The sequence below is a fragment of the Cucumis sativus genome, chromosome 3 (genome assembly GCF_000004075.3).
Source record: "Cucumis sativus cultivar 9930 chromosome 3, Cucumber_9930_V3, whole genome shotgun sequence".
Lineage (NCBI taxonomy): Eukaryota > Viridiplantae > Streptophyta > Magnoliopsida > Cucurbitales > Cucurbitaceae > Cucumis > Cucumis sativus.
In genome coordinates, this window is record NC_026657.2 from 4533670 (window position 1) to 4605405 (window position 71736).

Genomic DNA, 71736 nt, shown 5'->3' on the forward strand with positions numbered 1-71736 from the left:
ATACTTATTGGGTCCCACTACTCGATTTTAAGTTGGAAGACTAGTAAGTCAACACTAGTAGTTTGGGTTTAGTTCGTGAGAAGATATGAGCAATCTGGAGCTACGAAGGTATAATTTCTATTAACCCCATTTATGTAATTTAATGTTATGCATGTTAATTAAGTTGCAATTGGAGTTTAATTTCATCTAAATAATTATGATGTGCATGTCTAAATTTCCATCAAATACACAAGTACAACCTTTGTGGTTATTGGTATTGATTCTAAATTATCTATTACTCATTAGGATCTGTTGAGAGGCTTGTAAATTTGGAAAATCACATGAACTTCCTTTTCCTGTCTCTACTTGTCGTGGTGCTTCATTATTATCAAAGCAGATTCACTTCGTGTTTTTAAATAGTTCAAGTCCTTGATTAAGTTGCAATTGAATGCCAAAATCCCAAAAGTGAATGTAATTTAGTATATATTTGTAAACATATACTATTCTGTCTCCATTTTTAATCCCATCAGAAATGAATTGTCTTATATAAAGGGGTATAATCGTATAAAAAGTAAAAAAAAGTCTACCTGCGACAATTTTATTATAAATTTTAATATTTGTAAGATTTGTTATATTTCAATTTGTTATTTAATAATTTGTCATTTCCGGTTATCTTTTATAATAAAGGCTTAATTTTTTTTAAAAAATTGCATACGATAACATTTTGAGAATATGATATAGCAATTATAGTACATTGTTTTAGAATTTTGTAAATATGACAAAATTTTCACTTATTCATCTTAAATTTGATATTATTCCTAAACTACCCTTCAATAACTTATTTATCTTTCTCTTTTTAATGTTCTACTCATTATTTATTTATGCTTTCACTTTTTAAGGCCCTAATTATTTGTTTATTCTTATACTAGAAAAATTATTTATTCTTTCTGTCTTAATCTTAATTTTAAAATATTAATAGTACAATAATTGTAATATGAATAATATAATATAATGATCGTTGAATTGGAGTAATTTAACTTCATTTGTGATTAATTTTTACTTTCTTCGATGTGTATTTTAAGTTAAATTTGATTTCAAATGATTTTGTTTTATTTTTTTACATTATTTTTTTAGTTTTACTTTGTCTTAGTTTCGTATGTCAGTGTTGTGATATACTTATATTATATGTATTAGTTGGTTAATATACTTACTACGTGATTTTCATTTTTTCAAATTTTATGCAGTTCATTAGAGTATTGTTAAGTGTATGAATGATGTACCTCAGTGTATCATTATCAAGTATATTAACAATATATTGTTAAATCATATCAGTAAAGTGAATCATTATCAAGTATATAAATCGAGTTTACAAGTGTATATCAATAGTATATCAAGTGTATAAGTAGGACTTCAAGCATATCAAGTGCATTTAATCAATCAATTGTATAAGTAAAGAGTATTAAATGTATATGCAGTGTATCTGGTGTATCAAACATATATTAGTATGTTTCAGTATTAAGTGTATCAAAGAGTATCAAGTGCATCAAATCTATCAATCAAATGTATCAGGTGTATGAACAAGTATCAGGTGTATCAAGTAGTGTATTAGGTGTATCAAACGTATATTAGTAACGAGGGCATTTGTGACATTTTACCTTTTGATGTGTGGGTTAATCTTTGTTTTTGCCATTTTCGCAAATAATAAAAATGTGTGTGGTATAGACTTAATTATTATAACTTATTTTTGTTGGAAGCTTACAACGAACACCTCAAATAGATAATTACCAAATAGAATATTTAAGAAGAAAAACAAACTTTATTGAAAGACTCTAACTCTTGGATAATTTAGATTACAACATTTCAATCCTATTTATAGGATTTTCATGAGCATAACTCATACCACAAATTAAACACAACATTTTAAAACTTACACTTAATTAATATGAAAACTCATATTAAATTAACTTTAAACATTTTAACTCCCAACCTTTAACTTTTTCTAACTCTCATGAATCAATTCACATCTAACTTATTCATTTAAAACATGTTTAATTTTCAACAATTTTGGGATTTTTGGAGGTGACCCAAGTATTTAACCCCGGCCAAAAGTTAGGAATCAATAACTTTAATTGCTATTTATAAAGTCAATAACCCCAACACCCATAGAAAAAGGAATAATTGTTAATATGTGAATTTGATTAACCGATGATGAACTGACCGATCCTTCTCTAACTATTTTTTTTTTTTAAATAAAATTTAAAAGCAAGTGTACACATGAGCTATTTATATGATTTTATATAAAAGATATGACAAATCAACTTTATAAAATATCAAAAAATATGAAAAAGAAGAAAGAAAAAAGCATTTTATAAGAACCAAAGTGTATGTTCAACAAGTGGGAGATCATATCTCCACTTGGTGTAATAAAGTATTGAGGTTTGAACAGGAATTTTGAATGGCCCTCCTCCTCTCAATATGACAATGGAATTTTATGAGAGCTCAAAACCCATTACACCAAACAAGCATATTCCATTGTTGCTCTAATAAAAAGGAAGAAAAAAAAAATGCCAAATCTGAAAGATGCCAATTTCATTTTCAAGAAAAATACACAGAAAAAGAAAAAGAAAAGTTTCATGATCTGATTTGAGGAAAATTATCAAAAATATCAAATTTGACTAAATATTTACGGCATGGAAAATATGGCCATTGATTTAATATTAAGAATAAAATGGCAGTTGGGTATTAATAAAATGAAGAATATGAAATGTTTGTACTTTTAAAAGTAAAGATAAGAGTCAAACAACAAACCCATAAGATATTCCTTTCCAATAATTTTGTATTAGTCCTTTCCAATTTTGGATTACAAATATTGTTTTATTAAATATCTAAAATAATTAATGTTTTTGCTGTGATTGGTAAGAAAATTATTAAAAACTCAGGGTTATTTGCTTTACTAATTTTGTTTTTAGAACCCCAATTTAAAATTGATTGATTACATGTAAGGAAATAATTATTGATGCCACAAAGTAAATTGAGAAATTACCAAAAATGAGATTATTTGGATGGGTATTGAGAGTTTTGAGATGGTTTTAAAAAAAAAAGGAGACTTTTACTACAAATATGTTGTAAAAAGTCTATATTACTATTTAATTAAAAAACCCTAAAAATTAACTTGGTGTAATTTTCTCATTTTCCTTCTCCCTCACGTTCTCTTCTTGTGTGGCTTTCTCCTTCTCAGCTCTTCTATTAGGGCAAAGTGCAGTTCGACTTCAACTCTTCTCCTTTCTCAGTTGTCGTCGCGTTTCCTTCACCATCGCCAACCGTTCAGGCCTCCATGGTGGTTAGTTCGTATGCGGCATGCAAGATTCTCCGTTGGAGATGCGTCGAGATTGGCGGCCTATTTTCCTCCCTTTGAGCCTCTCAAGTTCACCATTGCTCACTGTATCTTCGGCGCTAGCAACATCATCAAATTGCTTCTGGTACGTCCTTAATCCCTAATTTTCTTTTTCTCTCTTTCAAATTTTGAGTGTTATCTTCTTGTTTCTAGGTTTAGAAATTATGAATTTCATTCTGGAAATTGAAATTAACCTTAAAAACTTGAGGAAAAACCATCTAATTAGTTTGGAAATTCTGTTTGAGTACTTGAAGTCATCTCTGGCTAGAATGAAGTTAATACTGAAATTGATCAAACGATATCCTTATAATCTATGAAGAATTCACAATCCTATTCTGTTTGATTAATTTTGCTGGATGAAAATTTGGAGCTATTATATTCAAGCATCATGCAAATTAGTAGAATAAAATGAAAACACCCCAGCTGTTTTTGGAGTTGGAATAATGTAGCATTTTTTAAGAGGTTGGGAGTGAAATGATGACTTTAGATGGTTGAGATTTAAAAAGTGTCATTTAAGAAATTTTTGGATGCTTTTGGTAGCCATAGTGACATGAACTTCTTGTTCTAAAATGTGGTAAGGTAGCTAGCTCAAAAATTTTAAAGCATCATTGAGTTGGATCCAAGTTTATTTGTTTTACTCTACACATTTTTGTTTTGCAGTATGCTCAAATAATGTACTGAGTTTCTTACTTCTCAGTCTCCATCGAAGGTTCGTTAGCGAGCAGTAACTTAACATGATTCTTGGGGCGATTGGTGGCTACAAAAGAGTCGTGGTGGGTCATTACAATGGTCACAATACCAATATACCAATAGACAACCTGTTAGATTTGATATACACTATTAGGATGTTTTGTTTGTGGTCACGTTTTGTTTATATGAGGAAACTGTATTAATTTCATTTTGTGCATATGTTCATTTGTGTACCAAGTTTTAGTTTGCTGAATATTTATATGTTAGTTGTATAAAATAAGTTGGAAACTATTAATTATATCTAGTTGTGATAATGCAAATTTCAAGTTAAAGGTTTTTTTTTGGAGTTAATTGTAGGTTGCGTATCAGGGGTCCCAATGACCTGGATTTTGATGTTTTTATTTTAGCATACAATTTTTTTTGGCGTTTTTTAGGATTTTATGTATTACTTTTTTTTTCTTATCATCCAACATAAAAACATGTGCGAGATAAAACATGAGGGCTTAATAAACTTACTACACATGCATAGAATCACTATAAATAACTTAGAACGGGTAGCAATTTGATTGTGAAACTTATAGTGAAAGTTTGAAACATGCGAGATGCTGCGAGATAGTTTTGAGATGCGTGTAAGATAAAAACATAAATGCTTAATAAACATGCATAAAATCAGATGAAACAGCTTCATGAAGAATTAGTCAATAATAATGACGATGATGAAACTATGGTATAATGTAAAATCCGTACCAATAACAAGGTTTGTTCTACGCACCTATCTCGCACGTTTCAAACGTTCACTATGAGTTTCACAGTCAAATTGCTACCCCTCATAAGTCATTTAGAGTAATTTTGTGCATGTTTAGTAAGTTTATTGGGCTTAATGTTTTATTTTGCACACATCTCGCACCTACCTCTCACGTTTCAAACTTTCACTATGAGTTTCACAATCAAATTGCTACCTCTCCTAGGTCATTTAGAGTGATCTTGTGCATGTTTAGTAAGTTTATTAGGCCGAATGTTTTATTTCGCACAAATCTCGCACCTATCTCGCACATTTCAAACTTTAACTATTAGTTTCATAATCAACTTTACAAGGGGAGGAAGAAGAGATAGAGACATAATAAATAATGATGAAAAAGAAAAAATTGCCATTACGTTTGTGAGAAGAAATAGGTGTTGATGGATGGAGAAAATAAAGGTGCCATGGAAGGGAAGGAAAAAGATAAAAGAAGAAAATGAGAGAGAAAATGGAAGGGAAAGATAAAAGAAAAAATTAAAGAAGGGTAATTTAGACAATTCATCCTCAATTTGTCCTAAAAATCAATTTTTTCAAAATCAATCCCAAAAATCTTTTATCCCTCTATTTTTGGTAATTTTCAACTAAATTTAGTACTTCGGAGCAGTTTTCAATTAATTATATATTAAATCACTTAAAATGAAAATAAATGAATTTTTATACATCAAATATTAATTATGTTTTTAGTGTAACTACTACAAATATTTAAATAAATTCAAATTACATTAACCAATCTTATACCTTTTCATTTAGGGGTTTTTTAAAAATATAAAAAATTGGTAAAAGATTTATTTCAAAAACTGAAAAAGTCAAGAAGTCCAAAATGAAAAAAATACCAAAAATACTCTAATAAACACACCATTAATCGAACACATAAACGTGAGTAATCTTTTTCTAAACGATCGTGTACTATAGTCTAAATAAATGATCTACAATCTTTTAAGTCATGATACATGATCGTGTGTAGTTCTTTTTAAATATGGGGAAAAGACTTCAATTTTAAACAATCGTGTTAACCATACTAAATGACTGTGTTGACTATGGTAGATGATCGTTTAGAGCATATCTACACGATCGTGTAGTTCTTTTTTTAATTGATGAAAAAAAGGTTTCAAATCTAAACGATTGTGTGGACCATGCTAAACGGTCGTGTTGACTATGGTAAGCGATCATTTAGTTTATATCCACACGACTGTGTAATTCTTTTTAGACAATGGAAAAAGAGTAAAATCTAAATGATCATGTTCACCCAGCTAAACAATTGTGTTGACAATGCTAAGTAATTGTTTAGATAATATCAACACGATCATGTAGTTCTTTTTAAACGATGGAAAAAAAGCTTCAATTTTAATGATTTTGTTGACCATGTGGTAAAACATCGTGTTGACAATGGTAAATAATCACTTAGATCATGTCAAAATGATATTTAAACGATATTTATATTATTGAATATGAGAAATATGAAATAACTTCAAAGAATCTTGTCGAAAACGATAAAGATGAAATATGAGATTTAAACATAAGAATAAATTGTTTAAAAATAGCAGAAAGAAAATCTAGAAGAGATAAATAAATCGCAAAGAACAAAAAAAAAAAAAGTAACGAATCGTCCGCAATATCCAAAAGAAAAATCTGAAAATTATGAAAATATTCTACCAGTTTCATGAAATTTTATTTTTTGTTACACAATCGGTAAATATTTTTATGTTTAAAATTTGTTACGGTTATCAAAATTAACCTTTCATTTACTTGTATACTTTTTTTTTGTGATTTTTTTTTTTTTTTTTGCTCATGCGAGTTACAACACTGATTTAGTTTTTATATTTTTGGTGTATTTTATAGTTACTATTAAACTTTTAATAGTTGTTTTTATTTATGTCAATGAAAATGATGTGTGAATTAGAAAATTGTAGTTAGTTATGTCAATAGTTCATAAAAAAGTATCTAATCGATTTTATTACTACTATGTCAACAATATATCATAATGGTAGAAAAAACTTAATTTATTAGAAATCATGCAGCTAGCAAATGTATTAACTTTTTTAATACAAACATTATTGTATATGATATCAATAAGCAAACATATTAAATCTATAGTCCATCAACATATTATCAGATATTAATAAGCAAGAATATTAAATGTTCCAAGTGTATCACAATACATAAGATATATAAGAATCTTATAAGACATGTGTATCATTTATCCACCCTTAAGTACTTAGTGTATCAATATGAAAAGGTAAAATAGTTCATTTTATTACAGGAAAAAAAAGGTCTACAATAGCTAGCTAAATACGTTATCGCAGACATTTTATAGCATTTTACAAAAAGTCATGATAGTCCACGCTTTTAAAACTCTAAAATTTTAATAGCGCTTTATAAAAACTATAAAAAGCATACATTTTGAAAAGGTTATAAAAACATCTTTGTAATAGCGTATCTTCTATTTATATCATTTATGATGGCGTTTTTCCAAAGTTATGAAAAACCTTTTATAGTGTCTCATGAAAGCTATAAAAACTGTGCATTTTGATGGCGTTTTGGAAAGGTTATTAAAATAACATTGTAATAGCATTTCTTTTATTTATATTATTTATAATAGTGTATTGTTAAAGCTTTTTATATTATTCATGTCAAGAAAATCTATTTAAAAAGCTTATAATATAGAAAGAGTTCGTACCATCAAAATGTTATTTTCACAAACGATTTATATTGTCATGTACCAAATGCTTTTTTTTTTTTTCTCCTATAGTGTCTATAACCAACCATTAGTTACAAAAAGGTAATATGATATATAAATGTAAAACACTTGAAGCTAATTGTTGTGTCTTAGAAATGATATTTTTGGGGTTTGTACAATTGTTCTTTTATCAACCTACAAAAAAATTATGAACAAAAACTAAATGAGTAATTATGTTTATACACAGATTTTGGTAGAAAAAAGCTAGCTAGAAGTTAATAGTTAAAGAATATACATACTTAAAATAACTTTGTCAACAGGTCATGTTACTGTGCTTCCAACAACATCCTCAATGTATATCATCTCTGAGTTAGGTCTCCATAAAAATGCATATGACTTCTTTGGCAATTCCACCCGAACTCTAACAACATGTGGACCGAGAGGAACATGGTGAACAGTAACTTTAGGATCATTTGAGGATCATCGACCTTCAGCAACCACCACTTCTGTACCACCCCAATCTAGCATTGTGCACTTGCAAAGAGTATTATTGTTATTAATACTTTATACCAACGAGGCAATATAAAATGCAATATTAAACATAATGAGTAAGTTATAACAATTAGGAATAAACAATTACAGACCTTACCAGAGGTGAAGTTCCAATCAGTTTAGTAGCAATATTGTTAAAAATTTGATCATTTGTAGCGTTAGAAAGTTGGTCTCTTCCATTACTCTAAAGTTAGAAAATAGAAAAATAATGCATACAAGTTAAACAATTAGAAATAAAGAGTATAAACCTATGTTAAAGTATGCTACGAAACTTCATACTTGTGATTTAAGAAGGTGGGATATTAAAAGATTTTATTTGAGACATTTCAACCTCCATCTTCTCACACATTTCTTTGAGTTTGACATATTGGCCATACTTTTTAGATAATAAACAAAAATTCGATGAGGTGACTCCAAATCCAAATGCTCTAATATGATCCCGATTTGGATCAAGAACTTTACTTATTGTATCGTTTGCCACATTGTTTGAAGAAATGTTTATCCCTTCATTGTCAATCTCTTTGATGTGCTCGTAAATTGCATAAATGCGTAAATACTCATTTCTCTAAAGCCAACACCAACTAGTTTTTTCCACAACTCCCCTTCCCCGAAAAAAGATATCATAAAGCAACACATACTCAACAAATGGTTTTAGTCATTCAAAGAAGATCTAGTACAACTTCACAACTCAACAAGTCAAGTATTTGATATTCCCCCGACTCATACATTTCTAAAGCCAACAACAACTAATGAAAACATCTTTAAGCATCCTTTTCAACCCCCTCCCCTCTCCAAAAAAAAAATAAAAATCATAAAAGTAACACATACTCAACAAATGGTTTTAATCATTCAAAGAACATCTACTACAACTCCACAACTCCACAACTCAACAAGTCAAGTATTTGATTTTTCCTAACTCACACATTTCTAAAGCCAACAAAACCAATGAAAACATCTTTAAACATCCTTTTCTACACCCCCTCCCCCTCCAAAAAAAAAAAAAATCATAAAGTAACACATATACTTCAAGAAATGGTTTTAGTCATTAAAAAAAATATCAGTAGTAGAACTCCATAACTAAACAAATCAAGTATTTCTCCTAACTCATACATTTCTAAAGCCAACAACAACTAATCAACAAATGTTTATTGAATAAAAGAGATTTTGAAACTTTACCAATGTTTCTGCAACTTCCGAGTTAACGGGAGTTCCATCTTTCTTCCTATGTGCTCTAGTCCATAGTTCGACCCTTGTCCCCGATGATGGGTCTGAACAATTTTTTTCTTCAAAAAATGCAATGTAGTTAGATATAGTACTAAATTTAACAAAATCATTATATTTTTAATTTAGAATAATCAATACCATATATTCTCCCGAGCGAACTTAACCCTTACGACTACATGCATGTGGAAGTTGCCTCTTCATCAAACACGTACAAATGTATTAATCATCAAAAGCATTAAATGTACGTATGTATCTTTTAAAACAAATGGCATTGACTTACCTTGAATCTTGAACTCTTCTTTTCTTTCACACAGTTCATCCAATCTTGCATAGATTGTATATTGGATGACTTCATTTTACACAGTCATTCATTGTTAGAAGTTGATTGAATTTGTTTCACCACTCCTGCTCACCACAATCTATCCATCTTTTGGAAAAAATCTCCTTTTTGTCAATCTTCCTTAGCATTGTATCTTAACTACAATATTTCAAATAATTCAAAGATAATGTTCATAAATAGGCCAAGAGTAAAAAATAATAGAAGAAAATAAACAAGAAGACAATAGAAAGAACAAGTATGAAGAAAGCTAAGAAAGAAAAAAAGTAATAAGTGCATTAGAGTCAACATATCATAAATATGAATTTAAAGCAAAGCAAACGAGAACCCAAAAATCCAGCTCTCTTCTCAAAAAGTATATAAACAACATCATAAAAGCAAAGGTAACAAGAACCCACACTTCAAAACAAAGCCAGTATTGAAGCCACAAGGGCATTTGGAAAAAGAGTAAAAGAAAGGGGTATAATAGAAAAGCATGAGCATAGTGAAGAAGATAGCCCAAACAAAGAGAATATGAATGAAAATATTTATTGGGTTGCTGTGATATGCGCCCAAAATGCCTCTCGGGATCGAACAATCCATACCTACCCATTGAAATCAATAAATAATCAAGTTGAATGGAAGATGAAATTTGGAAGGAAATGGATACGATAAAGAAAGGGAAGAACAAGTGGGTTTAAATTTTAGAGATATGTTTGTCAAAAGAAATAATAATTAATTATATAGTTATTATTAAATTTGTAATCTAAAGAAACTTCAAATAATCAACAACAGATATTCATGTCTATTAATCTTGTATGAGGGCTAAACACTAACTCACTAAAACGAATTAATTGACAAAATCAAATTGAACGAAATTAAAATTTTAGATTTCTACTAAAGCATTGATATAAAAAACCAAAAATGAATCAAACCAAACATTTGTATTTCAATTCATATACCTCCAACTCCATAATTTTCAATTTCATTCAATTTTGCTGTCTAATGAGACCACCAAAAATTCCAGGCTTGTATGAATATGAATGAAATATTAAAAAGAATATACATACATACATGAAACAACAAAACATTTCTCTTATTTAAGAAGAAAAAACTTATTTTATTAATTAAAATAATTTATAAAATTAACATCTTGGCATGGATCCATTGGTCAAAAGAAATAATAATATATAATAATAGTTTGAGAAACATGAATTATCAATATGATTCTTAAATAAGATTGATAAAACTTTAAAGGTTAGAATTTGAGAGGCACCCAATAGACAATTCTAACCAATTTCAGGTTGCTAAGTCATTAGTTTTTCACAATCAAAGTTTGTAAAGGCTTACTTATTTACAATTCACACAACCAACAATCCAAGTTTTGTTTTGTTTTATCTCTAGGTAAGAAACTGCACTTTCATTGAGAGAAAAGTATATTGGAAGATACAAAAAACAGAGTCCTCCCACAAACTAATTGCAAAAAATTCAAATCAAGCTCATAATTATAAAAATGTTAGGTTACAGACACTCATGAACGCATTAAAACTAGCAACCTACTCGAACATCGAACCCTTTTCTCACGACAACCTCCTTAAATAATCTACCATATTTCTCAAGACATTATACACACTAAACAAAAAAACAAACCTACTACAAAATCCTGCCCTCATATCAAACTGGAGGAGTACCTCAGTCATAATACCACAAGTCATGCCTCGAGCTAAACGTAAACCAAACGACCAAGGAACCTTATGAATTTAATTAGTTGGTTCTCCCATGTGACCTCCATACGTGAAAATATTCAACTTAGAATAAAAATAAGTTTAAGCACAAGTTGTTAACAAACCTATGACTAACAAGAAGGATAAAACCCCTTGAACAGAAAAACTAGAATGTAAAAAGGAACTTTCGTAACAGCCAGACATTTAGGAATCTAGACACATAGTCAAAACTCAGACATCCTGGGATCTATTAACAAAATCAAAGCAAAGAGTTACATTTATTTTAAAACCAACTTGAATTCAACATTTATAAAAACTCATATACTAACCAATTCAAACTCAATTTTTTGGGATCCCAGATAGAATATTGGAAAACCTCCAAATTCATTAAGACAACCAAATAAACACAACGAAAAACAAGAAAAGAAACTTGAACTAAACATGGAAATGGTTCAAATAGATTATCTCCCATGCCACTTTGATCCGACTCTACTGCCAGCCTAGGTTCTTTTCGTTCTTAACTCAAAAGAAAGTTTTGGAAGAAGAAAAAAGGCAAATATTTTTTAAAACACAGAGTAAGAGTCCGAGAAACGGATCATGCAAAAGCAACATGCAGGTTTTATATAGAGGGAACTGATCATGTAGCCTAATTAATAAAAGGAGAGAAATTTCCGAGAAACTAGCTAAGTCTTTATTATGAATGAGAAAATATGTAATACAAGGGGATTCTATTTTTATAGAGAATTACAAAAAATCCTAGAAGGATAACTATAGGGGGGTTAACAACTAATTTGGTAATTAAAACATAATTAATCAATGATTAACCAAGAAAAGAATTTCAGAACCCAAGTCAGAAATGGATGGATCAGTGTTGAAAACCTAATTGAGGCAACAAGGTATAGGAATCACCAACTCTACCAACATGGATTTTATTTAAGCCGAGTGGCTTGGTTTGAAAGGGTGATGGAAAACAGAAGGTGGGTTATGGCGTCTTGTTCACTTCACACACGCAACCAAATGGAATAATGAAAACTCTTTGAAGCGATAAACATTTCAGAGGGTTGAAGTTTCGAATAGAATTGAATCAAAAAAGATGAGAAAAATAAAATATAACACTACTATCGAGATACAAAGAGGAGAAGACATCAATAGCTTATACTATAAGAGGATGATAACAAACAACAAACATAAACAATGGTCTTGGAATAATAGAAGAAAGACATATCTATGATATATTTAAAAATTTATTGAGGTATTTTAAAAAGCAAAAGTGAAAGGACTCACACTTTTAAGTGCGAGGTGTGATTTTGGACAAAAATGAAAAGACCTTGCAAAATCTCAACCGACTTGAAAAAATAGTATACAACCTATTCTCTCAGTCTATACTTCTCAAAAGAGTAAGGTAAAGGAACACAAATCGAGAAGTCAAAAGTCTAACAACATTCAACAAAAACAACACCAAACCAAAAGTTCACTCTTTATCACCAACAAATGTGGTTGCTAGAAATGCAAAATGTTTAAGTTATTGTGATACTTTTCATGTGTGTTTTTTAAAAGAAAGATTTAGATGAAAGACCTAAATTTATTAAGAAATTTCACGAATGTCATAAATTATGATTTATTTTTTTATTAGGTTTTCGTAAATTTTTATGACATTTATAACCTTATAATAATTATTAATTATATATAATTTTTTAAATTAAATTCAAATGATTTTCTTATTTATATTATAATAAATTAATTTTATGTAAATGACAACTTCCTTCCTTATTTGACCGAGTAATTAAGGTATAAATTTATTATGGAAATTAATTAGAAGTATTTTATTAATTCAATATAAAATAATTTTTTTTAATATGGAATCATTTAATGATTAAAAATAGCATTATATCATTATTTGCATCACCCTTCAACATTCTGAGATAAAAATTCTGGCGTCGACGAAGATATCGTCTTCTTCATAATTTAATTTCGATTGTTTCTTCCATCAATTTCGCTGTTATCAGTATTATTCTTCAATTTGGTTCTTTAGTTTATTTCGAAATTTCGTTTTATATACAACTTTCGGTTAGTTGTCTTTCTCAATTACTTTCTTTTTCTTCAAATTTCAATCAATTACTTTTGTTTTCCTTTTCTTCAAATTTCGTACTTTACCGAGATTTTACTTACACATATATACCACTTCATATATACAATATGACATATGTATTCTTTCTTCTTTCATTTCGTACATATATTTTTTTTCTTAAAAAAATTGTGCTTTCTTTTTCAGTTTTATAGCAAATATTCTGGTCATGTTTCTTTTATTTTGTTTAATTTTTTATAGTTCGACATATAATTTTTATTAAATATCCCGTCGTTCGCATATACTATGATATACCACTGAATAATAAATTTATGTTATATGATTTGTAACATATATACTACCGCATATATTCAATAATATATACATTTTTTTTTAATGTTCTGTGCTTTTTTCTTACTCCGTTTAACATAGATTATTTATCCGACCAATATTTTTTTTCATTCTTACATATATACTACTGCATAATACATATATCTTATGTGATTTATCACATTACTATTCAATACATTCAATAATACATGAATGATGTTATCATCGATATACTCAATATACCATAGTGTATTTCAAATACAAAATTAAAATTCTTACTAACCTTAAATGAACAATATATACTATAATATACTCATAACCACTATTGTTTCAAACATAACTTATTATTTATTACATCTAAAATAAAAACACATGAGCCAGCTTAACAAATTGATAGCATAATCTTTCATTCATAAAATATACAATGTATTGTTTCATATATACTATTCATAAACCAATTTAACATTCAACCATTTTTTTTTTCATACAATTCCTTGGATCTTCAATTCTTTCATCAAAGCCTCTCTCTAGCCCATGCAAGCCTCTCTTTCTCGGGTGAAGAATGAGACTTTTTATAGGCAGCTTTTGGAGGAAAATTATTGTTATTCTAGCCAATTCAACCGTGATATTAGCCTTGTCACGTTACATCAACTTCAACTACATCCTTGTCGTCTAGTGAATCTTCCTCACGTGATGATGTGATTCCTTGTCTAGAGGTGTTAGTCGCTAAATGTGTTTCCATCGCGTAGTCTTTACGTGAGATGTCCCTTACAATTTACTAGTTTCTTCCTTTATAATCATCTTGCGTTAAGATATGGAAATTGCGCAAAACAGGCATAATACTTATGTAAGATGTATTTCGACATACTTATGAATTTACAAGATAAGTTATGCGTTTTGATCCTCTTCTTATACGTTTTGACCTCATTATTTTGATAAAAGAGGCTATAATAACGGGTATTTATACACGTTATCAATAATCTTGCGATAAAACACTAAAAAAGGGTAAAAAAGGCGTGGAGACTTATGCAAGTTGAATTCTCTTATATTTATGAATTTCTGATAGAAGCAACGATTTTGACACATTATCATGCGTTTTGGCTCAACTGATCTACCTATAAGGCCATAATTACTTGTATTTCTCTACAAGTTATCACTTGCCTTGTTGCATCTTATTGTAACATCACAAATTTTTAGAGATTTTTTATCTTAAATTATTTGGTTAACCTTGAGGATTGGGATTAAAACTGAATTCTTTGGTTAAGATAATTTATGTTGAAATTTACGAAATTTTAAAATAACTAATTTATTGGAGAACATTTGGTCAACTAAAAGAATTGGGAATTTGAGTTGATTTGGAATCTTGAAAGAAAAAAATTGGTTTTGGTGGAATTGGAATTAATTAAGTATATATATATATATATGGACATGTATATAAGGAAAATTGCACCAAATACCACAAATTATAAAATAAATGTAATTTATAGTACAAGGGAACAATATTTGCAAAAATAAATTTTTTTACCAGTTATAGGGTAATTTTTTTTTAGATGTCAATTTTGCTCTTCAATTTCCTTCCTCTCATGTTACCGATGATGATTTCTATCAATGACATCAAGCATGTCAATATATTTTTCATGAATTTATCACTGATAACTTAAATTTGAATTTCTAAATGATATAAATCTTGATAGCATAACTTGTAATCAATAATTTATTTCAACAAAACTTGCAACTATATCAATTTTATTTATGTTATCAATAATAGAAGTTATCATATTGATAGTATGTTATTAGTGATTCAAAGCTATTATCGACAACATGTTAATCAGATCTCTTTTCTTTGTCCATTTGTGCTAAAAACAAGCAACCACAATATCACTTCATAGTAGCATTACCTTGATGCCATTGGTATATAGTAGCCTATTAGGGATATTACTTATAGATGCTATCAATGATCATATCCTTTTATTTCTATCGTTGATAGATATTATAAGTGATAGCAATAGAAGAATATCATTGATAAAAAATATCAATTGATAGCCTAATTTAATTCGCTCAATTTAAAATTGATATGTTTACCAAGGAGATATCACTTATAAAAAATGTCCTTGTAATGATATCACTTATATTTGCTATCAATGATATCCTGCAATCATTGATAAATAATATTAGTGATATCATTTTATATTGATAGAAATATAGAAAAATTACTTATAATAGCTATCATGAATATCAATTGATAGCAACATCACTAATAGAAGACATCAGTTATAGCAACTAATATCACATTTCTCAAAATTGAAAGCTATCGTCGGTAGTAGTTATCAACAATAGCAGCTAATTATAGCAACTGATACCATATTTCTCAAATTGAAAGTTACTCTACCTTGAGTGGCTATCATTGATAATAAAAGCTATCCCTAATAGTCGTTGTCAATAATATCAACTAATAAAATATTTCTTCAATTAAAAGTTATCATTCATAGTATCTATCAATGATAGCAACATATAATAGTTGACGATTGCTATTAATTATAGCTTTCAATTTAAGAAAACTGGAAATAAAATATTTGTAATGGTGACATGTTAACACTAATAGTAGCAATTAGTGATAACAACTATTATCAATATTCACTAATTGTAGCTATTAGGGATAGCTTTCAAAGTGACATCTATAATATTCACTAATTGTAGCTATTAGGGATGGCTTTCAAAGTGACATCTAATAATGACACGACGTGGGGTTTAATAAGTGACATATGTGTATGTGTTGCCTAATAAGTGTCTCCTTGTCCTTCATAGATCTGCCCCTATTTCAAATCAGATTGTACATTAATACATATTACTAAGCCTTCAAACTACAATAACTAACTAACAAATAGTTATAACTTATCTATTATAATAATCGTCCTCCCAAACACTTCAAATTGTCACGAGAGGAAGCCTTAAAAATCTAAAACCCACATGGAGTTGGTAGGTAAAAGAGGAATATAAACCAATAAGGTAATTCAAGAGGATTGGTAAGAGATATTTAAGAAACATGAGATTATGTTGAGAGAATAGTTAAAAGAAATTTATTTGTTTGGTTAAGTCAAATGTTGAATGGATTATTCAAGCAGTACGCTCTTCGTCCTCCAATCCCTTCTGGGAAGAATTAAGGAGATAAGTAGTAAAGCAACAACGTAGAGATTGACACAAAGTTTTATGAATTTAGAATCTTATATATACTATGTTTAGGTTAAGAGAAATATATTAGCTCAAAAATGGACGATTTAAAACACATGCCATAGCGGTACTTTTTGTTACAATTTGTTTGGTTCTTTGTTTTCTAATCTAACTTTTTCGAAAGAAAAACCTACCGGTAAAATCTTACCCAAAAGTTTGAGAATTTTTTATTTCATAATTTGATTAAAAATTCAAATGAGTGTCTATATATATATAAAGGTGAAACACATGGAGTAGCGAGAGTAGTTATATGACAAATCAATTTCTAAAACAAAATCATGACAATGGAGACTATACATAAGTGGCTGAATTTAATACATAAATCAAAAGAGTAAACGGTGTGAATTTGTGTTTGAAAGACAATCGACCCGTTACTCTAATTCAATCAAATCAAGTACTTAAAAACCAATAAATCAATCAAAATATATTATTGATTTAGAATCATATATATAATAAAAGTAATCGACACGAATTAAACAAAAATTGAGGAAACCACGAAAGGATTGATGTTGACTTTACATTTGAAAGAAAATGACACCATATTCTAACTTTAGCTAGGGTTGGAGGTTGTAGGGCTTTTTATTTGCTTTTATCTTCCCCAAAAAGGTAAATTTTTCTACCACATCAAGATAATGGCATCTAAGGCAAAGTTGAGAACCCAAATATGCCCTGCCACATTATCACCTCGCCACTAACCCAAGAAAAAAAAAAAAGACAACCAAAAGCAAGATTCCAATTGCCTTTACAGCCCTCTAAATATTCCCAAAGCATTTTCTCTTGTGCAATGCCATTCTTTTCTATCACCCTTTGTCTTTACATATGTTATAATATTAATAGAGCTCCAAAACACTTCCAAGTTTCTTCTTGCACCCTAGCCACATAGAACTTCCCTCTTCCTTTAGCTATGGCCACTTCAAAACAACTAGAAGTCCATAAAGAAGATCACCCTACTCCGTCAAAATGGAGTGTCTCTTTGGGAGAAGAGGTTTTTAGAAGATTTCTAGGGCAAGCTAATTCAGCTATTCAAAAGGTGTTCGGCGATGGCTCGCTGTTTAGTCCGTTGTTGTTCGGAAAGTTCTTTGATCCCGCTGATGCTTTTCCACTATGGGAGTTTGAGTCTGATCTATTGTTGTCCAACCTTCGTATCTCTGGAAAATCTTCAATAGATTGGTCTCAAACTGATCAAGAGTATGTTCTACAAGCAGAATTACTAGGTATTTGATATTTTCCACTTATTCTTTCATCTTTCCTTTCCACCGCTTTCAACACCTTCTGCATAATTTGAACTATAGACCTCTTGGTTGTTATATAATTTAACTTGTGTAATCTTTCATAGTTTACTTGGCATGTAGTTTCAAAGCTTTAAGAATCTGACATTAAAATTACATTAATTTTATAAAAAAAAGGTGTAAGGGAAAATTTTCCACAAAGTTATACATGTGACTAAACTTTGGTAAATGAAAGTGCATTTAAATTTAGGGGTTAAGCAAGAGAATATACAACGAAAGGATATTGGAATAAATGAATTTAAGGTGCTTAAGAAATGGTTAAAATCACTCCTCCATTTTAAAATCAATCTAATTTTTTTTAACGATTTTAAATCAATTTTAATAATATAAAGGTGTGCAAATTGAAACTTGAAATTGATTTTGATTTTGAGTGATTAAAGCTTCGAATCTATATATATATATATACTATGAACAAAATACTTATAGCAAAAGGCAACAAAAATTGCTTTTGATCCCATGTTGTTTATGAGGATGTTTGAATTGTTAACAATTTCATATAGAACAAATTTAGTTATATATGTATTTTTAAATTTGTAAAATTTAATCTTTATTGAAAAAGATTTTATCAATATTAATATATCGGTTTTTATTGTTTTAGAATTTAGAGTTTGTAGCTTCTAAACATGTTTTCCCTAATTAGTTTATTTACTAATATTTATTTTGAAAAAGAATTGAAATAAAATAACTTTTTCTTAAAACACTTTTTCTCGACCGAATCTAAATAAATCCTTAGAAATGTCATATTAAGTGTCAAGGACAAGTTAAACCATTAAACCATTAGAGAGAATAAATTGTTACAAAAATTTAATCTATTAATATCATTTTACATTCAAAATTTAAGTTACATTAGAAAACAAATTTTACAAATGTATATGAATTTTGTAACATTAACTAAAAAAAACCAGAACGTTAAAATTTTAAATTTACATTATTATTATTTGACTGATGGAGTAAAGACCCACATCGGAAATATCTTGAACTTTTCAAGGCTTTAATTAATTTATTATAAACTTCGGAAAGAAGGGGTGTGGGCAAGTAACCCTACGCGCATTTCTAAACCCTAAACCTTTGAATCAGTGAAAGGGGACGTTCGCCGGAGTTTACCCCTATGGACCTTTAAAAATAAACGCCGATGCACGGCGCGTGGAGCCTTTGAGGTTAGCAGGCGGTGGCCGAGCACCTACGCCAATGGTGGCCTGCGGTTCACTCATATACCTCGCCTCTTAATCACCCCCACCTTTTATTTTGCCCATTTTTTATTTATTCCTTTTTATTTTTTAGACTTCAAAGTCAACTTTTATTTTCTAAATAAAGTTACTTTTATCTCAATTCTACAAGCTTCTTTGAAGACAAAATTTTAAAATTTAAAAGATAAAACTAAAAATTCAAACACCCATTAAATTCTTTTGAAAATTTAAGAACATGTTGAACTCAATTTTAATGTTTCAGGGAGGGTAGTTATACTTCAATTTATAAATAAAACATTAAGTGTATTAATTAATAGGCCATTATTTTTACAATATTAGTTCTTGTGAATGCCTTCTAAAATATGTTGGAAGTTGCCAACAAAATTTGTGCATGTACTAAGGAATCAAGAGGTTATTGATTCAGATTCTCCACCCCTAGTTGCAACGCCTTTTTTTTCTCTTTTTTCTCTTTTTTCTCTTTTTGGTGCATCAAACCCTTTTTAAGCTTTAATTAAGCTAGTATGATTTGTATTTTGAAAAAAAAAAAGATGACAAATATATTATAGTAAACACAGAAATTTGTAGTAGGAAAAAGTGCTTTTGAACTTTGATCATTGTTAAGAGAGCATTTCTCAAACATTTATTTTGCAGAGATTTGAAGTTGAAAGGATGATAAAGAGAATAGAATTTAATGCTGAATTATGTGTATCCCAACAACACTACATTTTAAAAGAACTCCCCAAAGGGCCTTCCTTCAATTCTCTCTTGTTGCTACGTACTCATACAAAAAAAAAAAAAAAAGTTGGGTGATAATGTTTGATTTGACACAAAGCAAAAATTTGACAAAACACAGAAGCTTGGAGAAATGCATTACAAATCTCCATAGAAGAAGATGGGAAGGTGTTAGAGATAAGTGGTCAATTGAAGGAGCAACAAAGAGAAGGCAAGACGACGGTCGATTGGCGACGTGTCCATTGGTGGGAGCATGGATATGTTCGACGTCTCGAGTTGCCTGAAGATGCTGATTCGTCAAGAATGGAGGCTCGTATCAAGAATGACTTGGTTCTTGAGATCAAAATTCCCAAGTTAGAAACGAATCAAGGTAGTGAATCAAAGAGCAAAGATAATTCTGATGAAGATGCTTGAGTTGTTTGTGAGCAAATTTCTAATGATAAATGTGTTTAACTTAAACTTAATTTACATATTGGATGTGATTGTGACAAAACAACAAGAATGGATCTCAAATTGTGTATGTTGTTGTTATTGCTGACCAACTTATGTGGACGAGAATACAAACACTTTCAAAATGTCTTGTATAGAATTTTCATTTCATGATTTTTATATCACCAATACATACATTTATGATCAATAATGAGCGAGGGATTTGAAGGATTGTAATTTAATTAACCTTTAAAGTGATAAATATAACTATAAAATTAAGTATTGAAGAGCAGTGGAAAGTTAAATTATAAAGAGATAAATAAATAAATAATCACTAAATAGATTAGTGACCTTGTTATATCGAGTAAAATACTTACTACTTCAGTTGAAACTGAATTATATATATTGGTGGTAGAACCACTTAAGTTGAGCTAAAAACTAGGTGTAGTTGAAAATAGAATTGATGAATGTGCAACAAAATACTCATTAAAATGCAATCACTCAACATTATTGTTGTGTCTCACCTTCATAAGAAATATATGCATGAACAATCAACCATGCCAGCATGGTATAGAGGCATGTCACGTCTAATTTGTTGGAACCAATTAAGAGAATGATTAGATGTAGCCTAAACTGCACCTATTTCATAATTCTTATTTCTTTTAAAAATAAAACAACATAGTTAAGAAGATGAAAAGATTCAAATAAAAAACTATTGAAGTTAAAATGGACTTAGAAAATGAGACTGACTTGAGCTAGACTCAAGCAAGCATGCTTGACTACCAATGTTGAGGGTAAGCCTCACAAAATACCTAATGGGATAATGTCTCATTCACGTCTCAATCTATCCCTAAAACATTTTAAGGTTTTATATTTTAAAAGTAGCGCACTTTTAAAAAACTTACGTTTTTGTTCTTCCCATGCAATTTTGACCTAGATTATCCCTGAGATTTCATGTTTTGCTTTTAAAATTCAAAATAAAAATATGTTCAAGTTACAAAAATGTCCTTGTTTACTCGAACATTTGATATTCAATTTTGTTCAATATAGGCTTATCATTTTTGGTCGAGATTGAAAGTTTTGATGCTCTTAAGATTGACTAGTTTTTGCACTAAAAACCTTAAAAAGTGTATCCCCCAAGTGTATCCCAAGCTTAAATCTGTAGGGGTAATTAACTTTGAACTATTTGATAGTTTAGGGCTTTGTTTTAAATTTAGGGTTTAAGATTATTTGTGAAATATGAAGTTATTAGAGATGTTTTTATATCTGATTTTAAGTTAATGCCAGTGGTTTCATTCGACTAATTTCAACAATTTTATCAATCTGGTCTCTCGTAGATGATGAGTCTCGACCAAAATTGATGAAATTGCTCTGAGTTTGTTAAATGAGTCATGAGATTTGTTACGTTTCATTTGCATTATGTGAGGTTCTCAATGTAAATTTCGAACAAGATTAACCCAAGATACATCACAAAATGCATGTAAAATCCTAATATTGTGGTATCCCAGTACAATAATGTGGCTAGAGTTCCATTGTTAATTCATGTTATTCTCTGTTGAGATTATTCCAAGTTTTAGGACATATTGATTTTGTCTTGTTATGTGTGTTTTGTGTTTAACAGATGCCTTTTGCCACTAAAATCAACAATGCAGGCTTCTTCCTTGCAAACTTGACATGTTGTTTACATTTAGCAAAGACTGTCTCGAACATTAAAAACAAGTTAACAGCTAGGTAAATCTATATGTTTAGGAAAACCTTGTTTAGACATTTCTTGGACGTTAAGTTGGATTTTAATGAAGTCTTGTGTCATTACATCTTGCTGAAAGAGTTTAAGGATCAATAGAAGAGCATTATTAGCTTTAAATTACTAGGTGAAAAGGTCTCCTTCAAGTAGGAAGATTTTGACATTATCACGGGATTGAGGTATAGGCTAAGACGTGTGGTTGAATTTGAAAAAGATAAAGCCCTTAGACTGCGACGATTATATTTGAGCAATAAGACGAATATGAACGGTGCTGAGTTGAATAAAGATTATCTATATATTCCGTTCAAGAGCAACGGGGTTGTGGTAAAGATATCCCAATTTCATTAAGAAACCTACTTATAACCAGTCCCTAGAATTGTATAGCCTATACATGTTTTCCTTCACATTTTGATAACTTGTAGAAATACAAGTTATTATGGCCTTTTAGGAAGAATAATGAAGTCTCAACACGAGCAAACGAAAAAAGAAGCATAGCTAAATAGATTAAATAAGACAATTACGTGTTAGAAGTAGCAAAATATTTGTATGCCTATTTATCACAGTTTTATGCCTTAATCCATGTTTTTAGGCAAAAAAGAGAAGAGTAGCCAAGCAACAAATGTCAAGCGAGGAGACATGCAATCACCAGGCGATAAGAGGAATGAAGCAAAGAAAATTACATCGTTAGAAGAAAAAACAATTGGTGCGCATGTCAGAAAAGGATGAAAGGGACGTCTGTAGCGCGAAACAACTTTATGAGAGATTTGATAAAGTCCAAACGACGTTAAGTCCCATAAATCTTCACCTATAAATAGAAGGTTGTATCTTCAAAACAAGCATGCAAAATTTTGGAGAACAGGCTTAGTTCATCCTTCATTGTCCTTCTTTGTTTTAGTTGAGAGCATGGAATAGAGTTGAGAGAAATCCCCATTCATGCTTCCCCTCAGTGTAATAGACAGAAAATAGAGTTGAGATAAATCCTCATCCATGCTTACCCTCAGTATAATAGGTAGAAAACAGGGTCGATGAGTGTGAGAAATTATACTCAGAGACTCGATGCACATCTCTTTACTTCCACTTGTAATTTTCCTTTGTGTTGTATTTGTAATTTGAACATCATGGCCGAAAGGCTTAAAGTTTTAATTTTAAATACAATTTTCTTCTATTTTCATTCTCTCATTTTTTTATCTTTCCATGTTATTACTTCTATGTGAAAAGTAAATGATATAGGGTGTAATTGATGCTAGAGAATTTGAATGTCTACATTAGTCGTCTTGTTCAGTTAAATGTTGTAGTCAATACCTTATTCTATTCGAGAGAAAAATGAAGTAATGAATATCGTCACCTAATAAGTGATGACATAAATTTAGCTAAATAGGCGGTAAAACAAAGGTAGTAATACATTCTTGCAGTTGAATTCCTCCTTAACATACATATTAAAAAATGTGAGTGTGTGTGGCGATAAGGCATCGAGAGGTTGCTCGCTTTAATATAGGATGAGTTGCATATAATTTAGTTAGGTGGATTAGATATAAATCATCTAGTAACTTAAAGTACTTGGATCCCAAAAGACGAGCAAGTGTAGCGAATGCACTGAGAGGTTGCTTGTCTTAAATTTGAAGTTAATAAATGCATGCATTTGTATCGCCTTGACATATTTATTACCCTTGTATTGCACGTAATTACTTAGATTTTCATGCATCCACGTCGTCTAAATATAACTGAGTTCACATTCCATAAACCACGAACCATGTCCACCTTATTTCTCCAATGCATGTAGTAAGATACATTTAGGTTAGATAATAATGTCCATAAAATTATACTGTACAAATACCATACGTGGCACTATATCACATAATTGAGAGCTTATGTTCATTAATTCTACGTGTTTGATCTTAGCTTACCTAAGAAAGCTCTATTTTCTCTTACACTTGGACAAGAGGGAGGAAAACTTGTACGCACACGATGTATCTTTAAAGTTAGCAATGCATAGGAATGAGTCAACACCTTTTATCACATGAACCCATCTTAGACCCCTAACCCAGTCGCACACTTAGAGCCACATTATAACATAAGTACGAAATGAACCAAAGCACCTTTTAGGTTAGTAACTCAATGCTTATTATGTGTTTTTTCTAATAGTTATATGTTTGCATTAGCGTTATTATTGCATCTATAGGTTTGAGCCCACGAGATAGTGTCGTCCATTAGTGGGCAGGTTGCCAATAGGGCTTCACATGATGCAATACCACATACCATGTGATGGACTTGCACATACTCACCCATGTTGAAGGTGATTTAGTTACAAGTTTTTGGGTCGCAAATGGTACAATGTGATTCATTTTCATCCTCTACCTGTTGATGATCAGGCTCGCATAGTGGAGATTGACCCGACGACTGACGAGCGTGCGTACTTGGATCAAATTCTTAAAATTTCGACGACATAAAGTTATGTGAAAGATCCACCTACCCCTATCCCTATAGTTCGGGGTTTACACATTTCATCATCAGCATCCCTAAGGAAGTACATGCTCAATTCCAATTGGTCAGGTGGTCAGCTTAAATGCTAACCTCTTAACACACTACCATCTTCTCGCTATGCGGACCACTGAACATATGAACAAGATATATGGAGGAAGGGAAAAATTATATATATATATATATATATATATATATATATATATATATATATATATATATATTAATTTAATGGGGCTAAAAAATCTATACAACATATATATTTAAAATAACAAAGGAAGTGAACTTAACAAACATAAGAAACGGTGAAGAAAGTGAAATGGTGTAGACTGTGATTGTGTTGCATTTTCATTACCTTTGGTTAGTTTCTCCAATCTAAAAAAGAACAAGTATAGTAAAAATCTTAATCTCAACATCTATAAAATCAAAATTAGTAAAAAAAATACAAAAACTTGGTGATTGTCTCATTATTATTAAAAGAGATATAGCCCTTTGTAGATTTGCCTGTAATCTCATATAATTGTTAAGCCCACACAATTAAATATTATGACACTCCTAAAAGTATCACCTACCAAAATTGATAGAATTATGTTTAGATAAGCAATAATGGAAGAAAAATGTAAGAGAACACCAAAATCCATAAATGTGTAATACATTAACATTACATATACATAAACTTAAATTTTAACAAATAGTAAGGGGATGTAGCTCAGATGGTAGAGCGCTCGCTTAGCATGCGAGAGGTACGGGGATCGATACCCTGCATCTCCATGTTTTTATATTTAACAAAAATTAACCTAAAAGTGAGTTGAGATCCAAATTTATCCTACTATTGAGTCCATTTGGATCAAAGAAATTGATATTTATTCATATTTATATTTATATAAACTTATATTGTATCTTAATTTATGTAAAGAGGTGGTTAGAGGTATATTTTATATTAATTTTCCAATTTCACTTAAACCATCTTCCCCTTTCATGCATAACCTCTCCTCATCTTTTACACAAACCCACGAGAAATTTTGAAAAGTACATTTTTTTGCTTTACATTTCAAAAGTGGCACACTTTGAAAAAACTCATAAGTTTGTTTTTCTCAGTCAATATTGGTTGAGTTCGTCAACGAGATTGTGTGTTTTTTATTAAAATTTTTGAAAATAAATTGATATATCAAATTACCAAAATACCCTTGGTATTTCGAATGTTACATAGTCTCCGAAAGCACTAAATGACAAACATTGTGCTCATTTCGATCGAGAAGTGAACGATTTCACTCCTACAATTTGAACGACTTTCAATAACTTTTCCTTCGTGAAACATTTTGAACTCATTTGTCCTCTTAAATCTCTCAAGGTGAAGCACCTTTAACGATTTCATAGTTTACGATTTAGTTTTTAGTATGAAATTTTAGGCCGATGTGAAACTTTGTAGTTGGTGGTCTGGTGTAGTTAGATGTACAACATTAGTTTAAGTTAATGCATGTGGTCTCCTTCAATGAATCTCAACCATTTCATCAATTTGGGGTCGTGGAGATAAAGAATCTTGATCAAGATTTATGAAAATATCTCGAGATTCGTTGAAAGAGTTTCGAGATCTGATACGTTTCACATGCATTTTGTAGGGCAACCTTGAGGTCGATTTCACCCGAGATGGATACCAAGATTACCTTACATAATGCATGTGAATCTCATATCTAGTGGAATCCCAACAATGTTTCTCGAGATTAATTGGTGTTTCATGTTGTTCCCGACTAAGATTAGCCCAAGTTTTAACACATTATACATTTTGTGTTCCTTGCAAACTTGACTTGTTGTTCACATCTATCGAAGAATGTGTCAATTATAACAAATAAGTTAACACTCAGGTAACTTCACATGTTTAGAAAAACTGACTTTGAACACTTCTTTGGCATGAAGTTGGTGTTCAATTGACCTCTCTACCATTACATTTTGTTGAGAGAGATCGAGGAGGACAATATAACACAATTAGTTTTAATTTACTGTGTAAGAAGGTCTCCTTTGGGTTGGAGGACTTTGACATAATAACGGGGTTGAGGTATAGGCTCAAATGTTAGGTCCAATTTGAATAGGACAATTAAACCCTATCGATTAAGAAAGTTATATTTGAGAGATAGAAAGGGTATGAGTTTGAGAAGGATTACCCAATCCTTCAGTTTGAAAATGACGAGGTTGTGGTGAAGATTTGATATTTTACTTCATCGAGCTTGCGATGATAGGTTGAAAAAGGAGACAACACATGGATTGGACGATGCTGGACTTGATTGACTATTGAAAGGACTTTATTAGCTACGACTGGTGTGAGTTGGTATAATCCAAGACCTTTGCTACTTTGAAAGGGGCACTTAATGGAACAGTTGCCTTGCACAAGAAGAAACTTGCGAATAACAAGTCCCCGCATTTATATAGCCTCTACGAATTTCCCTTCGCCTTTCAGGTTTGTGATTACATGCTCATTATGTTTATTTTTTCATTAATTATATGCTTGTATTAACGATATCATTGTGTTTGTAGGTCTGGGCCTATGTGTGAGACTCGAGTTTGGAATATAAGGGTTTTCATTTTTTGAAGAAGGTATTCTTAAGATTTAGGCGTTTTGAAGTTTGCGTCGAAGCTAGACGATGTGATAAGAAAGGTACGTATCCAAGCTCTGTCAACACAAGGAAGTTGATGTTTGGTGTTGAAACACGAGATGAAGTTAGGCAAGGAGAGTTAAGTATTTTGAGAAAATGTTTAATCTTGACTTGATAGCTAATTACGTGTTGGGTTTAGACTAAACATGGTCTAAAATGCTAAGTAAACTGACACGTGTAAAGTTCTAAGTAGGAGTTGGCAAGCTAAGAGAAGCTTAAGGGTGACTTATCTAGTTAAGGATGCGTATAAATAGGATTGAAAAATTTAAAGAAAGTGTTGCCCAACTAAGAGAGCATTAGGTAAGAAGAAGTGAGTTGGAGTAAGGCATTCAAAGGAAGGGAAGAAACTAAGTATGTTTGTGAGTGATTTTCTATAAGGAAAAAAAAAGTGTTTTGAAAACATTCTTTCTAAGTATTTATGTTATTTTGAAACATATAATGTGTATTGTAATATTGTTAATGGTTATACTTGATTATCGAACAAGGAGTTTCTAAACTAAAGTTTCGATGTGATGATTGTATGTATGTATGTGAGTACTCATTGGCTATTATTCCTATCGATGAGCTAACTATTATGTGCATCTAAATGAGTAAAGGCAACCATGGGGTGCAAGGACCATATGGCGGTAGGAAGTGGACCAATGAGTTGAAAGGAGTGTATTGAGTTATCAGCTTGAGCAATGAGAAATGAACCGAGAAATTCTCCAAGGGATGCTAGTGAAATGAATCCCAATAGTTTATGTGTGGGAATGGTTCATGTTTTTTGCGAAAAGAATAATTGGAGGCTAATGTGTGATTTATGTTTTCAAATTGGAAGTTGAGAGTCTCGTTATGAAAATGAATTTATATGATTGTATTGTATTCTCCAAAAAGGTTTTCCAAAATATCACTGACTAAGTATTTGACTTATGGCTTTAAATTTTCATTCTCCAAGTATTAAGGCGTTGAGTCCAAGTAAAGAAGGGTAAGGCGAGCAAGCTAGGCGCTGAGGCATTAAGCTAGGTGTTCTAAATGTGAAGTTGTGCTAGGTATTAGACAACCTTTTACAATAGTTCTTTGTGGTTAAGAAATCTTGCAACACATGTTGTTAAGTATTAAAAAGAACTTGTATGTTTTATCTTATGTTATAAAAGTTAAGCTTAAAATTTAAACTATAAAATTGATGTGTTAAATAAGCTTACTAGACGTTCTGCATGCAATCTCGCAAAGAGATACGTGTTGAGTGTCTAATCGGTCATGCCTCCACATGGTCGCGTGAAGTGATCTTAGGACAGGGTCTTGACACTACGAGACAATATCATCCATCAATGGGCGAGTTGTGCATAGGGAGTCATGATCTATGATACCACGTATCATGTGATGGAATTGAACACACTCACCTAGGTTGAAGGTGATTGAGTCTCAGTTCGTCGGGTAGCAAATGGTTCATTACAATTCATTTTCTTCCTTCACATTCACTATAGTAGTCTTGGGTTTTGTCTCTTAATTAGCCCAAGTTGATGTTTTAATTTTAGGTCCGGATACATGAGATTCAACTTACAGATGATGAGCGTGATTACCTTAATCAGAGAATTTCGACAACAAAGGTTACAAGGAAGGCCCTCATAACCCTCCTCCTCAGCACGTCGAGCATGCCCTACCACGCACTCACGTCTAACATCCCCCTCCTCCTCCTATCCAACATTCTCACTCTCCTCATGGGGATGATGGTTGTCTCACCACATCTACAGAGCAGTCTACTCAGATTGATAAACCTCAAAAAACATGTGATTGAATTCAACATGTATTATTGACCATAAAGGACCTTCTGATGGCATTGGTTAAGTATTATTATTATTTAGAGGGTCGCTCGCCTGGTTGACGTTGAGTACACTTGGGTTGAAGACGATACCATATGGAAATACGTCATGGACGAGTTATCAGATTATCACAAGGCATGGATGAACATTGACTTCATGTACATGCCTTACAACATCAAGGTATGCCACTAGGTTTTGATCATATGTTTGACATGGTCGAAGGACAAATCAACATTTGAGATTTGTTTATTGATTTGACATCAAAAGTAGACCTTGATAAAGAACTCGATAATATAAGGTGTGTTGTGCTGGCTCTGCTGTTCTGCGATGACGTGTTCATGGTGAAGCCCAATCTACCTCTGACATCGTGGCCTTTTGACCATGTAGTTTAACTAAGATAACATCATCTCGTTTGTCTTCTACCTCTCTCAAGAGAATGTAGTGGCAGAACGGTCCATTGAAAACCAACTTCACGCTCAAGAAATGACCAAATGTTATTTTCCTAAACATGTGTACTTGCTTGGGTGTAAGATTGCTTGTTTTTTTATGTTCGACACTATCTTTGCTAAGTGCAAACAACATGTGAAGTTGGCCAAGAAAAAGTCCTTAGAATTCATCTTTGTGACAAGAGGCATCTAAAAAAAACACGTAAATCTATATTCTATGATGAATCTCAGGTCAATCTAGGGACAGTCTCGACCGAGAAAATATGAATAAGTAATTGAATTTGAACAACATTGCACTGAGATGTCACAAGATTAGGGCTTTGCATGCATTTTATAGGGTAATCTCGGTCTAATCTCGGGCAAAATCATCTCTGAGGTTATCTTACAAAATGCCTATGAAATGTATCTAATGTCGAAACTCTTTCAACAAATCTTGAGGAAATTTCATAGACTTCAGTCGAGATTCATCATCTGCACGGACCCAGATTCATGACATTGTCGAGATTCATCGAAGGAGATTAGGAAAAATAATATCATCAAAACTAGCTCAGATTAACTCAACAATAACTATATCAAAACATCAAAACTACATAATTTTCCATTTTCCTTAAACTTCAAACTGAAAACTAAACTATCGAATTGTTCAAAGTAGTTCACCTTGACCAATTGGAGTAATAGGATGGCTTTTTCAAAATTGGGGAAGCACGAATCAGGAAAATTTAAAATATTTTGGGAGTGTTCTCGCTTAGATCTTGGAGAAATTAAGAAAAGTATTTAGAGTTTAGGGTTTTGTGAGAATATCAAACATTTTGGTTCCAAGGTAATTTTTGTCATTTAATGTATACCTTTATTTCCTCAAATTTTTAATAAAAAACGCACAATCTCAGTGGTGAACTTGAGGAAGAGGGATTGAGAAATTTCCTTGAAAGAGTTTTTAAAAATTTACAAAGTATCACAGAGTCGATCTTAGTTGAGAATGACCGAGAAAAATAAATTTATGAAATTTCTAAAACTATGCTACTTTTGTTTGAAACATATTGATTGAGCATCCACATTGTAAATTACCTAGCCGTTAAGAAGAAGAATTAAAGTTTAGTCGAGTATGAGCTACATGGTTAATAGTTATGGCATGTTGAAAATTAATTTATGGTTAGCTTGTCATCTTAGGTAAGAGCAACAATTTTCGTTGGCTGCTACAACTGTTGTTTCATGATCTGATCAAAATCTTTTCCAAGCAAACTAATGAACTCTGTTAATTGGTAGTTGTTGCATTCTGCTTGCTTGTTACTTTGGTTAGCTAGCTATTCTTGAAGCTTCGTGCTCCTTTTTGTGAAGTTTGTTCGGTATCCTAAAACACCCCCTCCACGATTACACCATTGTTTTTGTCTTCATGGTGAATGCTCTTTCTGGTTTCTCTTAAATTTTACTGTTTCTTTTGCTTCAATTGTATGGTTGATCGACAATCGAGTTTGGTGGTGTTGTCTTTTTTTATGTATCTCCTGTAGGATTTTTTTATTGAGGTTCAATCTTGGGAAATTGCTTAACAACAAAGATAGTGGAAGCGTGTGAATCTAGACTGTGGTTGTGTTGCGTCTTCATTTCCTTTGGTTAGTTCGTCCAATCAGGGAAAGAAGAAATATAGTAAACAATCTTAATCTCTACATCTATAAAAATCAAAATTCGTAAAAGAAAGTATAAGTTGTGATTGTCTCACTATTATTAGAAGAGATACAGCCCTTCGTAGATTTGTCAAAATCGGGTGTTCGTTGAAAATAATTTGTTTTGTCATCATTTTATAAAGATGTAATTTTTTCTTGAAAGGTCTTTTAAATCAAAGAAATAATATCATACGTGGTTAGGATCTTACATTAGTGTAAGGCAATGAAAGAATTTAAAGTTAAAAGTCGTTAAGATTTTGCCATGATATGTGAGTATAAAGTTAGTTATTAACAATGGAGAGGTGTGAGTGTAAGGGTAAACTAGACATTAATAAAAAAAAAAGTAGGAGCGAAGAGGGAAGTGAAAAAATCTCCACTCTCTTAACCCTTTTTTAATATACTAAAGATTTTAACGACTTATGTTTTAAATATATTTGTGTCTTTTTTGCCTTCCATTCAAGGGGATGTAGCTCAGATGGTAGAGCGCTCGCTTAGCATGCGAGAGGTACGGGGATCGATACCCCGCATCTCCACATTTTTTTGTTTATATATTTTTTAAAATATTATTTTAATAAACATTAACCTAAACGCAAATTAAGGTCCAATAGTGACTCCGTATTTTTATTAAAACGTCGAGAATAACAAAAAGTAGAAAAATGCATAATTTTTTTTAAAAAAAATTCAATACTTGGCCGGTTAAAAGTGTCAAATCTAGTTTTATTTACTTGACTTTTAAAACATGTCAAATACATTGCAAGCCTAATTCTCTTGAAAAGTTCAAAGAATATAAGGTTAAAGTTGATAATGAATTAAGTACCACAATAAAGATACTTCGACCCAAAAAAAAAGATGCAGAGAAATCTATTAGGAATCAAAGATGAAGAATGTAAAAGTGAGAGATTAAAGAGAGAATAACCATAAACATCATTTCCAAAACATAACAAAGTGGCGTGAGGATGCCAAAGAAAAAGGTTTTTCCATTTTATATTATTATTTTGTAATTAAGTATGCTTTTGATGTAAAGATGTAGGATGTGGTTACTACTATAACATATTATGAATCTTGTAATTGAGAGATCAGAGGAATTTTTTTTTCTCTATTTGTATTATTTAAATAATATATTTTCATTTAAATTTACTTATTCATTTCAAAACGATAACTAGCTATAATTTTTGGAAAATTTGTTAAATAATTATACTTCTTGAATATTGTAGAAATACATAAGATATATAGAATTAGCACAAATGTCCAAATAATAATAAAGTTGATGTCGATGTCGATGTCCAAAATTTCATTCCATTTAAACATTAAATATGTAATTGATACATATAAAAATACTCATCGATCTAAAGTTTGATTGAATTGATTGTTTCATAATCATACTATCAAATTCTTTACATCTTTTAGCTCATTTGATTTATACACCGCATATAACAAGTCTTACAGAGTAAGAGGTCTCTTAAGAATAAAGCTGAAAAATGTATTTCCAAAAATTGTGAGTAAATAAATATAACTTCATACTATTTGTGTGATTAATTGCTCTCTTTTTATTTAGTCAAATAAAATGAAAAATTAACGTGCATAAAACACATGTTATCAACTAGTTAACCTAAAAGCAAATTAAGGTCCATTAGTGTTTTGTTTATTTGTAAATAAATTAAAAGGTGATCAAATGCTACTACTGACTCCAATTGGAATATTTCCTTCAAAGATTGAACAAAACAATAGAAGACAATGCATGAAATACAAAATTATGATCCATACTAAGACACCCTATTTTCACTATAATTTTAACTAAAATTAAATTGTCAATTTAAGATAACAACACTACAAGAAATATATAGGTTTATCGATACTTCAGATCAAAGAAACTGAGGTTGGAGGGTGAAAAACGGTCATAAATGAGAAAAATGTGAAATTTTGGCCGAAAAAAATGAAAATTTCAAATTGAATATTTCTTGACACATTTTTGCGTCATTAAACAATGACATTTTTATGTGTCATTGTAAACCTAATAAAATTAAGGTTTCATTAAAGACAATAAAAAAGTTTTTCTTTTCCTCCCTCTTCACGAAAATAAAAATAAAATATGATATTTATATAATTTTATATTTTATATTTTATATTAGTTTCCCAATTTCACTTAAACCCTCTTACCCTTTCACTCACAAATTCTCTTCCTCTTTCACACAAACCCTTCCTCCCCTTTCGCCGCTCGTTGGATTTGCTGGCCACTCATTTGATATTTCATCTGTTACCTTAACTACAAGAAATCGAGGCATTCTCGATGTCGAAAAGGGTGTTGGCAAAATGTACATCTGGAATGGCCCACCATTCATGACAAAGCTATGCATGTGTCAATGGAGAAATCAATTATGGCATCTACATTTAAACGTCGTGAATGGTCCACCAATCCCCAACGTCAACGTTCACAACATCAGGGAAAGAAATATTATTATTTTATTTTTTTAATTTTCCCAACATCATTTAGACAGATATTATTGGGAATGTGTAAACCTATTCTTGATGTTTCACTTTATGGTCGAGAGTAGAGGGATCTCTTGACGTCTTCGAAGTGCGTTGGGAGATCCCCTACATATTTGAGTTTTGCGTAAACATAATTTAGAATTCAAATCAAAAGAAAAAAAAAGGAAGATTAGGTTGAGAGAGAGAGAGATCGTCGTGCCGATGTTGTCCGTTGTTTGTCGTCCTATTTGACAACCGCTCATTGTCTTTTGTCGCCTACTCTGTCGTACTACCCATGTCCGACGTTGACGCTTGCCCTATCCCTTTGTTCTTTGAACTTCAAAAGTTATTTTTTTTATAAAAAAATTTCCCTTAAACTCTTTGATAATTTAAAGTTAGTTTGTGGTTTAATTAGATTTTTATTTGATTTTGTTGGAGTGGATTAATGGATTGTAATTAATTAGTGTGTACAATTTGTGGAATGTTGTGATTGTTGTTGAGAGTTGTTGTATTTGTGGAATAAATTGTTAAATAAACAAAATAGAGATTGGGTGAATAATTACATATGTTGAAAGTAAGGTTCTTTGAATAGTAAAACAATAAAACGTAATATGGAGAGAAAGAATAGAGAGCTCTCGTTGTTATTGTTGTTCTTGTTGGAATCCATGGAAACTTTAACTAAAATAAAAGTAAGGTTTTACCATGTTGTTCTTGTTGTTATTGTTGAAATCCATGGATTGAAGAGCTCTCAATACTTCGAATATTGTTAGAGTGTTTACTGTAAAGAGTGCAAGTTGAAGAACATTTCGTGTATGAAGAGAATTTAAGATTTCATTGTTGTTTTGTTTTAGTTAATTAGTTTAACTAAAGTATTATTATTGTTTTGTTTTAGTTAAATACTTTTAGTATTTAGATTTCAAATTAGTTTTAGGTGTTAGATTTCAAATTAGTTTTAGTATTTAGATTTTGATTTAGTGGTCGGTTTTAGTGTTGTTAGGATTTAAGATTTAAGATTAAAGTTAGAATTCAAAATTCAAAATTGAAGAATACATATGTTGGGGAGGTTGTTCTTTGTCTGTTTTTTGTTATTTAAAATTACATAAAACTATGTTGAAACTTTGCATTTATATTAATGTATAGATTGTATATTGTATGTATTTTTTATATTAAATTTGTTGTATTTCAGAATTACAATTTGCTATTAAAGGAACAGAGAAAGAAAAGGAAGAATATGAGAAGACTGTAGAAGAGCTTAGGTGCAAGAATTTCCTTCGACTGCGTTTGAGGATTTCAAATCCAATAATTTAAAAATGATAGAATGTGCAAAGAGAAAAGTTGAACATTTCTATGAGCTGCGTTGAAAGAAATATGAGGTTACTTCAAATAGAAACGACCCTTACTCTGGTGGTTCTAGAAAATTTGTTGGAAAAATAGGAGCAAAAAATGACAAGACCAAAAATGGAACAGGTAAGCCATAGAAAGTTTCATTTACAAAATATGCAAGTGGGAAACTTTCTATGGCTTACCTGTTCAATTTTCGGTCTTGTCATTTTCGGTCTTGTCATTCTTTTGCTCTTCTTTTTCTAATCAATTTTCTAGAACCATCAGAGCAATGGTCGTTTATGTTTGTCGAAATTCCATATTTCTTTCGACGCAGCTCGTAATAATGTTCAACTTCCCTCTTTGCAAATTTTGTCTATGTCCCTATGATTATACTAGACAGTTATGTTGAGGCAATCTTTTTAGGTTTTATTATTCATGCAATTTCTAAACCTATAAACATGTACTTTTTTTAATATTTGAATTAATTTTCATATAATTTCAATTTGGTATTTTAATAATTTTTATTAATTTTACGTTAATTACTTTTAGAATTTGATTGAATTTGATCCCAATAGCAAAAAAAAAAAAAAAAAAGTATTACAAAAAAGTTTTTCCAAACGCACAAAACACATTGGGCATGGACACCTATTGTTGATGAATGTTGTAGGATTTTCTTTTCTTTTATAACTATTATAAAACAAATTACACATCTAAAATCTAAAATCTATAATAAAGGTATCTTGCATGTTCATCTAGGTTAAATATATCAACCAAATTTTTCATAGATTTAGATCGATATCTTGTCAAACTGGTTACAAAGAGGCTCACTTGATTTGATCTTGTCAACAAGTCAGATAAGATAAATAAGGTTAGAGGTTCTTAAGCTGACGGTTTACAAAACATCTGTTTACTTAGAGATCGTAATCAATTTTTTAACCTAGTTAACCTAGTTTTATGAACATGTGGAAGAGATGTGAGGTAATGAAACTGGTTTATCAGCTAGACATCGTAGGTTTAAATTGTTGGGATTTATGTCCTAAAACTCGTAAATAGTAAATATATAATTCATTGATCGTTATTAATTAATTAATTAAATGTTATTATTATTATTTCAATCAACGTTATTAATTATATTATTAGTTTTCTCTTAATAACCTAAATTGAATAATCTAACATCATGAGTTGTTTCATGAGTCTTCAATAGTATGTAGAGACATACAATGATCAATGTTCAAGATCAGCTTAAAAGGTCTATAGTATAAGGATAATGTTAGGTACATTATCTTGGTAACACTATGGATACGACTCACTTTGTATTTGATATAAATACAATGATCAAACGCATTCATGTAGGTGACATGCAAGTGAGGATATCATAAGCAATGAGTTTGCACAAGATCGGACCACAAAATAATAACCACTAGATGTAATTTCGTTAACTAGTTAGGTTTCTATTTCATTACTCTACAACAAAAGTGACATACTATGACAGTTGTATACATCCCAAATTGAATTGAGGGAAGAAAAAATTGTCATAAATGCCAAAATCCGCATTTTTGTCGGGAAAAGAAAAAAAAATGGATTTTGAGAATTTATGACAGTTTTTTTTGTCACAAATTATGACAACTTTTAATTGTCATGAAATATAAATAATAAAAAAATAATTATTTCAAATTAAAAGAAAAAGAACGAAGAAAAAAAAGGGGGGAACTTGCCTTTACGTGAAAACAACTTTTCTTTTCTCAATTTTCTAAAACAAAAGAGTCTTTCCTTTTTTTTCCCCCCATTTTTCATTTCCCCCAGTTTCACGAAAAAAAACTCTTCTTCTTTCTTTTTCTTCCCCTTCCAATCGCACGATTTCCCTTCTCCACCACATGTCGTCAATTCGCCACAGTGGTTTCGCACATGTCGTCGATTCCCCTTCTCCACCATGCTCTCCGCTCAGTGATAGCTCAAGGTGCTTATTGCGTTAATGCTCCTCTGTGCAATTTTTCCACAGTGAAGGCTTCTCCATCTGATGCCTCTTTGCAATGTTCTTTTCTTCACAACTGTTTCACTCATATCAAAACCCTCCTCCGTCCGCCGTCCCTATGCCCTATCTCACTCATTGCCCTCTCACTCTTCAGACTACCAACCATCTCCTACCTTCATCGTCTGTGGCGGTCTCTCAGGTACTTATGAATCTAATATTTACTCTTCGTACTTTTCTTTGAGTAAGTCATCCTAGAAAAGATAGTTTTATGATATTTGAGTAAAGCTTTAGGATATTTGCAAAAATTGCAAAGTGGTTTCTAGACACAAAATCACATGGTCGAAATTTAAGAGGAATCGAGTTCTTGCTCCTGCCGATTTTTTCAATTAAACTTGAAACTCAATTCTCAACATTGCATCTAAGATATGTTCTTCACAAGTTTCTATATTTATTCCTTAATTTTTCTAGTTTTCTAGCTGCCACTAAGTAAATGAATATTATTTTGTGTTGCCCACCAATTGTTTGATGAAATGTCCATAAAATGACTCATGAAGTTTCTTATTTTAACATGTATCTATGTATGAAATTTTTTTGTTCAAAGTTTTAATAAAGTTGTTTATTATTTTAATAAAGTAGCAATACTTGTTGGGATTATATTTTTTTGCATTCATGCAAAAACTTTCATTAAGCTTAAAGGTTGAGTTATATATTCAACTTAGTTACAATATCATTCTGATAAAATTTTTATACAGATTTAAATTAACGTGTATTTTCATTTGTTAATTGAGATTAATTGGACAGAGCATATATCAGTGAAATGATGTTGAGAGGTATTGTTTTCTTATTCAAAATATGTCATTCTCATCATTTTTTGGTTGAGTAAAACGTTTGCTTCTAGAAGGGTATGAAGTCTTTTTCTATGTTCAAAATACACTTGCTCTTTATATGTATCTTCTTTATTCTCATGACATTATATGTTAATCATTTTTTTAAAATTATTGATACGTGATGAGGACTAATTTTGTATGGGTTGGAAATTTTGTTACTCATATGTTTGATTGCTTGTTAATCTGTTTCTGTTTGTTTTTTTCTTTCAAAATTTATGGTACATTTGGAGAAGCAAAAACCTAATATTACTATTGAATTCTATGTAAAAATTCATAAAAGTTTGCAAGTTAGGTAATTGTAGCTTTAGCTAAGTCTGCATTCTATTTTGCATTTGGAACTAAAATTTGGTGATATTAATCAATTGGAGTTCTGGGGGCTTTATGACATTATATAACTATTTTTTGTTCTTTTTAAAATATAATTTATGCATGTTCCAACTAAATATAGCAATTGCACTATTCTTTTAATGCTTTTGGATATCTTTTCTTTTCCTTTAGTTACTGAATTTGAGTGTTTGGTTGATGTGTGCTTAAATTTATCGGAACATAATCGTATATTATAAACAAAATTGGGCAATCGGTTTATAGTTAGGGAGAGAATCCCTACTCTCTCAAACCAAAGATGAAGAAAGAAATTCTGTAAACATGAGTCATGGAACCCCAAAGTTGAAGCTCAAGGTTCGTTTATTGTTTTGATTATATTCTATTTAAAGAGAAGTAAGAATTTGGCTTCTTGTCTTAATTCCACTTTGAGGCTCCATCTTCAAGATTGCTTATTCTACCTCTTGTTTTCTTAAGATGTTGGATTGTTATATGCGGGTGGTGTCCTCAATTTGAAGTTTTAGTAGATTTAGAGGCATCAAACTACATAGATTTTTCTTTCTCTAATCTATAATTATAAAGCATGCTTAACTTAGTTTGGATTATAAGAAAATTTATTTCTGTAATTGTTTCTCAATGTACGATATTTTAAGTTCCTAATTAAATTTGAAAAGGCCTCTGTAAAATCTTCTGTTTCAAAGGGCTTTAATCCCTTCATATATCTAGTATAAAAGTTATGCTCGGATGTATTACCTAGACTTAGGATTTTTTTAAGTTAACCTAAATAAAATCCTGAAGTAAAAGAATACCCTTAAAATTGTTATAGAACACTTCAGCTAAAGAGGTAGTATTCTTTTAACTTTAACATCCCTAAGAGTTCACGCGTGAGGTCTATGTAGAGCTTTGGACTGTGCATAGGAGCAGACCTCCTTTAGAGAGTGCTTGCATCGACCAATATTAAGGTGAATATAGAAAGTAGTTTATAGTAAGCGGGTGAGGGATATGTGACAACAAACCCCACGGTCTTTTCCATTAGGTCACACCGTGAGATTCCTATAATGGCCCGCTTGTCTATCCTGGAGTGACATTCCCTTCGGAGGGTTGTGTTATAGAATTTAGAACACTACAAACTCCAAATAAGGTAGGTTTTCTTAGATCAGTTTTTCATATTTATCACACCCCATTCTAGGTTTTTCCCTCTAACCTAGATCATGGTGTGAATTTACTCTTTAAAAACATTCCTTTTCAAACGTAAGATTGATAAATACTTTTCAAGAAATTCTATAAAAATATTTGCACCACCTCCCCTAAAATACGGGTTAGCCAAACCTAAAAAGAGGGAGAATTTTTCACTTCTATATATATAAGAGATCTTCAGACACAAAATGTCCTCAAGTGTGTCTCACCACACACTCATCCAGACTAGTTCAGAATCTCAATTAGAGTTTATATCCAACTAGAAATTTAGTTACAAAAGATTACAGTCTATTAATAAAATTCTCAAACACATATCTATAGCACGGCCTTCTTCACTACCTCTAACAATCTCATAATGCAATATAAGATTAAATACATACATACAAAAGAAATGGGAATCTACAAATGGTGATGGAGAGCTCAATGAACCATGTAAGAAGCAGTTTCAACATAACACAAAACGCATCGAATACTATGCAATCGTTTCAGTTTGGTTCAATTTTCAAATGTTTTATGAACACCCTTACCAGCATGTCTGATGTTTTGACAAAAAAAAAAAAAAATGAATCCTTAGCCACGGCTAAAGAGATCATAGATTCATTAAGAAAAATGTTTGGAGATATAGAGATTTTAAATATTATATTTTAAAAAGAGGGAAGTGAAAAAAATTTCCACTCTTAACCCTTTTGAATATAGTAGAGATTTTAATAAATTATATTTTAAATACTATTGTGTCTTTTTAACTTTTCATTCAAGGGGATGTAGCTCAGATGGTAGAGCGCTCGCTTAGCATGCGAGAGGTACGGGGATCGATACCCTGCATCTCCAGGTTTTTATATTTTCTAAAAAAAATTGTTACATTTGATTTTTCAAGTGTAAATAATATGTAAAACATTCTCTTTTTTACAATTTTTCTTTATTTTAACTTTATCTATTTGATATGTGAAGAATAATTATTCAAATAATATCTATCCCAAGTCATTATTTCTAGTTCATTCAAATTTTAAAATATGTTCAATATACAAAATAGGTCTTCTAATACATCCAACAAATAACTATTACAAAATATTCAAGCTACATTTTGTCAACAAAAAAGATATATATCATCCACACGAAAACACATTGTTTAACACAATGCAATCTTAAAGTTGATCTTTTTTATCTTTTAACTGTACATGATCGCATACATAATTTGTATTCATATTTTTTGTCCTTTTAACTTTCACATGCATAATTTGTGTTCATATGTACGTTCTAGGAGGCATTGTGTTCAATCTGCATAAAAGCGTAGAACAAAAGTTGAAGTTAATGTAAAATTTAAAAATAAAAAATAAAAGCCAACAAAGTAGAAAAAAACTACTTGAGTCATGCTTCTTTGAGTCGTGATGGAGTTTGAACAAATCTCATGAAAGAGTTTTCCTTCCTTTTAATCTAAAAACATTGAGGTGATAAAATTATTAGTTAATGTCACATTTGGAGTATACAAATATCACATACATGTACACATACCAAGGATATCTTCAATCTTTTAGCCCATGGTTGAGTTGCACTCTTGTTTTGTCTTACTTTACCATTACATCTCCGTGCATTATGACATTTTTTACCACATTTGCTACAAGTTATGTCTATCATTTTTTTTATGTACTCAACTATATTACTTACTTATCTTGTCCCTCTTCCTTTGTCTTTTAGGTGTCCATATAGTAAGAGAAGTACAGGGTTCATGGCCACATTTCCATTCTATTAATTTGTTTAACATAGTGAGAATAGGTTAAAATGAAGGTTTCTTTATAGAAATACTTATTAACAGACTTCTAGACTCTTCGTAAGAGACCAAATACATTGGATATAGCATGTGAACCCACTTATAGCATGTACATATGTGTTTTTTCAAATAAACAATATATTATTCTCTACCCCGCATTTTCAACCTTAAACATCTCCTCGCCAGAAAATCTAGGTGCCCAATTCCTAGCAAGCTATTTACTCCTTTCTAACTTTGTTTGAATACTTGGACACAACAATCCTAAGAATTTTTGTGTTTGCTCTCTATTTTTATGAATTCTCCTCACAGGTTCTTTCTAATAATTTCCATCATGGTTAAGATAGGCTTACTCTTAGATGGAAGAATATAAAAGGTGAAACACCCGTTCAAGTTGTTTAGCAACATGTGGACTTTGCATTAGACCTAAATGCATGTTTGGACCAATGACTTGGTTGTATAGCTTCCAACCAATTGTAAGTTGTCAAATCCACTTAACTAAGCCTCTTTAATTCCTTCTCAAAAGCAGATGTTGTAGTAGCTTTTGTAGAGTTCCAAAGTGCATCTTTATACAAGTTTCCTTCGAACATAGATATAAAAAAAATTAGAAAAGTTAGTTTCTTCCTAGATATAAAAAAAACTCACTAGAATGTTACCTTTAAACTTGGCTTTAAAGTTAACATACAAGTGTCTAACACAACAAATGCTTACAACAGGTGCCACAAATTCAACGATTGGTATAAAAAACTCTACAAATAGAAGAATGATTAAAACTAAAGGTATAAAAATAAGAAAAGCTAATTTCAATGTCTATTATTATCAAGATTAAATTTTCATATAACTTACTTTTTTTGTTCTTCTGGATTGAAAGTCCACCTTACATCTTCGATATCATCCAATAGTAGTTGAAGGAACCAAATCCACGACTCTTTTGACTTAATTTCTACTATTGCATATGCCAGTGGAAATATCTCATCGTTGCCATCAACTCCAACTGCAGTCAACAATTGCCCCTTACATTGTCCTTTCAGGTGGAAACCATCTATGCGAATAATCGACTTACAACCACTTAAGAGTCCCTTCTTACGAGCATTTAGACACATGTACAATCGTTTGAATATCGGTTGTACTCCATTAACTTGTCTATCAACACTCTACATAACTTATTTCCTCCCAGTATTACAACAACTTATCATTTTGTTATTTTGATGCTTCCTTTATCATTTTAATGGCAATCAGTTTTTCTCAATAAGCTTGATTTCTCGAAATGTATATATTGAACTCCTTCCTCATGGTCTCTTGAATTGCAGCCCACTCCCAATTAGGTTGAGTTTTGAATCTTCCATTTAGATAAGCAATAATGGAAGAAAAATGTAAAAGAATACTAAAATCCATAAATGTGGAATACATCAATAGTTCATATATGTACACTTAAATTCTAACAAACAATTAGGGGATGTGGCTCAGATGGTAGAGCGCTCGCTTAGCATGCGAGAGGTATGGGGATCGATACCCCGCATCTCCAACTTTTGCTTATGTGGGGAGAGAAAAAATGATATCATGTACATGTTACATGTAAGTGTGCGTGCAAGGTAAATGGGTGTTTTTTTTATACGTCGTGCTGAACTTGAATTTTAAGTTTCATATTATTTATTTAATATTACTTTGTTTCATATAATATGTTGTGTTTTGAATTATTTGAGAGCCATACAAAGCTGTCATAAATAATTTTCCACAGTTCTTTACAAATGGTAATGACATATGACGAACAATTAGTCCTTTTATATGTTTTTACATTGGTGAGTAAATTAGACAGTTCGGTCTTTAACAAGGTGTTCCACGTGACTGTAATACTGAACCACTTTTGCACAACATTGATTTTGAGGACTGCTGATTGGTCAGATAGAGTTGTCCATTTAGTGATGGAATGGTTAAATCGCAGAAGGTTTATTCTTCTGGGACCTCCAATTGGACAATTTGATATGAATGTAACTCAAGAATACATCCATTGGTACAAAAACATTATCATACTCTATATCACTCGATCGAGAGCTGTTATGGGTCATCTGGTACACATTAAAATATTATTTAATTATTTTAGTACAAATTTATTTTCAATTACTTTCTAATTCATATTAATATTTCATATAGATGGAACAATAGTAGACTTCGAGGTGTGCACATGATCCACAACAGGTCCTAAATATATGAAATGATAACAAACAGTACATGGAGACCATTTACTTTATGTACGGTGTGCCTAATTGTATCTGCTCCAATTCAAAGGAGACATGCTCGAGTGTAAAGTCTGATCAATTGGAAGAAGTTGACCAAAACGTGGAAGAAGTGGCTCCCGTGACACAGACACAAAGCGAGCATGGTTATGTTAGTCTAGTAATGATGATGCCAACATTTGGAACGACATATTATGATTATGGAGTCGGTCAATCGTCAGACTTTAGAACATGGTATTACAATTCAGAAGCAGGTTCATCATCATCAAACTTTGGGCAACAATAATGTGATTTAGAGAGCGATCCATCATCTTCATACATGTGTGGTCATGTCGATATCCGTGCAATCAGATGAGCAACAACAACAAGAGAATCATGAAAAAAAACAGCAACAGAAGTACAGAGTCGCTGACGACAACCAACTAAAAATCGATGACGTTTAGGTTGTGGAACATAACTTATTCTTTCATGCTCGACCTAAGTAAGAAAACGGTGAAGAGATGTAAAAAAAACTTTCAAAAATCTTTTATAACAACTTTTCTATCATTTTTTTCCTTTTCTATCATTTAGAAAAACTTATTTAAAAATATTTTTCTTTTATAACATTTTCTTAATTAATTACTTTTTTAATTAAAAAAGTAATTTTTAATTTTTAATTATTATATACATTTTTTTAAATATTTTTTTTAAAATCTTGATTTCAACTCTTTTAGAATCATTATTAATATTAATATCGTTAGAGAGAAAATAAAGCAAAAAGTAGAGATAATATCATTTAATCATAGCCTACTGGATATTAGAAAATACATATCCTAATTTTATGGTCTTCAATTAATGCAAAAACAAATAGATTAAAACGGTAAATATCCATAAATTTTAAAAATTAATGAAAACATACAATTTTAAATTAAAGAAAAACATTCATCAATTTAAAAATAAAAATGACACACATTTTTAATAAGTTTCAATAACAAAAAATTGATTTTCATTAAAAAAATAGATTTTTTTATGGAGAAAAAAAATAAATTAGTATTAAATTAAAAATTAAGAATTTAACTTTTAGAAAACGAAAAGTAAAATTCAAATTGAATAAAAAATAAATATATGAGAAATAGGAAAGGACTAGAATTTAGTTTTTAAGAAAAAAAATAAAATTCAAATTGAATAAAGTTAAAAACTTATATAAAAAATAGAAAAGGTATAATTTAGTTTTTGAGAAAGTTTTTGGTGGTTCAAATCTCCCATTCTTGTCTTGTTAATAAATATTAAATGTATTATAAAAGTTGAAATCATTTAATGTATTTAGATAATAAAACTTTTTTCATTATCCAAATGTCATCATTTCAAAAGTTTAAAAATAAAAATAATTATATTAATTTTTATAAATATAATAAAACACCAAAATATATACGTTCACTGTAACAAAATCAAAAAAATGTATGATGTTGATCATGTTTTAAAAATATTTTAGGTTTGCGCTTTCTTACATTTTTTTTCTTTTCATCGTCTTTCTTCTTTCTGCACCTCTTTTTTCTGAAATCATGATATTTGTTTTCAATCAATCATAAATTTTGTATTTTTTTTCAAAGTGTTATTTGGTTCAACATCGTGCGACAAATATAATAGATGTTGAAAAAAATCATTGAGATATTGGTATTACATTTGAACAATCGTGTACTAAAGAATCTTTAAAAAATTGTTTTAATTTAATTTAATTTATCATCGTGGAGTATATTTGGTGGGTTTGTTATATTTTTTAAAAACACACTTATAAATATATAATATGAAACCCATTTAAAAAATATTAAAATTAGAATCAAATTTATGAATAGAGTAACAAAACAAACATATATGTGAAGAAATAGAATATAAGTCAATTGTGTTTCTCCACCAAGAGGTCTCAACTTTTCCCAATAATTTATGTTTTCCAAAGTTAACGGTCACCAACAATAAACAAAATATTATCCACTTATGATTGAAACTTAGATGAAGAACTCGCTTCTCATTTTCTTCTTTCTTTTCTCTCATCAATGGCCTTCGATCTTCTCAAATTTCATTCCCAAATAACCGTACCTGCTAAACCCATTTTCCCTAATCTACTCCCCACCAAGAATTTCTTCCCTCTCCTTCCAGTTCCTCCCTCTCAGCTCTTCCCAAATCCCCATTTCCATGTCTCCTTCTATCTTCCTCATTCAACTCACATATCAAGAACAATCCCTTTTATACTTCATTCTTCTTTGTCTTCTTCAACCCCACCCACCTCAAAACACGATGCCATTTCCCAGGCCAAAACCTGCCTCTCTACCACACTCGAAAAGCCCCTCAACAACATTAGGTTTTCCGGTAAGATCATCAAGAAGGCAAAGCAACCCAGATTCCGTGTGGAGATTCCGGTCGTTGATGAATCGTCCGCCTCTCTGATCGAGCTCGCTTATGAGGTGTTTGGGGACTTACCCATTAAGAGAAAAGGGTCCCCTATTAAAATTTTACTCGTTTGGTCTAACTCCATGTTGGCTGAAGCTGCTAGTAAAGCCTTTCACTCTCGTTCTGCTGATCAAGTTGAACAGATAGACGTTTCTTCAGTTGATGGATTAGATGCTAGAATTCTGAATTCTAATGATGTGGCAGTGTTTTTGGGGCTAAAATCTTCTCAAATTCGAACTATAAAGACTGTTACAGATGGTTTTTATCCTAAGCCAGTGGTGATTTTCAACCCCAAATGGGCATTTGAGGAGGAGAGTGAATTTGGTGAGCTGAGTGGGTTTATTGGGTCTTTTGAGGTTATTTATTCCTTCATGGGTTTGGAAGTTCAAGGGATTTTGAACAAGAGAAAAGGGATGATTTTCAAGTGTGTGAGAAATGGGGTCTTGAGTGGTGAGCTATGGAATGTGCTTGTTGAAGAGGAAGGAGGAGAATTGAAGGCGGTTTCGAAGTTCAAGGCGCGTCCATCAATCACAGAGGTTGAGAATGTGTTGTACAATTTGATGGCCATGAACTCACCCATCACCAAGTCTGCAAAGTTCTTGAGGGATTTGGTCTCAAACGTAACTGGGAAAAAGTAAGTTTCATGTCCATGTCCATCTGCCTCCCTATTTGCCTTTAGGTCTAATCTAAAACAAATGTACTTGCTTTTGGAATGTTCTCTTTAGTTCTCCAATCCCTGTTCTTCCATTTTCTATGTGTGGCTTCTAGGAAAATTGACAACCCATTTTGAAAATGACATGAAAGTTTGCATGCATTATATGAATTAAGTTAAAATACACTATTCGTTCTGTACTTATGGCTCTTAAATTATTCTAATTCTTGTACTTCTATATTGGTTATGTCTTTGAGTTAATATTTAATTAAATATTTGATTGAGAAATAGCTTATGCCTAAATATAAGGAATTAAATGAAGTTGACATATCTCCTAAGGTGTTTCTGTTATCTGCCTATTTGTATACCTCAATAACAATAAGATTTTTGGCGATTAAACTATGGCCTCATTTGATTATTTTTCAATCTGTTTACGTTGAACCATTACATAATTCTTATGCAATTGGTTTATCATGACTCCATTTGTATAAGTGTTCTCTTTAGTAATTAGTATTTTAAGTAGAAGTGCACCTTTTTAAGACTAGTTAATGTAATTCTCAGCTTGCAATGCAAAGCCTTATATTTTCAATCTTTGTACCATAACAAAAGTACCTAAATCTACAAAAATTTGGAAATGGCATTCGGGTTTTATGTGTATAAGGAAAGAAAAAGTTACTAGTATTGAAAGATGGGAATGGAGAAAAAGATGAAGAGCAAGCAGAATCCGAAAGTAAAAGTTGCAGCTATCATCTCGTATCCCGTATCAAAGAACTCTCGTGTGTTTCTTCTTTGCATTTACAAGTAATTCTTTATCATCAGTTGAAGAAAATTTCTTCCCAACCTAGGAAGCTCTTATATGGCAGCTCTTGATAAATTTATCAGAGAAGCTGATATATTTTGTCCATAATGGCCGGAGCTGTGGAAAGGCTATCTCAAGCCATGGCTTCGCTCGGCCATTGAAGTGGATGACTCCAGCAGTCTCTGCATCAGCAAAACTTGTATTCTCTTGATACCCTAGGCCCAGCATATGCCAAAATGGATCGATGATATGAACGTGACCATGAAATGCTATAAGGCCAGGAGGCAAAGTCCCAAGCTGCCATAAACTTAGGTCCGATTTCAAGTTCTGGATAGCAAACAGTTTCCATTCAGCCCTTATGTTTGAAAATGTAGATTACATAATGTAGCAAGTGAAAATTTGATTCATGATTCAATTGAACCTTACCTGTTCAAGCCAGTGATGATATGTGAGGCTTATGTTGGTCTTTCTCCAGGCTTCAAGATCAAAGATGTTCATTCCGTAGGCCCATGCACATTCATTCGGATCAAAAGTTTCTGCTATTAAAGGATGTGAGAAGTTCAGATAGTTTTTTAATCGCTTGGACATTACAAATTTATCTTCTCCTCTACATGTTTCCACAGCTCCATTAACCTTCCCATTCATATCGATGTCCCACAAAGGTGAAAGATCAGTTTGAATCACAATGTCATCATCCAAGAACACTACCTTCTTGAGACTTGGGAACAACTGCACGCAGAATTTCCGTTCATTAGGATTCACATAGTAAAGCATCAAAGATAGATCTATTGGGAGTTTTGCCTTTAATGGAACACTTTCTTGCCAGTTTACGAGAAAAATCAAAAGAACATCTTCCTTCAGATAAAAACAAGCGTTAATTACGTTTCATAGAAAGAACTCGTTTACCTCTGGTAAATGGATACGAATGTGATTCATCACGGAATTATATTTGGGACTCAGTGCCTGCAACTTTGATGCAATGATATTAGGCTTTTCAGTCTCATTTGCAACAATGGCAGATGACCCTCCTCTGAATTGTGACCTGACCTTCTGGTCTTTTTCCATTGCTTCCAAAACTGGTACTTTACCCTTTGTAAACCAGTCAAAATGATGCAATGCCTTAACCTCAATAATTGCAGGTGATAAAGAGTGAAGGGAAAACCATGCTTGCATAGGGAAGTAAGTCTTCCTATCAGTGATTATATGGAGAACAACTTTCTGCGGGCGTAAAGCATTGTGCACGAGGGATTTGGCGACGACAGATGCAGCAAGCACATTATCAGTGGCAAGGACGAAGTGACAGTAGGAATTGTCAACGAGGGCCGGTACAAGTTCTGCTGAAGGAAGCTGGAGGCGAGCAGCTGCATTGGTTGAGTGCTCATTGGCAAGCCTGAGGGCAAGGCAATGGAGCTGCTTTGGTATGCTGCTAGATGCTACATGCCTATACAAGTATTCTTGAATTTTGGCAGTTCTGGTTCTTTGTTCCATAAGACTGACCTGCAAGATACGTATGAACTTCAAATTAATACCTTTACAATAATGAAACCTGACAAATGTAATACCTTAGCTAAGATGCTCTAAAGGATTTTAAACAATACGATTGTGGAAGTGGTGATTTGTTTCTTAAATGATTAACATATCTCCTTGAGATTGGACACTTCATTCTCCTCACACACCTAACGCTAACATAATTGGATTTAGGTGAAGGGTGTGTTTCAAGAGGTTGCCGGTTAATAATTAATAATAAACTAAGAGATGAGGGATAATAACCATTTTTCTGAGTTTGAGAGCAAAGGTTTTTGCATCTGGTTTGATTTCCTTTATCTCAGCCATAAAATCTTCTAGAGTCTGAGGAATATTGTCTAATCTTCCTTGAAGTTCATCTTTGCTCATAGGTTTATCCAATATTTGATACATAACATCTGGAACCTGACCCAAAATCCAAAAAAATATAGAAAGTTTTAGTGCAAAGTTCATCAATAGTACCTACATAGACATTGAAATATGCCCTCAGACCAGAGGTTTGGAGATTACTTTTGGTTCCAATCTGCTCCCCAAGAGCCTTGGGCCTAATTTTTTCCCCAGACAACCTACCATAAGATAAAGAAGTTTAGACTATTAGTAGCTGCCATGACTTATTTTCAAGTCAGTGTTTATTTAATCATCCTAATTTTCTAATTTATTTATCATAATAATGTCATTAATGGTACAAAAGAATAAACTTATTTCATATGTTAATTTAGACTTTGTTTGATAACCATTTAGTTTTCTTGCTTTTGAGCATCAACCTTATAAATGCTACTTCTACCTAAGGGTTTACTCATTCCGTTATCTACTTCTTGGGAGTGTTCTCAAAATACAAACTAAGATTTGAATACTTGAATAAATCAGTTTTTAAAAACTTGTTTCATTTTTTGAATTTGGCTATACATTCAAATATTTATTTAGGAAAGTTGTAAGCATTGGAAAAAGGGTGAGTTAACAAGCACAGTTTTCAAAACAAAAAACGGACCATAATATTTCGTTTGACATTGTTAGATTGTGCAAAAGTTCTAATAAGAAAAAATCTCAACTAGGTGGGATATTTAATTTCAGTACTTTAGTTAGATGCTTTCCATACTTCCCTTTTGTTTCTTGGAAAAACTAATCTGATGGTGTCCAGTGGTAGGAGTTGATTAGGTTTTGATAAGGTACGATCTTAACAGTTTTCAAAGTTAATACGCTTGTTGGGTTTCTGGAGGTATAAAAGATAGAACATTAGACAATAGTGGCCATTGAGAAAGTGCAAAGAAAAACAAAAAAACTTCTATCTTATGCTTCGAAAACTTGCTTAGGCTGCACATCTTAAGTTAGGCATAGAGAGGCTCTAGTTAGATGCCTTACATACTTTCCTTTTCGGGATCTCTCTACTTCAGTTTCTGCTGTTCTTGTTTTTAAGTTTATTGATAGTAAGACATCTAAGAAATTAGGATCAAATTTGTACCTATTAGATTTGTTTTAATTTCTTAAAATATTTCGTTTAAGTAATAATAAATCTATCTTAACTGGGAAATGGATAATTTATTTTAATAATAATCTATAACAGATCCCAGAATGTAAGTATCTGTATCTTCATCTCCCTTCTTATTGTTTTCCTTTAGGCAAGACATTGAGGGTTAAATCTTTTTGGTTTTGGAAAGCTTTCAGCTGACATATTATTCAGAATTCTCTTTTTTCTATATATGCAAATTCTTCCGCTTCTTCTGTGTGTATAAGATAGAGAGATTGGGGGGGTGGAGAGAGAGAACAAAGCTTAAAAGTAATGTACCTAGAGTAGAACATTTGCTTTCTCCATCAATCGTATCAACTGCTGTCAACACGAACACAAACCGGAGAAGAAAGGTGAAGAATAGAAGTGAATAGATAAGCATTCGACATGAAACCTTTCTTGATCCAACCTTCACTTTGATGTATTCTCTAACACCTTTGCCTGGGAGAACTGTGACATGCCTCAAACTTGGTGATATATGAAGCTGCATTATTTTCCAACAGAAGCAGACAACAGCTATTGCTAAAAACACTATTACAAATGGCAAATTGAAGTGAAACCCAAATCCCAGGGAAAGCTAGCCAGGTTAGAGTTCTTCCTTTGAGACAGTTATTTCATTTGACAATCTCCCAAAGAAGAACTGAATTTGAATTGCAAGATCCAAGGAATAGATATGCTGTTTTTGATGGTGTTTAAGGTTGCTATCTCTTACCTAACCTTGCTTAGTATTTGGGCTAGATGTTTCAGCTTTTATCAGTAAGTGGTTTTTTTGAATTCAAAGGAGAGGGAAGGGGGTTGTTAAGAAGAAAGGGACATGGGACTGATAAGAAGCTTTGTCTGTTTTACTGGTTTCTTTTCATTTTCAAGAAGGGAAGTTTGGAAGGAACAGAATAAGAAAGAATAAATAAATAACTTCAAACTTTCTTTTAAAGCAGAAGAAGAAGAAGAAGAAGAAGAAAGAACTTGAAATGTGAAACAGGGGATGGGGGGAGGGGTTGGTGTTTGGCTTGGCTTTGCCTTCACATGAAGTTTACAAATGTTAGTCTCAAAAGAGTTTGAACTCTGAAAGAACATAGTTTCTAAATAGAAAGGGACTTTTCCCCTTTCTCCTTCTCTCTCTTCTGTTGGTTTGGTTGGTCTTTTTTGGAGTGAAAATGCAGAAACCTTTTTTTTAATCCTTCTGTTGCATGCTTGCCTTGTGATTAAGTTAATTCAAGCTATCACAAGTCCTTAATTTTTCCCTAATCAAACAAATTCTCATGATTACTCCATTAAATTTCTCTTGAAAAGGGATTGATCATTCCATATTTTACTAATCACTGAGGGAAACTTCAGATTGGATTGTTCCTTTCATCAAATATTGTGTTGTACTTTCTCAACCACCAGGCTGATTTTAAACTCACTTCATTTGGTTAAAGTGAGTAAAAGGGCAAAATTTTCTACAAATTCACAATACATACTTTTCCTTGATTTGTATTATTAGTGTCGATTTTGACTACTGTTTGTTATGAGCATTAAATTCTAATGTAAATAATTCTATCAATAAACTTTCCATTTTAATGAAATTTTTGCAGCTATGATGAAGCATTTGGTTTTTGTTAATGTTGTTTGTTCTATATTATTTCCATTAAAGAAGTAATGATCTCAAGTCGAGAGTAGGTAGACAATACTAATAATATCAAGCAGAACAATGATTTGATTCAGACTATGAAATTTCATAAAGCAAAACGGAAATTCAGAATGAAGTTGAAGGATTAGCAATGGAAGATTGAGATTTTTATTGCCAAGAAAGCACAATTACAATCATCTGTAAGCAAAATTCTTCATTGCTGCACTCAAATAAAAGAAGGGGTTTTTGAAATTTGAACAAAGAACAGAAGGCCGATAGAAATCAAACACCGGTGTCGAAGTCATTTCTCCCGGATTGCAAAGATGGATTTGATTTCTTTAGGGAACAAGAAAACATGAAGGCTTGTATTTGAGACTCGCACTTGACACGATCGCCATTATTTTCCTGCAAACATTTCTTGAGAGCTTCAACATCACATGGCGATGGATTCTTCGTCACAGCCCTAGATTTCTCGGTTATACCATCCATCGAGTTTCAACTAGTAAGCGGAGAATTATGATTTTGTAACGCAAATTAAATTGAAATGGAGAAATCGTAGAAAATTGTAACTGTGGAAGGGAGATGTAAATCCGATCGAACACACTCCGCGCGCAGCCGATGAACCACCGCTGCTAAGCTAATGAAGAAATGAAAGAATAATAAGATTTTTATGTAGACGACTCAGTTCCGCCATTGGGGAATTCTAACCCTAATATAACTCAAAATTTCAGATTTGGATGGCACATTTTCTTGTCCACTTGGTGATAGCACTCGAAATGTGCTATTTTACTCTTCTTAATTCTAGGTCGTTCCCTTGTTTAATGTGGCTTAATTGTCTAATTTAAAGTTAATTAGTGTTTATGAGTAGAATGAAACATTTGGAACGAAACGGTGCTAAATCATACCAGTTTGAGATAGAATCATATCGAGTTACAAAAATGTCTTTGGAGCATAAAGGAAGCGTTGTTGCGCTCGCCAGGTGCCTATACCCAATATGCATCGATGCTCATTGCTTCAACAAGAAGTGCCAAGCATTGTAGCATTCATTGATTATATATATATATCTTCATTTTTAGGGTTAGAGCATCATCCATTCGTCTCTCAGTCGAATTTTTTTTTTCTCTTCCACTTGTTTTTTTTTTTTTTGTTTCCCTTTTTCCTCATGTAATCGATGAAGATAAAACTTTGAATTGATCTTCTCCATCTAGATGGAAAGGTAAGTTCCTTGTTCATTAGCATAGGTATTTCAAAATAAAATGTAACTTTAGGAGATTTTCTCTTTAACATAAAATACGTATCTTGGCTACGGATTTCTTGTTGGTTTACTTGCTTTATGATTATATTCTCTCATATCGGTCTGACAAACAACTTGAGATTATATGATTGAATGCTTTAGATTAATTTATAATATGTGACATGAAATTATGGTTAATCTTAGAGAAGCACAAGGTTAGATAGGCTTGCAATTTGTTGTCTATAACGAATAGTAGTGCTTCCATTGACTTAGGGGAAATAATACTGAATATCTTATTAGACAAGGTTGGAAATCAAGCATTCATATATTGTAGCATAATCCTTAGAGCGTAATGTGATTAGTGAAGCATGTCAGGTACAAGTTTGACTTGTCATTCTCAGCTAGTTAGGCTATTAAGACCATTGATCCAACTGTTCTTCTACACCAACCCCCTCTTTACCAATTGAAAACACAGTTTTGTGAGTTAATCTTTTGTGCTTCCCTATGCTTTACCTCATTTAAGCTATTGATACTACTTGTTAGCTGAAATTCTCGATCGATGATTTATAAATATTATTCGATCGATAGAGCACCTTAACACTTTTTACCACGTGGCTCAGTATTGCTAATACTTTTAGTGTCAATTTTTTTACTTTTAGCAATACGTTTTATGTGCCACCGAAAATAGTTTTTCTATTTGAAGTTCAAACTTTTGGTGAAGTTTAATACCACAACTTCACGCTGTTTTGTAACTTGTTTAGGGTTAATAAAATATGAAATTGATATCCGTGGTCGGGGTCGACCTCTTTAAACAAAAACATCTTGATAAGCTTTGCACAATATACAATGACTAACATCATAAGTTGTGTACTAATTAATAACATTTTATACATTTTCCTTTATGCTTATATTTCCATTTTGGAGCTTTGCGTGAAAATAAAGTTTGGATATGTTTGTTGAATTTGAATAAAGCACAAATCCCAATACACATGTCCTAGGTATTTTACTTTAATTTGATAAATATGAAATATAGTATAATACTTCTCAATTAACTTTGGGAAACTCATATAAGTAGGTGACAGTAATTTTAATTCTTGAAGGTGTTACATTTAATAAATTCTTCAATGTTCCACTATCTATTTTTAAAAATTGATTGACCAATTAAACACAAATTAAATTTTGAATTATTTTACAAGACTTGAAACAATTTTAAATTTATATGATCTGTTCATGTATTTAAAAATCATATGGAATACATTTACCACAATTATTAAATTGATAAGTTCATAAATTTGATAGAAGACTATTCAAAATTCATAACTATATTTTAAACACAACTTATTAAACACATTTAATTGTTATTATTATTTTTATTTTGTATTACATTTCATTTTTTCCCATTTCTCATTCATTTATGTTAACATTTTTTGGTTGTCTGTTTTATCATTAAAATAGAAAAATGAAAATTAATCTGTTTTGAGAAAAATACATTTTTTTTATTAGAGTTTGTGTCTATTTTCTATTTTGTCCCCTCGTTTTTTTAAACGTTACATTTTTAGTTCTTAAATTTTGAACCTAATTTCAAATTTTTTTTATAATAATCTAATTACAATTTAGTTAGTAGATTTCAAAGTTCTACAACTTCTAAATTTCAAGTTTTAAATTTTAAACTCCAAATTTCATTAAACCCTGATTTTTAAGCCTTTAGTGTTCATGTATATTAATTAGTCTAAAGTAATTATAAATGAAATATAGTTAATTAAGCTTTTTCTTGCACATTTATCATAATAGGTTTAATAAATTAGCTAAATCCACACCACACAACTTTTGGTTTTACAAAAATGTTAAAACTCAAATCCAACTCCAACCGATATTTGAAAATTGAAAGTTTAGGTACTACTGTATTACTGTTAATAGTTGTCGATATTTGGAATTATGCTACATGTACTACTGTTAATGGTTGTCGATATTTTGTTTTATTTATTGATGACTACATTTTACTTGAATCTACTTTCTTAAACACCGTTCTTCTTTATATCAAATCTACGCTGATTTTGCAAATATGGTTCACACACAATTCTCTAGCACAATTAAAATTCTTCACACCGATAATGCAATGGAATATGAGGACTCTCGCTTTCTTTCCTTCATTGCCCAACACTTTAATTCAACGTTCATTTCTTCACACCTTCCAGCAAAATGGAAGAGTAGAACACAAACATCGTCACATTTTAGACTCTGTTCGTGCCCAACTTCTTTATGCTTTTTGTCCTGAAATTTTTTTAGGAGAGGTTGCTCTCACCTCTGTTTATATCATCAACTTCCTTCCTTCTCAATTCATTCAAGGAAATAATTTAATTACTAGACAAATCTCAACATTTTGCATCACTTTCAAGGAATATTATTTCATTAAATACTTAAATGTTGCATTTTTAGGTTGAATAATTAACTGTACAACATTGGATATTTATAATGTTAATTTTCATAAATGTAACAAAACATCAAAATATTTACGGCCTGTGTAACAAAAGCAAAAAGCTCATGAAGCCAGTAAAATATTTTCATAAATTTCATATTTGCCTTTAATATTGCGGGTGATTTGCCACTTCTCTTTCTTCTTCTTCTTTGCGATTTATTCATCTTCTATTCCATATTTCTTCTGCTCCTTTTCCAAAATTTACTTTTTCTATTTTATTTTTCTTTCTTTCTTTCTTCATCTTCTCTTTCTTTCTTCTAGCTCTTCTTCCAAAATATCAAAGATCATTTAAATATCATTTGATATGGTCTAAACAATCGCTTACCTAATCAACACGATCTTTTAGTATAGTCAACATGATCATTTAGATTTGAAGTCATTTACATGATCATGTGGATATGATCCAAGTGATCGCTGACCTAGTCAACACACGATCGTTTAACATGATTAACACTATTGTTTAGATTTGAAGCCCTTTTCCCATATATCGTTTAAAAAGAACTACATAATCATGTAGATATAATCTAAACGATCGTTTACCATAGTCAACATGATCGTTTAGATCTGAAGCATATTCTCATCGTTAAAAAAACTACATGATCGTGTTGATACTATCTACACGATCGTGTATCATTTCCTACACGATCGTATATCATTTTCTACACGATCGTGTATCATGATTATTTAAAAAAAGATTGCACGCAAGCGCGTGGCTGATTAATCATGTGTTGACTATGACATTTTTGTTAGTTTTCATTGTAAGCCTGCGAACTTTTTCCGTTTTCAAAATTATTTTATACAATGTAAATATTTTGCTAGTTTGTTATAATATTTAAAAAAATCCCTATTTATAATGTAGTGAAAGAGAAAGAAACATTTTTTAATATGGAAATATATATATATATATATATATATATATATATATATATATATATATATATATAATAGATTTTAATTATGCTCGTTAAGCCATGGTTTAAAACTTGAAATTGGATTGAAACCATGTCAAATTAGATAGTATTTCATGTAAACATTCTAGTTTCTTCAATTTAAATGAGTTATGTTTGATTTTAGTCCTGTAATAACTCAATGTTAAATTTAAGAAAGGTTTTAATTTTGTATTTATTTGAGTTTGTTTTTCAAAAACAAAAAAAATAATAGAGAGAGTTACGAGTTGCTGGCCTATAAACAATAACATTCTTTTCATTTGTAGAATATCTCTTGGCAAATTGAGTTCTCCCATTTTTTTAAAAAAAGATTCAAGCAGATTAAGGTTCACTTTTACCCAAATTAGTCATTGTAGTTTGCTAGTGTATTTAGTTCTTATGTCATTTTCCTCGACACACAGTAATAAATTAGTCAAAAAGGTAATTTTTGGTTGGCTGTACTTACAAGCAATTTGTGAAGGGTTATTGCACTGTCGATTGATTATATCTAATAGACACAAAAATATATCTATGGTAAGAAAAGTGCAACTATTATTGATCTTTAGTGGAATGACTAATAGTTAATGAATAGAGATTAATTTAATTAAAAAGTTTAATAAATTAATCTCATATCATTGGAGCTTCAATCTGTAGGTCCATAAAGTCCCCATGTTAGCTCGATAGGGATAAATGAGAATCAAATTTATTTTGGTTTAATTTGATTGGTTCAAATTGATTAAAGGGAATAAAATGTATATAATACAATTAATATAATGTAATTGATACATTATAATATAAAGTTTTTATGAGAGAAATTAATATTTGAATATAATTCAAAAAAATAATAATATAAATAAGATTCGTAAATAAACTATAAGTTAAAATTAATACGAATTTACCTCATATTAGGATTATAAGTCATATGAGAGAACTAAACCATAACACTAAAGGCTAAATTACAAAAAGTGTCCCTCAACTTTTTAGTTTGTATAAAAAATGCCCCTAGACTTTTAAAAGTTTAAAAATGCCCTTAAACTTTTAAATTTTTTAAAAGAGTTAAAAAATACCCCTACTATAAGTTTTGGATGGAAACTGTTAAAGTTTAATTTAAAAAACAACAAAAAAAATGGTTAAATAAAAGAGATGAATCCATATTTTCATTAAATTGTAAAAAAAATCCATAAATGAAAAAAAAACATAAAAATGGCACAAATATAAATAATATACATGTTTGCTTATTTGAAATTGATAAAATATTTATTTACTAACTTAAATTTAGTTTTGAAAATTTGTTTTCATAATATTTCCATAAATATCCCACGAAATCAAAATTTCTATAAAATTAAGATTTCGATATATCAATAAGTATCGATATTTTATACCTTGGTTAAAACATAAAAATCAACAAGATTTCACGCAAAAAAAACTCTCCTTAAAACATACTAAAATAATAATTAGTCAAATAAAAAAATTTCACTGTCATATTATCACTATGTGTTAATTGTCAAATACATATTTTTTATTGATAATTAACTTTATGTTAATTACAATAATGACTATTGAGATTGGTTGTGACATGATCTATGCTAATAGTCAAATAACTTTAAAATTATGGTGCTAACTTAAAATTTTGGTTGGTGAGAAAATTTGTGTAAAATTTGGATAATTGAAAGTATTTTTTAACTCTATTATGCTCAAGAGTATTTATGAAACTTTTCAATAGTTTGAGCTATTTTTTAAATAAAAGTTTGACGGTTTCTATGTAAAACCAACAGTAAGGATATTTTTAAAACCCTTAAAAATTTAAGGATATTTTAAAAACTTTTAAAAGTTTAGAAGTATTTTGGACACAAACTACAAAATCCAATAACATTTTTTTATAATTCAACCTTCTAAGTAAACATAATGAAAATTCACAATTCACGTAATAAACATGACAAAATAAATACAGTTAAGTTAACAAATGATGGCTAACCAGATCAAAGAGTTTAACTAATTAAACTCGAATAGCTGAAACTCATGGTCGATGGATTCATAGGCTCCGTTACTAGTTCATATCTTATTAAAGTTTATAGTAGTGTGATAAATAAGTTTGAAGTGGTTTGGAATCGATTAAGAGAGTAAGACATTAGGTATATTTGACTTGGCCTTAAAAAGAGTGCAAGATATTTAAGTAGAGGAGTTTGAACGTGGGAATTTAATATTTGATATTAAATTTTTATAATTAATTAAATTGTTAAATTAAGTATTTAAAATTAAAAATTGGAAAAATCAAAATAGTTGACAGTTGAAAGTCAAAAGTCAACTTAAGGGATTTTAGTGAGTTTTCCCATCCTTCCATGGTTATGTGATTAGACTACTTGCTTGGCTTTGTGTAATGTCCTAAAACTTAACACTAATCCAATTAAATGAGATTTAATGTCAATCTTACTCTCCTTAATGATGGAATGAAAAATCTCGAAAAATACACCACATCATTTCTCTCTCCACTCCAATTTTTTTTTTTCAAATTCATTACAAATTGTTTCTTATAAACCGTTCTAAGATCAGAGACTAGTTGGAAATTATAGCAGTAGTCCACGACGTGTCCGTGATCATAATCAATCAGAGAGCGATTCAATTTTGAGCTATATCAATGTAAGTAATCCTAATTTCTTTTGTTAGGATGTTCTTTACTATTTCAATGTTATTATTGTAGATATTGTTGTCGTATAAATATAAAAAACATGTTTAGTTGTAAATGTAATGGTAACGCCAATATGAGCTTAGCTCAACTGACACATGTATATTCATGTGGACAAGAGGTTTCAGGTTTTTACAAACGTGATCCAAAATTGTGTAGAATTTCTAATTTAGAAAAAAAGGAAAAAGAAAAAATAAAAAATTTTGTACATACGTGCGAAAATATTGGGTCGTGTGAGTGAACATTCCGGCGCACGTGCAGAGCACTCGCCCGCCAGGGCAGCCGACCCGGTTGATGTTTTCGGGATTCCCTCCGGCCGAAAGCAATTCTTCAGACACAAATGCTGATCTCGCAGTGGTAGATTCCAAAGCCCCAGCATCCGCATCAGCATCAGAATCAGCAGGGCCATGCTTCTTCCCATTCCAATCCCAATTTTTGATCCCAACCCCTAAATTCCTTTCATCTCTCTAAGATCTACAACTTCTCTTGACCGCTCTCTGCTCCCTGCAGCCGCCTCCACCCCCATGGAGTCCATTCTTGCCCGTGCCCTTGAGTACACTCTCAAGTACTGGTTGAAATCTTTCTCACGGGACCAGTTCAAATTGCAAGGCCGGACCGCTCAGCTCTCCAATTTGGGTTAGTTCTCTCTGATTCCTTCCTTTCCTAATTTCTTCAATTTCACTGCTTACTTCTATCAATACCCATGATTCCGTTTTTCGTTTTGAATTTTGGTAGATATCAATGGCGATGCTTTGCATTCCAGTCTGGGGTTGCCGCCGGCGCTTAATGTTACCACGGCGAGGGTTGGCAAGTTGGAGATCATGGTGGGTGGCTATTTGCTTAGAAGTTTCCCTGTCTTCCTTTAGATTATTGGTGATTACTATTTCGTGGCTGAGATCCATTGGAAATGTGATTTGTCGCTTTTTTTTCTCCTTGTTGAACTATGTGAAAGTATGAAATTATGGTATAATGATGCCTGTCTGTTATCTTTTTGTCTGTGGGTTTATTGCAGTGAAGAAGGTGGAATTTTGGCTTATCTTTGTAGTAGTTTATATGTTTTGTGTACTTCGATTCTTTCCCTAATTGAGTTTTGTTCTTGTGATTGTGTAGTTACCTTCGCTGAGTAATGTACAAGTAGAGCCAGTCGTTGTGCAAATAGATAAATTGGATTTAGTTTTAGAGGAGAATCCAGATGCAGATATGGGTAGAAGCACGAGTAGGTAATTCACATGTATCTCTTCGTCTCTCTGCCCCTTCCCCTGGTCCTCGCTTCTTACCATTTTGTAAGCTTTATGTATCAACTTTGGATGGATGCTTTTCTGATCTCAATTAGTTGTAACTGAGCCTTTGCTTTTTCTAACTTGCAGTAGTCAGACTTCTTCCAGCACCGTGAAGGGTGGTGGTTATGGGTTTGCAGATAAGGTAAAACGTTTTTTCGTAATCACTCTGGTTGACTGAAAATCAAAAGTGCTAAAGTTATTTTATATATATTTGATATTCTCTAACAATGAATGGTTTGGTTGATCCATTCTCATTTCACGAAATTTTGTTGGATATGCTCATATGAATTAGAAGTTCATTCTAGATTAAGACAAATTTCACCCAATCACGTGCAATGCCATAAAAACTGATCAATATTGGGCTTTTAGCTATCTATTTATGGATCAATGATGGGCTGTTTCTTTTGCCTGTCAGCCAATTTCCTATGTTATTCTTCTTTCTTCAATTTTAGTTTTTTTGAACAAGTACCAAAACATCTCATTGTAGAAATCAAAAGAGATTACTGCTCAAAAGATAGAATTTTCACCAGATAGTGAAACAAAAAACAACAAAAGTAATAACAAATAGATAAAATAGAAAGAGCTACAGAGGGAAAATAAAAGCACTAAAATTTAGACAAATATCCTTTATAGAAATTCTGTTAAAAGGCTCAACCATGGCTCAACCAAGGCAAGGCTTCATATGAGCTTCAATTTCCCTTTGTAATTGTTCCATTGGTGACATTCTTCTCAGTTGGCTCTCCTTTTAGTTGGGGTGTTTTTGTGGGCTGACTTTTTTAGTATGCACTTGTATTCTTTCAGTTTTTTCTCAATAAAAGTTTTTCTCATAAAAAAAAGATGCTTGTTTCGAAAGAACCTTTGATTCTTTTCCAACCACATTAAGAGGATTTTAACAGCATATCCATTAAACATTTGCCTTTGAAATCAAAGGACCAATAAGCAAATTTTGGACATTTTCTTGAAAACCGTTGGAGGAAACCCACTGAAGATTAAATAAAGAAAATAATTTGTGCCAACAAGCTCGAGAGTAGATGCAATAGAAAAGATATGATTAATAGTATCCCCACTCAACCAGCAAAGAGAAAAAACTGAAGGTACGCGAAAAATGAAAGGGAGCTTCCTTTGTAAAACTTCGTAAGTGTTGAGATTACCTTGTCCATGATAAAAAAACATTAATTTTTCTTGGGGCATCTCTATTACCATTGATTTCCTCTGATTCTAGATTCTACTGGTATCTCCATTACTTTTCTGTTGGGAAAGCAGCAACAAGAAAGTTAGATATTGTACTTGCTCAATGAAGTTGAGGTTTTATCCAATAGAAAAGAAAGATGTTGGCTATTGGGAATTCTGCAATAGTTCACGTCCTATTCCTCTCTTTGGCACTTATGTGTAATTTACATTCCACATTCATATATAAGTTTAGATTGCTGAGCTCTTCATATATAATAGATTGCAGACGGGATGACAGTAGAGGTTCGTACAGTCAATCTGCTACTTGAAACTGGTGGTGGATCACGACATCAAGGAGGAGCAACCTGGTGAGTTCTGGTTATTTCCTTATTTGCTTTTTTTCCCCTCTCTCTCCCTCCACCTCCTGCCCAGTGGTGGATCATATATTAAAGGTGCTTGTTTTGGTTCTTCTTGAGGAATTTTCCTTTTCTTTTCCAAAGGAATTCTTATCCACCTTTTACTATTTATGTAATGTATATGTTACTATTTTTAATGACTTAAAATTAAATCAAATATATATATTTTTGTTTAATATATAATGATATTGCATGATATTTACCATTGCCCCAAAATTGTTCAATATATAATTACATTGGTATTAGGGTCAGGGGTTGAGACTACCCCCTCCCACCAAAATTGGTACCTTTTACTATTTTTAAAGTCTTAAAACTAGATCAAAATATCAAGCCCTCCTAAAGTAAAGCTTTGTATTTGCCATTGCCCACCTCCTCTTTTTGTTAATGATACAATAGCTGTGTATGTTTGAACTTTTGCATGTGTGGTTTTCATTCAGATGCATACAGTTTAAAACACTAGCACCCAGCCAATTAACTTGTCAGCTATATGCTAGGCCACCAATCACCAAAACATGTAGAAGGAGGGGTAAGAAAGGAATTGCAGCCCACAAAATATGGTTGTTAGAAAAGCCAGTGCTCCTTGCACCACCTGGCAGCAGTAGAAGGGAAATGTATATGTAGGCGTTTTGTGCTAGGGTTGGTATTCTGAATATTGTGTATTTTGAATGAACTGAGTTCATTGGGAGAGAACAGCCCTCTTACTTGGCTGGAACTATTGTGACCTTCTGTGTTATTTTGTGTCGATGAAATTCGTATACCAACTGTAGCTGGTTAGGAATATTTCTATTGTGTGTATATTGGTTGATATTCTGCAGGTATCCTAGGTGTCTAGCACTATAGTTCAATTGATGTATGACATAAAGGGAATATCGTATATCAACTTATTAGTGCTTATTTTTTTTTCTACTTTGTTGTCCAAGATTCTATGTATGAATGAATAAGGAATGATGGAAAGAAAGAGAGAGAGAGAGAGAGAGAGAGAGAGAGAGCTAGTCTACTTTCTTTCAAAATTTGCCAACCCACAGCTAAATTGACTTAGACTGGAATGAATTTTGAAATTGATGAACATGAACCTCAGAGTGGAGGAGGAGATTATCCTATTTGAAAGGTAGAAGTTGAAATGACTATTTAACCTGAAGCTCTCTGAAAATTCACAACAAAAGTTGATGGATGCCTTCTGTAGTCTTGTCACACAAAACAGACTTTTGTGGATGTCAGTATCTGCTTGTAACTTTTAATCCTTTCTTTTTCATCAATAAAAAATTATCTTCCGACTTCCCAGAAAAAAAATGCTTTTGAGTCCTTTCATATGTGTTGTTCTTCACTTCTTCTGCCTTGTTGAGAACAAATAACTGGATGAATGTGTAGATATTCAATGGAAATTTAACTCTCCAAGTCAGTTTATGATTAAAGTATGCTCCTGAGGAAACAAAAAACTTACTTTTTTAGTTCAAGCTTCAAGGGTCCGAATATGTAATCTGGTTTTGAGGATTGGGGTCTTTGGTTGTCAATGTCCGTTTTCCAGATGTTAAAAGAGCTGAGGCCAATGACCTTACTTGGACAGTCTGCTTTCTGTAGGTTGTAGATATACGTCCTTGAGTTCTAAAAATTGCTGTTGAAAGATGCTATGGGGCCTGCATGTCTATTTGTAGTGCATGAAGGATTGGAGGACTCTCAGCTTTATTTGTCCCAACATCTTTCAGTATCTAATCTTATTATACGAGCTGATTTAAAAGAAGGGCAAAAAAGAAAAATGATGACATAAACTATCCACAAAATATCGTGCCTTCCTATTGCCTGTGTCAAGTAACTAAATGAAAGCCCTGATCCAGTAATACGGTCCTTCAAAGCTTTCAGTCATGTTTAGCTTTACATCTTTTAAATATTGTGTTACTACTTAGCTCTCATGTTATTTCATTTTTTGCATCTCTCTTCTTTGTAGGGCTTCACCTTTGGCATCTATCACTATTCGCAATCTTTTGCTGTATACTACAAATGAAAATTGGCAGGTAGGTTATTCACATTGGTGCAACTGATATTTTTAGTCATAATATATATTTTCTAACAATTTTTCCACCGTAGGTGGTAAATCTTAAGGAAGCCCGTGATTTCTCTGCAAATAAGAAATTTATATATGTTTTCAAGGTAATCCTAGCTTCTATGCTTGGTTGATTTGGTTTTTACTTTTTATTATTTTGAGATTTGAGAAAGAAACTACTTTCTCGTTGAATGCATGAAAAGTTACCAAAGTAGAAGTGAATTTTAAAACCACTGAAGCTCAAAAGAATGTCTGTAGTTTATAACAATAGAGAAATCAGAAAAATAACATTTCTTGCTTAGTACAATGTTACGGAAGTCTAAAAGTGCTCTTGCTTTTTTTGAATTAGGCAAAAAGTTAGTCTTAAGAAACAATGAGGTGTAACCCTAAGCTTATATATAAAAAATGCATTGATAAGGTTTTCTTTTGCATGCCTTGTATATTCTTTTGTTTATCTGAATGAATCTGTGGTTTCTTACCTGAAAAGGAAATGCATGGATGAGAATAATGTATAGATTAGGTATTATTAAACAAAGGAGATTGCATAAAAGTAAGAAAAAAAAGGGAAAAGAAAAAAGAACCACGTCCACCAGTCCCAACTTTCTCATCACTAGAATCGATTTGCTTTTTGGATTTTGTCTTCAATTTTTTGTAACCTTTGTAGTACATAGTTGTTGGGCTAAATTACTAACTTGTAGTGTATTGGCTTTAAACAGACGAGTGAATTAACTAAAAAAGAATATTTACCAAAAATATATGATCCGTTCTTGAGTGGTCCTTACCGGAGACGAATCAATTTACTTTTAGGATTCTCAATGCTAAATGAAACTTCTAGAAAAAATGATAGTGAGAACATTTGGACAAATAAGATTCATGCTATCATTCGTAATAATAACAACGGTTTCTTCGATGGAGTTACAATTCCTTACAAGGCTAACGCAAGTGATCAAAACTCGATTGACCTAACAGAAATCAGTAAAAAAGTTCCTCGCTGGTCATACAAGTTAATCAAGGAGATAGAACAAGTGTACGACATAACCGATGGAGAGCTCGTGTTAGATTATCAAATTCGTTCAAGAAAATGCAAACGTGTAGTAATTTTAAGTGACCTTAACAAAATTAAGAAGACTTCTACTTCGACTATTTTTTTAAGAATGTGAAAACTTATTATATTCTTCTAATCTTTTCGTAAGGCATATGAACTCAGAGCCTCACAATGTGTTCTTATGGAAATGTAAGCCTCTGTTATAAGAGATGTTAGCTTCTTATTATTCAAAGAAACCATTAAAGTAAGGCTACAAATTAAAATTTCACTCTAAGGCAACCCTGAAGGAGTGAGCGTTAACGCCTTTCAAACACTAGTTTGTTATTTGAATGGAATGTTTGTTGGCCTGGCTCCTCTGTGCATGCTTCAAATTTAAATCTAACATGAAATAATGTTATGTTAATTGATTGACTCATAATGCTAAATTCTTCTTGATACTAGAAACTTGAATGGGAATCTTTATCAATTGATCTTCTACCTCATCCGGATATGTTTGCTGATGCTAATTTGGCTCGTGCTCAAGAGGGACCAATTGGTAGGGATGATGATGGTGCTAAACGTGTTTTCTTTGGTGGAGAGCGATTTATTGAAGGAATATCTGGTGAAGCTAATGTAATAAAAGTCTGATGTTTCAGTTTCTTTTTTGAGAACCTGTCTTTATGGTGCAATCTTAAAGAGCTCAGAGTAGGTTATAGAATAATGATTGTTTTAAAATTCTGTTACATTTTGTTTTGTAACCTTGAACAGATAACATTGCAAAGGACCGAACTAAACAGTCCACTTGGTCTTGAGGTGAATTTATATATTACAGAAGCTGTATGCCCAGCCTTAAGTGAACCAGGTTATTAAATCATTTGGTTTTAGATCGTGAACAAGGTGTTGTAAGATGGTGATATATCATGCTAATGGGATTTGTCTATGACATTAACAGGACTTCGTGCCTTTCTTCGCTTTTTGACGGGATTATATGTCTGTTTGAATAGAGGAGATGTGGATCTGAAATCTCAGCAGGTTATCATTTACTCTGCTCTTTCAAATGTACTTTTGAATATGATAAGGGGAATCTCACACATCTCTCTGATTCTTGTTTTCACTGGCAGCGTTCAACAGAAGCAGCGGGGCGTTCTTTAGTTTCTATTATTGTGGACCATATATTTCTGTGTGTGAAAGATCCCGGTTCGTACCTTCTGCTATAAAAAATATCCCACCCTCTTTGGATTATATTATCTTCAATAATATGTGCACTGTGTAGTTGGGATTGTATCCTATGTATTAAAAGGACTGAGTCGATTGGGTCAGAGCTGAACCAATCCAATAGTGGCCATATTTTGGACGTTAGTAGCTAGAATTTACCATCTGAGTTTTGAAAGCTTAACTCAACCCTTTAGTATGTTCAAGATTTCTTCTTTCCTGATTTGAAACTATGTTTATGAGCGGATGAATATGTAGAGTAGGGGTCAAAAGCCTCAATCCTTGATAAGGAAGTTCAAAAAGTTCAAAATATCACAAGGAGTTTAAGAGGTTGTAGTCAAAAGGTTTGAACAATTTGGACGAAGATAAACCACAAAAACAATACGATGCTGCGTGAAGGCAGGGTTAGTACCTTAGTTTGGATTTTAAAATCACCTTGCTTGATAAGGCCACAATGTTGTATTCTTTATAGGGAAGCAGCTGAGGAGCTCGATCATTATTGTGGGCTTGTGATTTTGCTTGTTCAGCTAAACCCTAAAATAACATTATGGATGATAGTGTCTATAATATTCTTTGTCATTTTGCCCTTATTCCAGAAGATTCTTGCATTTATTTCATTCAAAATCATCTCCTAAACAACCCAAATAATGCATAGCCACAAACGTTCTTTGGTGGCTTTGAAAGGTGGATCAATTAACAACATTCGGAGCCAACTCTGTGTGTGTCATTTGGAAAAGCAACAGACCAATTGAAGGCAAAAGAAATCACACCAGATCTCTCTACAAGTGGGACAATCAAGGAAAACATGCTGGACGGTTTCATTGTTGGTTTGGCCAAGGTAGCATCAAGAGAGAGATAGACTGGTCCATGGCAATGTTTCTGTTCTGTTACCTGGCCAAATGACACTGGGATACTGTATATTTTGGCTTTCTCGGGGAAATCTTGGGCATATTTAACACCAAAATTCGATATGTTTGAGATTTACGGGGAAATTTTGGGCCAGATTAACACCTATAGTCTCTATATATTTCAAACCTTATCCAATTTTTCGCAAAATTTGATTGTTTCATAATTTAAAATGTTGAATCAATTTGGAAAATCTATTTTGATAATTGGAAAACCCATTTGAAATTTTAGAAATTCATATAGTTTTGTGAAAACATATATTTGCTCAAGATTTGAAAAATTATGTTATAAATTGTTATAATATTTAGTAAAGATAACTGAATTTGAAGAGATAAAATTTAACATAAGATTTGGGAAGATTACATAAAATAGTTCGCACATCTCGATGCTAATATGACGAGATGTATTGAGAAGGCCCACAACAATCGATAAGTTAGAGAAGAAAATTTGGAGAAAAAAATATTTGAACAACTTAACAAAAAGCAGGCTAGTTTTTACCTTTGAACTTCAAATGTGTTATTTATGACAATTTCCCCCTCTTACATTAGAGGTGAGTGTTTCCTTCTGGAATCCTGTAGTGAAAAAAGTCCTGGAATAGCTCTCATCCCGGGAAAGAGAGGAAAAGGGAAAATGTGTGCTTTTTTGAGGGAAACTATTGATTTTCATGATAGCTTGGTTGTTTTGGCATGTTGGTATTCAAGTTGATTAGTTTTTTTTGTAGCTTTTAAGTTCGTAATTGTTAGGTAGGAGCTCTGATAGAATTTTACTTGTTGTTTATATACTTCTGTTTCCCTATTTCAATTTCTTACAACATTGTACTGTACTTGCAGAGTTCCAGCTTGAATTTTTGATGCAGTCACTACTCTTTTCTCGGGTAATGTTCCATACAGTTGCTGCTTTTAATTGAAATTGTATCAAATAATTTTTTTTTCTAGTTCTCTTGGCTTGGTGGGGCTGGGAATCACGGACAGGTGTGGGACATGGATATATTTGAACATGTCTCATACTTATGTTTGATGCTTGACAAAAATTGTCCTATATTACTTTTATGCTTTTTTAATTTTACACCCATTGAAAACACACGGGACATGTCATACTCAGACATATCAACCAAAAACACTGATGAGAAAATAGTAACAACATTTAACCCAGCCTATTACCAGGCTCATATTTCAACCTATTTTATCAATAGAAGTTCCGTCTCTAAAATAGGTAATGTTAGTTATTTATCGTTCTGTTGTTTTATTTTCCCACTTTGTTTCCCTATCTAGTGGTTTTAACCAATTACAGATTATTGGAAAATTTCAATCTTTTGGTAGATGAGATGGTGTGAATTAACAATGTCCTTAAAGTCCTGTTGTGAAGTAACAATTTTCTTCTTTAAACGTTACTACCACCATACCATTGTAGGGTTATGAATTAGTCTAGTTTTTATTGAACTTATGACACTAAACTGCTCATTAGAATACATTTACTTCATCTCTAGATATCCCCCTCTCCCCTCCACCTCTCTTTATCATGCCTCAATATGGGTGCTCTTTTATTGCAGGCTAGTGTTAGCGATGGACAAAATGACAATAACTTGACAAGGGTCATGATTGGTGGACTTTTTTTGAGGTAGCTTGAGTTTTCATTATCATTTTTCTTTTTTATTTTGGATAAAAGATTTGAACTTCTATTGACAAGGAATGAAATAATAACTACATAAAAAAAACCCGAAAAAAAGGTCCACCAAAGGAACTCTAGTAAATAAAATCTTATTTATAATTACAAAAAGATTGCGTCACCAATGCGTACAGAGAAGTATAGAACTTAGTGAAGGATCTATACCTTGAAAGGTTATTTTGTTTCTTTCCCCTTAAAGACCCCACAAAATAGCATGAATACCAGCTTCTCCAAGTAAGGGAAAAGGATGATGACAGAGAAACTCTTCAATTATCTCCTTGTAATCACCATGTCTAGCAACTTGAACTCCGAACTTTGCAAAAAAGTAGGTAACATGATTGAGTAAACTCATTGCTCCAAAGGATACAATCCATTGTTAATGGTTCGGCATCAGGTCCTGCAATAGGTTCTTTTCATTACACTTATTCGGTGGTAAGTACAGCGGTTCGGGTAATATGAGCTAGGAGGTAAGTCCTCTTTCTCTGGTGTCTTATCCTCCATTGGTGTCGGGAATGTTTGACAGTGGGAATGGTATCATTCACCTGAATTAGTTGTATTCGGTTCCTTGTAGTTGGGGGAGGGCAAGTTGGGATTGAGAGTTTTTTTCAGCAGCTGGTCTATTTTCAATCTTTTCCTCAGTCGAGGTGTGCCTTACCCTCTGCAATTACTCTTTCAATGGGAGATAGGTGGCCGATGCTTAATACTTGGATCCATTCTGCGGGTGATGGGTCGAGGAGAAGTGAAATGCTTCTAACCAATGGAGAGATTGTTGGAAATTCTTTAACAATTTCCAACTCCACAGGCCTTCAAACTCCTCCTTCCAGCAATGGTTTAGAGAATCCGGGGTGGGCAGCTTTAGCCTTGGTGGGAATTAAAAAATTGAAGGCCAAGGGAGGCAAAGATGGGAAACGGATGTTACACACTTTACAAAAGGTGGGTGTAGAGAAGAGAAAGAGGAAAGATGGGGGAGATAAGCTAGCATGGGAGTTAAAGAAGTTGGATAGTTCAGTAATTTACTGAAGTAAGAAAGACCTAAAAGGGGTGGGGCTATTGACTTCTAAATGTTAAAAATATTCTCTTGGAATGTTAGGGGGGTTGAAGGGGCAAGTTAAATGGAGACTTGTGAAGGAGGTTCTTAAAGAAGAGAGTCTGGATATAATTATTCTTATGGAAACTAAAAGGATTCTTTTTGTAGGAGTATTGGAAGCATTTAGAGGAATAGAAGGGTTGAGTGGGAGATCTTGGAGTGACTTCAGGGAGAATTCTTGTTATATGGAATACTAGGTCTTGGTCTGCAACTAAGGTGGTTAGGGGAATTTTTTCTATCTCTATCTCTTTTTCGGATAGTGAAGGTAAAGATTTTTGGGTCTTAGGGGTTTATGGTCCCCCAAGACCTCAAGGGAGGGAGGCTTTTTGGGAAGAGTTGGGAGATCTATATGGCTATTGTGGTTCGCGTTGGTGTGTGGTTGGAGATTTTAATGTGGTTCGATCTCTAGAGTAGAGGAAGTCAGATGTAGGATAACTACCTCAATGAGGGGGTTCAATAAGTTTATTGAAGAGAGTGGGTTATTTGATCCTCCTTTGTTAGATGGTAATTTCACCTGGGCAAATAGCAGAGAAACTCTAGGATTGGTAGATTTCTTTTGTCAGAAGCTTGGATTGATAGGTTTGGTTATCCTGGACAAACTAGAGGGCCTCGAGTTAAATTAGATCGCTGGCCTATTATCTTGAACTCAAGATCATTTAAATTGGGCCTGAGCCCCTTTTGTTTTGAGAATATGTGGCTGGAGCACACAACACGACAATGATACATTTATTCAAATATTCATTTTTAAAAAATATATATGATTTTTGTAGTAAAAGAAAATTCATAATAAATAAATGAACTATGGTATCAACAAAAAAATGTTCTTTCTGTAGAACTCAGGTGGTATAAACAAGGAAACATATTTAAGGAAGGAGTGTATTCCCCATCTACTTTTCCTTAAGAATATGTTTTCTTCCCATCAACCACAAAGTCATGAACCTGTGAGAGAAAGAAGGTAGCTCACTGGATATGTTTTTTCCAGAGGTTTTTGTAAGTGGTTATACCTCACCTGACATTCACTTAAAAGGATGAGTACCATAATTGCTTGTTGTAATCTTTTACTATAGGGTATTATACCCAAAGGGAAAACGCCGAAACCATTTAGCTAGGTGGGCTTTATTTTGAACTTTTAAATTTCCTAATTTTAAACCCCCTAGGTTCATTGGCCTTCTCAACAGCTCCTAATTCACCTAATGGGCCCCCTTCCCCTTAATGACCTCTTCCACCAAGAATACCTATTCAACTTCTTAAGATTCTTGCACAACAAATGGAGCCCTCATAAGGGAAAGAAAGTAATTGGGTCAAAACCGGATGGATGTGGTACTTCGCCTCTGGAGAAGCTTCTCTTCCAAGATGCATTCGTTTTATGCGTCATGTCACCCAAATGTCCCAAAACTGAAGGTTTCTTGGATTATGACCCAGGGTAAGATCAAGTTCAGGGGAAGGGAGTGAATAAAAAATTTGTATATTCTTGATAACACAACATTTTCCTGAATACAATTATAGCTAGTTGTATTTATTAATTTGTCTAAATGGTAGTGTTGGAGTGTTTAAGTT

The 71736-nt window shown here is 31.8% G+C and overlaps 5 protein-coding genes, 1 long non-coding RNA gene and 4 other non-coding genes across 15 annotated transcripts in view; 9 read left to right on the plus strand and 1 right to left on the minus strand.

Annotated features, from left to right (window-relative positions):
• Positions 1 to 3054: 3054 nt before the first annotated feature.
• LOC116402819 lies at positions 3055 to 4405 on the plus strand. Its single transcript, XR_004215465.1, has 2 exons — positions 3055 to 3458; positions 4034 to 4405. It is a non-coding gene; the product is annotated as an uncharacterized LOC116402819 (long non-coding RNA).
• A 13286-nt stretch (positions 4406 to 17691) lies between these two features.
• On the plus strand, positions 17692 to 20797 carry LOC101211129 (21.7 kDa class VI heat shock protein). 3 transcript variants are annotated; one of them, XM_011652234.2, is made up of 3 exons: positions 17697 to 18192; positions 19345 to 19424; positions 20106 to 20297. In XM_011652234.2, exons 1-3 carry the CDS (start codon positions 17883 to 17885, stop codon positions 20262 to 20264), a joined length of 549 nt encoding a protein of 182 aa, XP_011650536.1. In that variant the 5' UTR covers positions 17697 to 17882; the 3' UTR covers positions 20265 to 20297. The 3 variants fall into 3 exon arrangements, with proteins under 3 accessions (XP_011650535.1, XP_011650536.1, XP_004152915.1); XM_011652233.2 differs by lacking the exon at positions 20106 to 20297 and having other exon boundaries at positions 17692 to 18192; positions 19345 to 20001; XM_004152867.3 differs by lacking the exons at positions 19345 to 19424; positions 20106 to 20297 and adding an exon at positions 20308 to 20797 and having other exon boundaries at positions 17767 to 18192.
• A 4738-nt stretch (positions 20798 to 25535) lies between these two features.
• On the plus strand, positions 25536 to 25608 carry TRNAA-AGC. The gene has a single exon. It is a non-coding gene; the product is annotated as a tRNA-Ala (tRNA).
• A 6240-nt stretch (positions 25609 to 31848) lies between these two features.
• Positions 31849 to 31921, plus strand: TRNAA-AGC. Its single transcript has one exon. It is a non-coding gene; the product is annotated as a tRNA-Ala (tRNA).
• Positions 31922 to 36947: 5026 nt separating this feature from the next.
• Positions 36948 to 42565, plus strand: LOC105435074. The gene is made up of 2 exons (XM_031881988.1): positions 36948 to 37348; positions 42279 to 42565. Exons 1-2 carry the CDS (start codon positions 37083 to 37085, stop codon positions 42523 to 42525), a joined length of 513 nt encoding a protein of 170 aa, XP_031737848.1. The 5' UTR covers positions 36948 to 37082; the 3' UTR covers positions 42526 to 42565.
• On the plus strand, positions 40310 to 40382 carry TRNAA-AGC. The gene has a single exon. It is a non-coding gene; the product is annotated as a tRNA-Ala (tRNA).
• A 203-nt stretch (positions 42566 to 42768) lies between the features above and the next one.
• Positions 42769 to 42841, plus strand: TRNAA-AGC. Its single transcript has one exon. It is a non-coding gene; the product is annotated as a tRNA-Ala (tRNA).
• Positions 42842 to 45484: 2643 nt separating this feature from the next.
• Positions 45485 to 52819, plus strand: LOC101210881 (hypothetical protein). 3 transcript variants are annotated; one of them, XM_031882706.1, is made up of 2 exons: positions 45485 to 46608; positions 52028 to 52819. In XM_031882706.1, the coding sequence occupies exons 1-2, from the start codon at positions 45581 to 45583 to the stop codon at positions 52053 to 52055; spliced, it is 1056 nt and encodes a 351-aa protein (XP_031738566.1). In that variant the 5' UTR covers positions 45485 to 45580; the 3' UTR covers positions 52056 to 52819. The 3 variants fall into 3 exon arrangements, with proteins under 3 accessions (XP_031738566.1, XP_031738567.1, XP_004152913.1); XM_031882707.1 differs by having other exon boundaries at positions 52140 to 52819; XM_004152865.3 differs by lacking the exon at positions 52028 to 52819 and adding an exon at positions 48565 to 48701 and having other exon boundaries at positions 45486 to 46608.
• Positions 47172 to 52003, minus strand: LOC101210640 (probable galacturonosyltransferase 12). The gene is made up of 6 exons (XM_011652235.2): positions 50733 to 52003; positions 49460 to 49515; positions 49196 to 49354; positions 48332 to 48922; positions 47852 to 48154; positions 47172 to 47752 (listed from the first exon to the last, which is right to left on the minus strand). Exons 1-6 carry the CDS (start codon positions 50941 to 50943, stop codon positions 47468 to 47470), a joined length of 1605 nt encoding a protein of 534 aa, XP_011650537.1. The 5' UTR covers positions 50944 to 52003; the 3' UTR covers positions 47172 to 47467.
• A 6869-nt stretch (positions 52820 to 59688) lies between the features above and the next one.
• LOC101210396 overlaps positions 59689 to 71736 on the plus strand; it is a 15997-nt gene continuing 3949 nt past the window's right edge. The window contains exons 1-13 of one of the 2 annotated variants that reach the window (XM_004152863.3): positions 59689 to 60017; positions 60117 to 60205; positions 60492 to 60601; positions 60749 to 60803; positions 62111 to 62199; positions 64190 to 64256; positions 64330 to 64392; positions 65772 to 65942; positions 66078 to 66171; positions 66262 to 66341; positions 66431 to 66506; positions 68258 to 68301; positions 68977 to 69044. In XM_004152863.3, the coding sequence (XP_004152911.1) occupies positions 59906 to 60017; positions 60117 to 60205; positions 60492 to 60601; positions 60749 to 60803; positions 62111 to 62199; positions 64190 to 64256; positions 64330 to 64392; positions 65772 to 65942; positions 66078 to 66171; positions 66262 to 66341; positions 66431 to 66506; positions 68258 to 68301; positions 68977 to 69044 (1118 nt within the window). In that variant the 5' untranslated portion in view covers positions 59689 to 59905. Of the gene's footprint in view, positions 60018 to 60116; positions 60206 to 60491; positions 60602 to 60748; positions 60804 to 62110; positions 62200 to 64188; positions 64257 to 64329; positions 64393 to 65771; positions 65943 to 66077; positions 66172 to 66261; positions 66342 to 66430; positions 66507 to 68257; positions 68302 to 68976; positions 69045 to 71736 lie in introns of those variants that run through there. The other variant, XM_031882374.1, reaches the window with a different exon arrangement.

What these genes read in the sequence shown, in the direction of transcription:
- LOC101211129 (XM_004152867.3), top strand. Translation starts at nt 17,883, where the DNA reads ATGGCCACTTCAAAACAACTAGAAGTCCATAAAGAAGATCACCCTACT. An exon ending in TCTACAAGCAGAATTACTAG is followed by an intron (nt 18,193 to 20,307) that starts GTATTTGATATT and finishes GACAAAACACAG; the next exon opens with AAGCTTGGAGAAATGCATTA.
- LOC105435074 (XM_031881988.1), top strand. Translation starts at nt 37,083, where the DNA reads ATGTCGTCGATTCCCCTTCTCCACCATGCTCTCCGCTCAGTGATAGCT. An exon ending in CGTCTGTGGCGGTCTCTCAG is followed by an intron (nt 37,349 to 42,278) that starts GTACTTATGAAT and finishes TGCATATGCCAG; the next exon opens with TGGAAATATCTCATCGTTGC.
- LOC101210881 (XM_031882706.1), top strand. Translation starts at nt 45,581, where the DNA reads ATGGCCTTCGATCTTCTCAAATTTCATTCCCAAATAACCGTACCTGCT. An exon ending in TCAAACGTAACTGGGAAAAA is followed by an intron (nt 46,609 to 52,027) that starts GTAAGTTTCATG and finishes AAATTTTTGCAG; the next exon opens with CTATGATGAAGCATTTGGTT.
- LOC101210640 (XM_011652235.2), bottom strand. Translation starts at nt 50,943, where the DNA reads ATGCAGCTTCATATATCACCAAGTTTGAGGCATGTCACAGTTCTCCCA. An exon ending in AAGCAAATGTTCTACTCTAG is followed by an intron (nt 49,516 to 50,732) that starts GTACATTACTTT and finishes ATCTTATGGTAG; the next exon opens with GTTGTCTGGGGAAAAAATTA. An exon ending in CTCTCAAACTCAGAAAAATG is followed by an intron (nt 48,923 to 49,195) that starts GTTATTATCCCT and finishes CGTATCTTGCAG; the next exon opens with GTCAGTCTTATGGAACAAAG.